The following is a 57,298-nucleotide window of genomic DNA, read 5'->3' as shown; positions in this document are numbered from 1 at the left end:
ATCATCCATTAAAGGCAAACTGCGATAGTGATTACATTAAAGTCAAATTACTTGTGCTCACTTGTAAGTTGGCTTGCTTTTCTATGGGAAACAATGTTCTTTCAAAATAATCCAAAATGGTAAGCACTTTTATGGTGCAATACAAATAAAAGAGAATAAACAACTGCAAAAATGCTGTCCAGAACTTAAATGTACTTCCACACTGAGAGGTGATCATAGTTTGTAGGAAACAACTGTGCTTGTAAACACTGTCAGTGTAACAAACAACCAAGAAAGAATCACCTTACGACTTCAGCTGAATCCTTAGGGTCATGCAACTCAGTTGGGCTGGAGCTGACCCAAAGATGGAACGCTTCTCAACACCCTACTCCTCCTAATTGTAATGTTTCCCATTTTCTTATGCAAGTAATACTTTATGGTCTGGTGGTGTCACCTATGACATTTTGGCCTTTTCATTCTTGCCATACTTTCCTCCAGAAACTGGCCAGGACTCTTGCTGTTGATGTTTCAATGCTATCTCCCCAGTTGCCCGTGGGAGAGTTTGTTGGGTCAGATATCCAAAGCGGATCCGTGCCTGTGTATCGGATTCACCTGACCTGAAAGGCCTCCCACAATCCTGCCTGCTGGGGATCATTTCCACATCAATCCTGCCTGCTGGGGATCATTTCCACATGAAGGCGCCTGCAGCTGGCCTGCAGCCCAGCTAGGTTTGAGCAGCTCCTGGGGGGAAGCGATGTGGTGTGACTGCAGCGTGCTGTCTGTCACTCCTGCTTCTGGGAACACGGTGAGAAAAAGCTTCAGCTGTTTTTTCACAGAGGCCACTTTGGTTTGACAGAATTTATGATCTCTGGCTCTGCAGGACGGGCATGCATTGTTCCCAAGCCAGGCACAATCTTGCAAGAGGTGTTTGTACAGTCACGGGCTTCAGCTAATACCTATGCTGGAGGCAGGGTGGTTGGTTTTACATTTGTGGCACAGATCATCTGCAATGAAGATAGTCTAATCATAAATAATTGAGAATTGGCTCAGTGGGTGTTACAATCCTGCTCTCAGTTTTGATCTAGCACAGGCTGGTTTTTGCTGCTGTCCAGGCACTGCTACCAGCATGAGGTATTCCTGCTTCCCTGCTCCTGCTCCCTCTTCTGCCTGTGGCATGCCAGCCATTCAGTTGTGCTAGCAACTGAATGTGCTAGTGATTATCACAATCAAGAATTCTTTTTTAACTCCAGTCAGTTCCTTGACTTAGTACTGGCAACTTTTTAATGAACCTTAGTTCAGAAGCCCTGCAAGCAATTTTGTTGGCACAGCTGAGGGGCACAGGGGTATTAAGAAGATTTTAAGCTATCACTGACATTTTTTATCATGAATCAGTAGCCACAGTTCAGCTGTATTTCTGTAATTTCACTATACCATTGTAGATTAGGAGTAATCTCAAATAAAACAATGCTTTCACTATCACCAAACATGTTTTGAGAAGGTGAAATAATTTTTAAAAAAGAAAAAATATGGTAGGTAGTTGGAGATTTGAGAGAAGGCTTTTTCTCCCTTGCAAATAAAATAATTTAGGAATACCATCAATAAATAGAATTATTTGATTTCAGCAGATGAAAACAGGATTATCTTCCATTTAGTACTGAACCAGCTCTTAGAAAACTGCAGGGTTACAGAATTAAAAATCACACACAATACTCTGAAAAACTCAATTGCTTCAGTGAGCCATGTCTCACTGGGCACTTCATGGCTTGTTGGGAATGAGAAGCAATAGTGCCTCAGATTCACCAGTCATCTTTGTCATTGACTTCAGCAAAGGCAAGGCTGCAAATAAAGCTGCTGCAGGGGTCCTGTGTCCCACAGCCAGGTGTGGCAGGGCCAGACAGGCAGAGAAATAAATGACTTGTCCTTGGAGCTGCCTCTGTCACGCCACCCTGCTTGGCAGGGAGGGGAAATGCACAGGGTGGAGGGAGACTGGTGATCATCAGGCTTTGTGGGATCTCAGCACCTCAGGATGGAGGTGCAGAGAGGCCGAGACCACCCTTGGGGGGCTCGGGAATCCTGGAATGTTGCCAGAAGTGTCTGGTGGCAGAATTTTGATCCTACACAGGAGACGACACCTGTATGAGGACTGGGAGGAATTCACTGGGTGAATGGTGAAGGGATAAGTTAGTTAAAGTGTAAAACACAGGGTTTAGGATTTTGGTACAGGGGGGTCTAAAGAAGTAAGATGGAGGAATTGGGCCGTGTCCTGTCCTTCTTCTTCTTCTTCTTGGCCTCCATCTTCTGTGGTGGTGGTGGCACTTTGGGATTGGTCATTACTAAAAGTGCACCGGTTAATAAGAGTAGAAGGTATTGGGGAGAAATGATAAATATTGTACACGTAACTTAGGGTATAAAGATAAGTGACCGCCCAGGGGCTTCGGGAGTGTGCCCATGGCTGACTTGCTGTGCAGACCTCTGTCGGGCTGAAAGAAAATCTTTTAGATAAACAATTAATAAACACCGAGACCGAGACAAGATCAGAAGTCTCTCCTCGTCCTTTGAAGCGTCGGCTCTTCAAGGCCATCCCTGGGCCTTTCCAGGCCACCTAAACAGCAACACAGAAAACCTTACAAGCCTAAACAGCCGAGAAACAGAGCAAAAGTGGCATTCTCTGAGCTATCACCAGGACATAAATCAGCGCCGAGCAAAGAGAAAAGAGAAACGCTGAAAATCTACAAGCGGCGTCCCTGAAATATCTCAAAACGTAAATCAGCCAGAAGAACGCCAGAAAACCTTACAAGGCTTCAGAAATCCCTTCTAGGAGTGCCATCTGATGGGTCTGACTGTGCTTTTTGTTGAGAGGGTGAGAATCCTTGTGTGCAGAAAATATAACTGCACAAAGAAAAGAAATCCAAACAAAGGTAATAAATGCAGAGCAGGCACTTTGACAAGGAGCAAGCAGATTCCCTTTTGACAAGCAACGGAACTGATGACTGTCAAGCTCTTTCCTTGACAGGAAAAAAGATGTCAGAATTTGCTGCTGGAGAAATCTCCCACCCCATCTGACTATCAAAACACAGCTGGCAACCCAAGGGAAGAAGATCCCTGAACAACAGGGAAAAACAACACATGAAAATACTCTATTTCTTTTGACTTGAGAAGAAAAAATTCTATCAGCAGAAAACTGTTTGGTATAGCTATTAATTAACATTATTGGCATTTTCTAACTCTGGCCCTTCTTACTGCTTCCCTCCCTTTCCTCTTTAGTCTCTCTAAGCACCTCTCCCCATCTTATCTATGTTTCTGACAACTCACTGTGCTGATTATCTGAATGTCCTTCTCTCTGGGCTCCTATGAGACTGCTAGTCCTAGTAATTTACCTTTTAGAAATAGTTATTTACCAAATAGCAGTAGAAAGTAATTACTTCCAGCAGCCAAAGAAAAACCCTGATGTTAGCATTTTAAAATAAGATACTTTACAAAGTCTTAAAGTCTTCAGGGTTCATATTTCTGTAGTGGTACTCTAGTACAGGGCCTCCATTAATGATTATGGCTGTTCAAGAATTTCTGTAATGTCAACAATGGAGTCCCTTTCCTTTCTAGTATAGTGTTCCTGATTTTTTTTTTAACAAATATGGGATACCAACCCACAAACTGAAGGTGCAGTGTTCTATAAATGAACTTGGATGAACCCAGCAGAGCCTGCTTTATGTAGCTCTTCCTAAATGAAGGCTGCTCTGACAGTGTTTAGAGATTCCACAGTTCATATGAGGCTACTGTGTGCTCCTGCCAAAGGCTGTAACAGAGTTTGGGGTGGAGTGCAGCTTCCCCTCTCAGTGTAAGGGTGCCAGAAGTTTTTGATTTAAGCATATGGTGTACTTTCTTCATTAAAACAGCAATGTGCTTAGCTCAGAAATACTTAATTCTAAAACTCACTGATAACTTTTTGATAGCAGAGTTGGTAAAATGCCATTTAAGTGTTATTTGGATTTTAGGACTCTGAGCAGCCCTAAATATGGGGAATCAATGGTTGTGATTCCTAGGAAATGCAGCTGCAGCTTTACATTGCTTTCAGCACAAGATTGTCTACCATGATTAGCTATACTGTAATGAAGTTGTCCTGGATATACTGATATACTGATGAACAGTAACAATAATTTCTTAATCTTTAATTAATTGTGTAAATTGTTACCTGCTTTCCTATTTACTTCTATATATATATTTTTTGTACTGTTTTACATACATATATGATTTCTAGTTCAGAATGGTCTGGTTGCTAGGCTAAATTATAGAAAGAAGAGCTCCTATCTAATGTGGATAATAATGAAAAGAGTAGACAAGAATTGTTTATCAAAGCAAAGTGTATGAAATAAGAAACTGTCAATGAAGCATCATGGAAGTTGTCCATATTTACATGACACTTGATGTAAATAAAGTGAAGTAATGAAAATAGGTGAGAAGCTCTTTGTCCAAAGAAACTCATGTAGTCAGATGGGTAGGAAGTATTTCAGATAATGGCTGCAGTTGAGAAAATGAACTCAGGGTTCATGAAAGCCCAACAGCTTTGAACAAAATTTATGATCTGAGAGAAAGTAATGAAGAATCTGTGGGGAATTACAAAAGAATGTAACATTTAATAAGGGAATAAGTATTTGGGATAGACAGTGAGAGAAATGATTGTTGTACAATACTGAGTGTCGGGAAAAAGAAAAGGAACAATATATGCCTGGCCATTTGTGAGCAGATGGTCATGTGTGGTCATGATCATCCTGAGTTTGGGTACCAAAAAGGGAATAAATATGTATGGGAGACAGATCTGTGCTATGAGCTCTTTGAAAAAAGGTTGTCATCTGTTTTTGTGCATGTCTGGGTGTGGAATAATGGTTGTGAAGAGAGACAATTCTAGAGAGAGAATTCATACAGGATCATAGCATGAGTCAGATTGGAAGGGCTTCAGAATATCTTCTAGTCAACCTTCTGCTCACATGGGAATGAAGATGGTTGCAAACATTTTGATAAAGTTGAGCATATTCATGTTTGTGGTACAGACTAACAGATTTTTGAAGTACTGAATTTTCTTGGGAATTTGTAAATTTTGAACTGCTCTGCTCCTGTATGTGTGTATAAAATAAACTGCAGAATATAAAATTGTGTATATATTTTCACTCTTACCCTTATTCAGGTGTGTGGGCATTCAAATTATTTTGGCTTAGGCTATTCTTATTCTTGCACTAAGAACTAGGTTTGAATTGCCATCATCCTTACTTTTCCTCCTAATACATTTAATGACTGTACAAGGTTCCCGCCTTCTGAGCCAAAAGAACTGCTTTTATGCAATTTAATGGGTGTAGCACAACACTAAGGGACAGGTAAGGTGAAAAAAATGTGCATGAAAAAAGCACAGACACACCTTTGAGGACATACCTATGGCTCTTTGAGGAAGAACCATAAAAATAAAATTATTGTTCTTTCTTCTCTACATGAAAATTAAATTTCCAATTGCTGTTATAGAGCTTACCTATACATCTTCCTCTTTTCAAAGTTTTGAGCATACTAATGCTTTTAGGGTGAAAAGGAGCAGCACATCAGCAGAATAACTGCAGTCTGTATGATAGGACTTTCACTGCTAGTAAGATAGAGGATTAAATTTTAATAAATATATAATTGATTAGTGCCAGTTCATACAGTATTATGACTTAGTGATGGCATCCATAATTTAGGTATATTAGGTTGGGTTTTTTATAGGCTTAATAATCTTCAGTGTGCTGAAAGGAGTGTAATAGTTGAGGACAGCAGGATTTCAGGTCATTATATTGTAGATTTTTTTAATTGTGTATTTATCAACTAGCTTCAATGCCTGTCATATCAGTTGTCTAGTGACAGCAATCAGCATTCTGGCAAAGAGGTGACATTGCATACAACTCAAGCATTATACAAATTGTCTGGTAATAAACTTTTCAATGCCAATAATGGATATCTATGTGATATTATTTACAAATAAGAATTTTCTAGAAAACTGAGGAAAGTTTACAGTCTCACTGGGAGCTGAATTAATGTAATTTTGTAGCACAAATGGAGATTGGAGAAAGGAAAATCTGTAGGCATCTCAGCTCAGTTGTTGGCAAAACATGGGGATGAGGAAGATTTCTGGCAAGGTTGAAGACATTAAAAAATGCAGTTGTACAGTGAAAAACGTGGGCTGCTAATGCCACTACAGCTCAGGTACTCGTGCAAGTGACAACAAAATCTTCTTTATTTATTTACTGGGCACTAAGAGAGGCTATTTTAGACTAATTTATGTAGGTAGTAAAGATGGGAAGGAAACTGGTTGTGTTTAAATTAAAAACAGAACAGTCTTCTCTCCATACCCACCTGGCTGAAAAATCCAAATGAAATGGAAGAATAAACAAAGCTGTTTTGACAAAGTTTTACAGAGCTTTTTTAATGTTATAAGAACAAATATTGATAAACTAGACATAGTAATTGAGGTAATAAATCAGAGGTTTAAACATGACAATGATCTGAAATTTATCTAACACAGATACAAAAAATGTCTGGAATTTACATTCCAAGTATGAAAGAGGGATGAGTAGCTACCTTCACAGTCAGAGAAAAAACAAGATAAAGCTCTGTGTAGAATGGAGAAGGGAAATTAATGAATCAGGAAAGCTATGGAGTTTTGGAGGTGCAGACACAAGGTCCTGCAGAAAACTGAAACAAAAAGACTATTTAGCAATATAGGCAGCAAATTGCAACTAGCACGTAAAGGAGGGGGAGCCCTAAAGATTTTGTATCATCTGGTTGCATGGCCCAGCCTAATGAGCAATTTTGCAGCTTTCAGAACAGACAAAGATGTAGAAAAGAAAGACAAAGCCAGAAAAGAATATACACAAAGTGAAAAGAACTGTGGGGTGGAAGCTAAACTAGGAGAGCTCAACTTATTCAAAGGGAGGGGGAGCATTATTGACTAGTGAAAAAACTAGGAAATGAAGTTTTATGGCTTGTGGTAGGGATTTCAATCCACCTGTGGGCTTGTGGTGGTACTATATAAAAAGCTTCACTTTTATTTTATAAACATTTGCGATATTTGCAATTATTCTGTCAGTCTACAACACACAAAGCTTTAAAATAATGCTTGAAATGAATGAACAGTATGGAAATAAATAGAAGATGGGATAAAATGCAGTTCACGTTTACCAAAGATAGGCCATGAGTGTATTTTAATGGCAGCAGAATTTTTAGGATGGAAACCTGTTAGATACAATCAATTTTTATCTCAGTAAAGTATTTGACAATGTTGCCCTTGTGAGATTATTAGGTGAAATGGGAAATAGCACAAGAAATAGATAAAGAAGTGGCTAAAAGAGGAATGAGAATAGGTTTGTGCTGGAAAGGGGACTATGTGACCAAAGTGGGAGTTCAGTGGGGGCTCCTTATACCAACTATTGGCCAATATTATTTAGCAAAGGCAATGACACAAAAATAAGAATGTGCTAAATAAACTTGCTTATGGTAAAAACAGAGGCATTGCTCACAATGAGCCATATCAAAAATTTCAGTCCTATAAAACAGGCGATCTATGGAAGTAAAGTTCAATTTAATACAGAATAGAAGGCAGTGTCCTTAAGGATTAATAATAACAAGATTTTCTGGTATAATAGGGGAAATTCGTATAAGGGAAGCAATTGCTTGGAAATGCCCAATTATAATTATTCATTATGGTCATTATGAGCCACTAGTATGATTCAGCCAACTGTACATTAAATGCAGGGCTGTAGAATATTTCTAGTAGAGACTGAGAAGTACCACAGTGTCTTGAATACTGTGTACAATTCTAGTTCAGAATATGAACTGAGAAAAGGGCAAAAAATTCAGTGGACTGAGCACTGAAAATTTTGAAATAGCTTAATGGCAGAAAGGCTGAGTGGCCTATGATTGCTGTCTGTGCATAGATTACATCCAGGTTAGCACCCTCATGAAGCAGAGAGCTATTTCAAGCCATAGGAAATTGCTGGCCCAGAAACAGATGGATATAAACATAAATGGAATTAAGGAGGAAATCAGGATGTTTCTAAGCATTGGAACATCGTGGTTCTGGACCTGTCTCTCTGCAGGAGCTGTGGGTAGAAAAGCTCAACAAATTTGAAAATTGAGTATATGAACACACCTGTGGGGTGAGGTTTTCTGCAGACAAGGCTGAACTCAGTGGCTCAGACCATCCCTTCCAGACATATGTCCACAAAAGGTTAGAGACCAGGGATAAATGGCAAGATTGGCTTTACTCTGGGGAAAAGCCTAATGAGAATTGCTAAATGCAATAGAAAATCCTGATTGTTGGTATAGCTTATTTATTTTTAAAATACTGGCTATTTAAGCATGCTGTTTCATAGGCTGCATTTTGAAATGTTCATTAGGAATATGACTCCTCCTCCTCCTCCAAATTAACATCTGATCCTGTGATCCCAAGGCACCAAAAAACCCACCTCATTACAGTAACTGGAATGAAATCACGAAGTCACCTCAAAATTATGCAGTAAGTTTGCTGACAAAATGGCATTTAACACTTGTTTTGATTTGAGAATAAAATAAGTATGTCAAGTGCATTTTTCTTACAGGAGGACCTATTCCTATGGTATTTTAAAAAGAAAGGTGGAAGAACTACCAGGGGCAGGTAAAATATAATAATAGGCCAAAAATAAGGGTGGATGTGGGGTGGGGTTTTTTGTTTGGTAGATTTGGTTTGCATTTTTTTAACAACTAAAATTCCTCTCCTCTTTTCTCTGCAAAAAGAAACTGGATAAAATTGTATGGGTCTGGATATGTACAGGAAGCTTTAAACATTATGGATTTCTTAAAATTCTCTAGTCTTCAGCCTGAGAAGGCTGGTATAAAATGCTAGAGGGCCATTCTAGCACACAAAATGCTGTGCTTATGTCTGCAAAGTACCTCCTTCCTCTCCTACTGTGCTTTGTTCCCAGTAAATGTACTGGGAACAATATCAAGACCCTGCTTTTTCTGGAATGATATAGAAATACAGACTTATATTCACATATGCATACATGAATACATAGAAGAATTCAAAATACTTTAAAAGGCTGAGGTTTATATCTATACTCCTCACAGACCTGTCTAGAATATGGCTTTGATACACATTTTTCGTAATAATTTTGTTTCTGTTTTTGTTTTGTATAATGGAACAGTGTACACATATTTCAAACTTGCCTACAGGACCATGGCTTCAATTTGAAGTTCAAGGCCAGCACTACCACTCATCCTGAAAATATCAAGTCAAGAGAACTCCTTTAGGTTTTTGAAGTGTAGATCAGAATGCATATCTGAACTGAACCAGTTATCTTTATTACATATGTCCATCACAAATATACCTGCAATAACTGATCCACCCAGCAAGCATTTGATAGCCCAGCAAGCTTTTCATAAGTGAAGATTTTATAGATAGGACTTGGATCAGTAAATAAACCACCAGATTTATTAAAACATTAGAAAGAGAGCCTTTGTGAAAATATTAGCAATAATGCATCCATCAACTTGTATATGTTTACTTTCTGTTTAATTTTCTCTGTGGAAGGAAAAATGTTTGCACCTTTCCCATGTAATTTTACAGCCCTCTTTTATTAATAATTTAAACTGGTAAGATTTTATTCAGGTATTGTTTATTACATTGTAAGAAGGCAGTTGAATTGCACTTTTATAAAAATCTCTGTATAAAAGACTCTAGCAATTATAAACATACTGACCTGCAAAGTAGGTCCTTTGAGGAGAAAATGTGATATATTAAATGTAATAGCAGTATTATACAATATCATCACCTAGAATACTTATTGTACAAGTAATATAACAGATAATTAAAACTGAAGAGAACACTAGTAATTGAAATTTGTTGCTAAATATGCAGCTACTGTGGTTTTGTCTGTAATGTAAAAGGCTTGATGGTTTGCTTTTATTAGGATAGAACTGAAGAAACTGCTGGGTATTTCTTTACTCTAGACATCAAGAGGTCCTTTGGTCAGGCGTTTTAGTGAATCCTAAGGAAAAGTGTGGCTCAACTGCATTGAGGCAACCAATTTATTTAATACCCTGGATATGTTGCAGAAAACCACATTTCATCAGCATGGGCACTGCTCACTCAATAGTACAAGGAAACGTCAAAGCAGATTTTACTACAGGGACAACTTGTCCTAATGTTAAATATTAACTACTTGTGCAATAATTTAAAAGCAACATTGACACAAGTTTAACTTCATTTGTGATAATGGAAGATAACTGTTTCAATTTTGTGGTAGTGTTAAATGTGTTTGTTTGGTTGGGGTTTTTCTGTGTCACAGTAACGGATGTATGGCAACAATAACAGTTTATTAACTGTTTATTCTCATCCTTTAGCCATAATTTGGTTTAACTTTCAGAGACACGGCATAAATCTGTGCTTAGTATTCTTATCAACTCTCTCTTTGGCCATTAGCTTTACTCTCAAAGAGCACATTTTCTGTATTCTCTTTGTTGAGAAACCATTAGCTACCATCACAGCAAACAGCTCAGAGACAATGTGAAAAATTACATTCAGCAAATAGAATGTTTTTTTTATTAAATCTATTTAGTTTATCTTGCACTAGAGCACCAAAAGCTTGAAAGGGCTTTGAGTCTCACTCATAAGAGAAGAGGGAAATATGCTTCTGCAGATAGGTGGTAGTTTTCCTGTTGCTGAAGTCTGCAGAATAAACACATTTACAGATTTCAGGAACTATCCAAATATGATTATAAGAACTATTTCCATTAACAGAAGAGTTCTGACTCAACTTTCTCAGTAGGTCAGTCTCCCAATGTGAACTGCATGCATATTGGAGTTTTGCTCCCACTCAAAATCCTGCTCTGAGTTTCAACCTGTTCTCATTTGATTTGTAATAATGTAATAACCTGTAACCCTCTTTTAAATTTGGTTGATACTGATCATGAGTTCTAAAACTACCTGGAGAAATTATGCCAGGCAGGGAGAAAGACAACTGCAGGTTGCAAAATTACAAACATCTCCTGTTCTCAGGATAAAGGCTAAAACATGCATATTTTGTAATTCTCTCTTCAAAATTGGTAATGTGCTTCTTTTCATGTCTTCCCTATCTCCTGTATGAGTTCTAGGTGGATATATATTTCTATATATCACATACTATATTTTCTACATTCTAATGTTTTACTACAAAACTTCATAGATGATAACATACTTGAACAAAAACTTGGCTCCACATGAGGAGGTGAGTGTACACTTGAAGCCAAACTTTCCTAGTGTGCAATCAGGCCCCCTCATTTGGTGACTTCCAGACTATCAGTGTCCGTGGTCACTGCTGTGTTCTGGATCCTCTTCTCTCTGTACTTTCATACTTATCTCCTGTTGATGAATAGCATTTTATGAACTAATAATAAACTTAAGGCAGGAAAAAAGGATTAAGAAATAGTTTTAGAGTTTTCTAAAGGATGAACTCATCAACATCTAAAAAAGGGCTGCAAATGGAGTGACCATAAAGTGTGCAGATGGTGCAAAGGTATTCACAGCAATCAACTGGAAATCTGACTGAGAAAGGTCACTGAAGTTTTTAAAAGATGAAGTATAAAATGACCAAAAAAACAGTTTGGTAGATGTGAAGCAGTGTGTATAGGGAAGCTAATCCTATCATCTACACACAGTAGTTCCCTATTATCTTTTTGCCAATCACAAATGGTCTCTTGACAGATTCTGGAGCTCAGGAGAAGACAAAAGCCAAACAGAATGATCAGAAGGCATTGGAAAAGGAGCACAAAACAAACTAGTCATCATAATTCCATATAATCTCTAAACTCACTGTACACCTTAATCATTACATGAAATTCTGGTCATGCAAGAGTATTAGTAAGAATTAGAAGAACTAAAGAAATTCAACAAGGAGACTATTTTGGAGTGGCTTTAGCATACAAAGCAAATAGGCAAACGTTTCAGTTGAAGAAGAATACTGAAGTATATTAATAGGGTATAAAATTTTGCAGAAAAAGTGAATAGGGTGCTTATTTTTTCCTCACAATACAAGAATCAGGCACTGGCTAGAGGAAAAGAAGGAAATACTGTTTCAGACAATACATAATTAAGAAGCGGAACATCCTGTCCAAGAAAGCACAAAGTGAAAAACATAAAATTTATTTTTCCAGTTCCTCTGTGGAGGGCAGGCTCATGGCTGCTGTCAGACACGCAGGGTGGCTGCGGGATCAGAGGGCCCGGCTGCAGGGGCTTATTTATTTGTTCCTTTATTTGTTACTTATTTGATATTTATTTGTTAATTTGTTGTGCTGGGCCAGGCTGCCAGGCTGCCCGGCTCTCGGGGCAGGCACTGGTTACCAGCAAAGGCCGCCTGGCCTCTCCCGGCAGCACCTTTAACACAGCCGAGCGCTCCCGGCCTCTCCCGGCAGCACCTTTAACACAGCCGAGCGCTCCCGGCCTCTCCTGGCAGCACCTGTTACGCAGCCGAGCGCTCCCGGCTCCCGAGACATCGCTCGGGCCTTCTGTCCCGGGGAGCGTCATGAGGGATGAGGGCGGTGGGAAGGACGGACTGGCTCTGGAAACTGCCGCTCTGGCAACTGCCCCCCGCCTCTTCCCGCAGCACTTCCCTGCTCCAGTCCCGCAGTGCGGCGGTGGAGGGCGCACGATACGCGGGGTCCCACAGAAGCCGCCCGCCCGCCAGCCCGCCAGCAGTGACCCCAGCGCCGCGCCCTCCTTCCCCAGCCGCCATCTTGGGGCCGGGCGGAAGAACTACCGCTCCCAGCGCGCTCGGCGGCGCGGCGCCATCTTGCCGGCGGCAGCGCGGCTGCGGGGCGGCGGCGCCGGGACATGGCGCTGTTCCCGGCCTTCGCCGGGGCCGCCCAGCCAGGGGAGCCCCCCGCCGGCAGCTCCGAGGGCTCCTCGAGAGGTAAAGTCCTGGGAGAACCATCTTTCCCTTAACAGCTCCCCAGCGGCCCCCGGCACACGCCGCCAGCCCCGCTCCGGTCGTGCAGCGGCGGCGGGGGCGGGGCTGCCGCCGGGTCCGGGCCCATCGCCCCCAGAGGCTGCGGAGCGCGGCACGGGGGCTTTGGCTTTGTCGTTGGTTTTGTTATTTTCTTTTTCTTTTTCTTTTTTTTTTCTTTTTTTCGCCACTAGCTATGGATATCTTGAAAAGTGGTTTTTTAACTCCTTGCTCATTAAGCCGAATCATAGTTGGAAAGGACTTTTTTGGAAGGTCCCAAGTGGGATTATGATTCATTGTATCACATTGACTGTTGTAGTTGATGTCTAGCGAGTAATACTTTTAATAAAATAAATAATAATATTAAAGTAAATAACACTTTCTGGTGTAATGCCAAGCGGTGAAGTAGGTACTAAGTTTATTTATTCTGCTGAATAGGATTTGAGCTAACCCTTCCTTTTGCTTGCCACCCTTACATCTTCCCATTCCCTGGACACCACAGCAAAGGGAAACCAAGGAATTATTTCCCTAGGCTCCATTTCTTGTGTGTTTGGTCCAGTCAGTGTAGTGCATTAGCTTCTTGTTCTATCCAGTTCTGCATTACCTCTGATGGCATAGCAGTGGTTGATACTCGCTGCCTGTATGGAGATGTTGTAGCTGCATTCAGGATACTTTCTGGTAATGACATCTGGTGTAGGGAGTAGTGAACATAATAAGATCCCAAACTACAGTTTGTAGGAATAGAGGAGCTGCTCTGTCAGGCAGAGATACTGTAAAATTTTCTGGTAATAAGACTTTAGTTATATTATAAAACTTCAGGAATTTAGCCTTTAAGTTTGTTACAGTAGCCTATGTTACTTCAGGCCACCTTCCACTGTCTGGAAGATCAGATTATACAGAAAAAGGTGTAAGAATGACTTTTGGATCCAGATTTCAGTTGTTAGCACTGCTTATGACTTACATTTTGGTATACTGGAAGCTTTTTGTGTGAGAATTATTGACAAACCTGGAACATAATTTGTTTGGTTTATGTTTTAATAAATATTGTACTTTGTTGTTGACAACGACATTTTAATGTGAGTTATAAAAATTAAATATTAACTCAGAACCCCATTTATGGCCATGTATATCAAATTTCACACATTCAGCTTGTGAGAACTTGAGAACTTGACAGGCATCTGTCTCTCTGATAGATGGTTCTCTGCTCAGACCTGATGTGAAGCCAAAGTGCATCATAATACAGAGATCCCAGAGTATTTTGATTTTAATGTTATGTAAAACTAAGGTGCTTTTAGCAGACATTTAGGACTGTTTCATAGATTTACTGTAAATGCTGAAGTAGTAATGTATATATATTGGTCATGTTTCATGCAGCCAACCACTCTGTCTCATACTTTTAAAAACTTTCCTAAACCATTTCTGAAGTGGAAGTGCTGTCTGGAACAGAAACAGAAGCAGTGCTTATGCTTCCAATGCTGCTCAATTGCTGAGTTGCAGCAGCCTCTCAGTGCTGCATTTTCCATATGCTTTGATATAATTATGTTGTCAAGCTTAGTTAGTGTTTGGTGGAAGATAAATTGTGAATTTATGTGTAGCCATGAAGAGAGCAGTGGTGATAAGTAACCCTGCTGACATTAGTAAGCATTGTTTGCATCTGAACTATGCTGTAGGTCAGACAATGCAGTGAATTTTGCTGAAAGCAGGTTTTCAGGATCCTGAGAGGCAACAAAAGACTTCATGTAACTCTTAAAAATTGTCTCTGTCAACATGCACTGTAAATTCTTAATTTTTCTTTCTGCTTGAGAAGGTATAAAGAGAATGTCATTGGATTGCTGCTGCTGCTGCTCATTAACATGTAACAAGTACATGCATATTATTGAAAAATAGGTCTTTTATATCTGCTCTGCAAAAATGATAAACTTCTTAGACATTCCCCAAGAAAAAACCCAAACAAGTGAAGAGATAGTGTTTTAAAGTTTGGAATGCATTGTGATGTTTGAAATGCTTGCATCCAGCTAGCTGAACACTTGAGATGATTTGCAAGCAGCTTGAACTTGAATGTTGTATAATGGCAAAAATTGCTCATTTCTTTCTGAGTATTAGGTCAGTTTGGTTAAATTCTTCAGAAGATACTGTACTTGGAGAGTTCTGAACTTCCCTGCTGTAGCCACAGAGGTGCATTGACTGTGCCACAGTCTTGGTTCTCACAGAGTGATTCTTCAGTGCATTAAAGATGCAGGTTGATCTTACCTGCTCAGGTAGAACCAAGCTGCAGGCACAGGCTGGGAATTGCTGCATGGTGGTGTTCTGCAGCATGTTGGTTGGGCTGCTCATGGGGAGTGTGTTTTGGTCTGGACACTGCCATGAATTGTGCATTCTCCCTTGCACAGAGGTGGAGGCTCAAGAACCAGGGAGGTGATCACTCCTCATGGGGCCTTTCATAATGGGGATGGGCCCCTGGGAAACACAAACTGTAGCTTTACTTTGTTTTATGTATTTCTTGATGTGTTCAACTTAGGTTAACAGACTGTTTTGCAGCCTACTCTGCTTTAAATCCTTTGGTGGATGACAGCTCAGGGACATGAGAGAGGAGAAGCTTTTCATACCAAAATTCTGTTTCTGAAAGAAATACTTTAAAAGGAGGAAAAGTATATGGCTTGACAGACAGTGAGTTCTTGCTGATGAAGGAGTAGAGGTCAGTGTAGTCAAGAGCACAAAGACAAGAGTGTGACAGGAAGAACGCTGAGGCAAAAGTGATGGTAAAGAGCATGGAGGAGAGGCAGGGAGACCACATTTGTTCCTCAGTTATCTCTGTCAGTGTAGCACTGGAGGGACTGCTTTTAAGTTCTGTATTTACACAAAATAATTTTTGTTGTTTAATAGCTAAGAAATCTCACATGCTTAAAGGAATTCTAGATATGAAAATGCTGTGAAAATCATTATTAAACTTTTAATATCAGTAAAATTGTGACAAAAAGTTTCCCCTTCCACATTCTGTCCATGTCTGATCTTATCTGGTGATTTAGATGCAGAATACTTAGTGCTGACTAGTGTATCCAAATTAGCATCAAATAGCTTTCTTTCACACTGTTGAAAGGTCTAATCGTATTTCAGTGGTTAGAGAACTGACAATCCAGTGCCATGTTTTGGCCGTGTAGAAAACACTTGAATATTCTTACCAATAATGGATGTGCCTATCAATAAAACTGTGTTAAGAATGTTTTCCACACAGTCAGTAAAGTACACTTTTGTTAGTTTGTGTAAGCTTTATCACATTAATTAACTATACCTTTTATTTAATTATGCTTTTCTGTAATTTTTAAATTTTATTTTTAAAATGTGTAACTATTTCTATTATATATTGTTTCTATTATATATTGTATATAGAAATTAATGTGTAATTGATATATAGTAGTAAATATATTATGATACAGTAAATTATCTTATACATATATAGCAAATTTATACAGTCTATAAATATATAAAGTTAGAGCCTTTAAATCATAAAAATGAATGTTGGATGGATTATTTTCTTATGTATAGAGCTGTGTATTCAACATGGAATCTGCTTTCTGTATGAGCTAAATGGCAATTTCATTGAGTGCTTTCCAATAGGCTCAGTTATTGCACATGACTTAGTGACATTTACTGTGAATTTAACTGTCTGCTGACTAGATTAACCCCACCTTAAAAAGAACAGCAAGCTAATTTGTATTGATCTCACACTTTTTTTACCTGCAGAGTTAGACTGGCTTAGTAACCCAAGCTTCTCTGCAGAAGATGCACTATTGCTGCACCAACGCTCTACAGAAGTTGCCAATCTCATTCCTGAAAAATCACCATTAATAAGGTAGAATGTGCTTCAATGTCTTTTGAAATAGCCTCTTTCTTTTGTCCTGCTTATCTTTTGTTATATGAGACCAAATTCAGAAGCTAAAAGCTGCTTCTCATTCTCTTGTTCAGTATTTTAAAATGCCTGAACTGAGTCATATGTAAAAGAATGAATAATGCTTCCATGTCTTTTAACTTAAAATAATGAGAAATTGTATACATGCAATTAAATTCCTATTTTCTTTTTCTCAGAGCTGCATTTAAATGATTGTTATTTTGAAATGGAGAGGGAACTGAGCAATCATCATTCTTCATTAGCTTTTGAATGTCTAAAGTGACCCTTGAAATAATGTAAAGATTAAGCATCATCTTTATGCTTTCTCTGGGGAAACCAGAGAAATCAGCCATTTCACAGTTTTTTACTTTTTGAAAAACAGTTGCTGATGTGAACTAATGAAATACTACAAGTATCAAGTTGAGTGTGGCTGTAGAGCATGCTGGTCAGCTGAAGTGGGTGATGATGTCCTTTTGCAGAAATGAGCTTTGAGCGGCCCCTTTTGCTGAAGAACTGGTTTTAATGCATTCACTGGACTGGGTGCCATACTTGGCTTATCTACACTGTCACTAGCACTCAATAGTGATGCAGTCAAGTTGTAGCTGTCAAGTTCAAAACCTTGGTCTCTGTTAATTTGATACAAGCTCCCTTGTCTACAATGATTGTTGGAGGTCATGATAGGGAATATCTTTATAACACCAAGCACACCTCATCACATCTTATTCCATACTTAGTCTTGCATCTACGTGCATTGTGTGTTTGAAATGCAATCACTGTTTTGTTTATCAGTCATATATTCTGCTGTGTTTCTTCATATCTTTTTAGGACTAATGTCATAAAGCTAAGGATTTTGCAAGTTACCATCAGATAGAATGACATAATAAACCCACCATATTAATTTTATCTTTGAAAAGGACTTTGTCAAAAAATAGTGTGCAGAAAAATGTTTGGGTGTTTGTTGTTTGGGGGTTGTTTTGTCTATTTCTTGGGTATTGATTTAATAAAAACAAATTGGTTTCATCTCAGTAAAAACTAATTCCACCAACCTGGTGGAATTGAGAGGGTGGTTTTGAAAGGGTTTGCTTTGTTTGGTTTGCAGAAATGTGCATGTTTGTTTTAAAGATCTACTAATGATTCTTCTTTGGTGTCTTTTTCTTTAGTGTCCCTAAACAAAGTCTGTCAGGGCTGTTGCTTGAGATGCCTTATTTCTGAAATACAGTATTTTCTTATATTGACATATTAGGAATAATGAGAGTTGTCACTCCTTTTTTTCATTGAAAGATTGCAGAAAAAAAGACATTTTAAAAGAGCTTGTGTTTTAATTAAGGGTTAGAGAAGACTTCCATTATTCATTTGATTATTAAGTGTGGGAGTTTTTGTGGTGTGTACAATAATATACATATGTTTTGCCAAAACCATGTGTCCTTTGTGTGATCTCTCAATAGCTCAGTTGTCTGTTCTACATAGTGTTATTTATTACTTTATACTGTATTATATGGTAACATTAGTTCAGTAGTCATCAAAAATTGTTTCTTGGTTGGTAGATTTGATTTTTTTAATCTGGAATCTTTGATTTTTTAATCTGGAATTTGATACTTCTTATATAAGTCATAAAAAAACAGGGAAAAAAATTCAGACTTTTTTCTTTTGCAGGTCACAGTGAAAGATTTCTCAGTCTTTTAACATGACCTAAGTTGTTTAGCAAAGTTAGGAAATGTTATCATTTCAGTCATCTTCTTTAATTTGACAGTGTTAACAGATGGCTATTTATACAGATCACACATCAAAATGCCTTGACAATTAAAACATTAAGACTTCCTGTCAGTAATTCCAGCAACTGAAAAATGTAGTTGTGATTTAATGCAGATTTAGCCCACTTTTGCTCTGTACGTTACTGCTACCATCTCAAAAAAATAGAGGGAGAATAAAGGTAAAGAATAAAATGTTCTGAACTTTCTTACAGTGATAGTCTGTAACAGTTTTACTGCTTAGCTGTATAGGTGTATATAAATGTACATACTTTTTTCCAAGCAGGACTTCTTCCAGATCTGAGTTGTCGGAGGAGAGTGATACAGATGAGAGCCTGAAACAGACAAGTAAGAAAAGGAAAAAGAAAAAGCATCACCTCAGTAAAAAGAAAAAGAAGAAAACCAAAGGAGATTCCAGTAGCAGCGAGTCAGAGGTGGACACTAAGCACATCAAGGACAGAGGAAGTGGCAAAAGTAGTGAAAAGGAAGCAGCAGCAAAGTATGTAAATATTAACACTGTGCAAGATGTAAATCCATTGTGTTCTTGTGTTTGTCTCTTCAACTGAAATTCTTACCATTGGTTGATCATCTTTTTCAAAGCTTTGTTTGACTAAACATGCATTCAAAGCAAGGGAAACAGATTTAGAACCACTTGTTTAATAATATAAAAAAACTGACTAAAATATTCAGTGAAGTGCTGTTGTACAGAGCAAAGCATGGTAAGGTGGTTATGAAATAAATTTTTGAAGTCATGTAGAGGCTTATATCTAGTTTTTGTAAGCATCTTGTTTCCTTTCACTGATTTTTGTGAGGGTTTGGAGAGTGATTGCATTAAACATTGTTAATTATTTATATGTGGCTGGGTTTGCCTTGTAATGTAACTTTCTCCTCAGAGTTTACATTTCGGGTTTTTTTCATTTTAAGACAAAATTTATGATTTTGTACTTCTTTTATATCCATATATTTTGCTTCATACTTTCTACTTGTAATATTTCTATATGAGTATTTGAGCGATTGAAATTGGGTGTTTTGTTAAATCTTCTTTGTTAATTCCAGGAGCTCTAAGGGTCTGTGTAATTAGTGGAGATGTCATGTTTTTATGGAGCAAGAAAAGAGGCATGTAGTGACTATCATGATCTTTGAGCAGCAAATGAGGTTCTGTGAATGCAGCAAGTATGCAGTTTTGGCATCCCTAGCTGTGCTTTCCTCAGGCTGCTGGGTTTTTAACATTTCAAGGTTAACATTTCACTGTCCAGCTGGCAGTGAGTCACATTCTCCTGGTTGTCACCATGTTTGCTAGTTTGAGCAGCCATTTTGCCTCTCTCTGATTCCCTGGTTCCTGTGTTTTCTTTGGCATCAGCAGCTCTGGCTCTAATTCCACACTGCAGCTACTCCTGGATAAAGTGAGGGTTTGGTGACATTAAGGAATTGTTGCTACAATTGATGCAGTCTGGGTAGTCTTTGAATTTCCCCAAATTTACTACATCTCTGGAAGGGGATTAATCAGGAGCTGAAAGCACAGATTGGTGGGATGTGTCTATGCCAAGGTAACATTGTTTCCCTGTGGAGGAGTGGCAGAGGTGCTGCAGATGTTGTCTGATACCTCTAGCCTGACCTGACTCCTCCTTTATGAGAACTTTCATTGGTTTGTGGTGGCTAAGGCTTCCTTGGCTGTGAGGAAGGACAGTAAAAACTATTTGGGTGCTGAACCCATTCTGCTCAGTCCCATCACTCATCCATGGAAGGGTGCCTGGTTCATAAGCTGTTTGCCAGGTTGGGCCAGACAGCCAATGCTTTGCCCAAATAAAAGTGTTGAAGTTCTTTCATGGTGTCTTTTTTTACTACTTTCCAGAAATTATTGATGCTGAGAGAATATTGAATTTTCAAAAGACTGGTTTTGAAACCTGAACCACAAAATTGCTCTGAATATGAAAAATGTTGTGACATTTTTGAAAACTTTTCAGAACTCTAAAACTGACATAATTGTACCATGAATTCAGACTGGAAATTCACAGTTATCTAGAGTTCAGAGGCAGGTGGCAATTTCCACTTAAGTTAACTTGTATAACTGTAATCCATAAACCCTTTGATACACACTGTTTTATCAAATGCATGGGTATAATTACAGCTAGTAAATCCTCTTACACATGTTCTTATTTTTCTTGATTGTAGCATCTTAACAAGACAAGAGTAAATTTTGAAAGTAGTAGTATGTGGCTTTTGGATTATAGTGTGCCAAGCTATTGATTAAATTGGTTGATTAAACTGGTTATTACCTTTCATAATCATAAATTCAGTTTTTGGAAGTGCAAGGACTTGCAGTGTTTTGATTTGATGGTACTATTAGTGTATTTCTAATTGTTTTTTTCAAAGTGTGGACTGACTTTGCAGGAGTGGGTCACGTACAATGACTGTGAGTAAGTTAAATTACTGTGAACTACAGAAATTTAATGTTTTGGGTTATGTAAATGCTGAATATGTGCACAAATGCTTAGAATATCCTCCTTCTCCTTGTGTGCAGTCTAGGTAAGAAAGCATCAGTTGTTACCAGCAGTCACTCTATTTGGCTTGATGATATCCAGGAGTCCAGAGCAGACACCTTCTGCATAGACAAGAAACCAGACCCTGCAAACTGGGCCTACAAATCCTTGTATCGTGGGGACATAGCAAGGTATGGAACATTGTTCTCTGTATCCAAACTGCCACAGAGTCACTTGAGTCTGTCTGCAACTTTTTGCATAGAAGATGAGAAAAGATAACTGAGTAGCTTATTTCAAAATTTGACTTGGTGTTGAGCCAGTGTCAGTGGCAGGTGATATCCCTAGGGGGTCTGTGCTGCTGCCTGATGTGTTCTTCATCAGTGACACAGACAGCAGGATCAAGTGCACACTCAGTAAGTTTCACAACTCCAAGCTGAGTAGTGCAGTTGGGATGACATCCAGAGGGACCTGGGCAAGGACCTCGAGATTTAACAATGGCAAGGTGCTGCACCTGGGTCAGGGCATCAGCACAGGCTGGGGATGAACAGATCAGAACAGCCCTGCCAAGAAGGACTTGGGGGTGCTGGTGGGTGAGAGCAGTGATGGGAGCAAGTGGATGAGGAGCCAGAAATACGCACTGGCAGCCCAGAAAGCCAATTGTATCCTGGGCTGCATCCAAAGCAGTGTGGCCAGCAGGGCAAGGGAGGGGGTTCTGCCCCACTCTGCCCTGGTGACACCCCACCTGAAGTGCTGTATCCAGCTCTGGAGTCCCCAGCACAGGAAGGGCATAAGTCTTTTGGAAGGAGTCTGGAGAATGGGCACCAGATTGATTACAGAGAGCTGGAACACCTCTCCTTTGAGTAAAGGCTGAGAGAATTTGGGTTGTTCAGCCTGGAAAAGAGAAGGCTCCATCCAGTACCTGAAGGGAGCCTACAAGAAAGATGGAGAGGGACTTTTTATACTCTTTACTGAGAGGGTGGTGAGGCATTGGAATAGGCTGCTCAGAGACTTGGATGCTCCATCCCTGGAAGTGTTTGAGGCCAGGTTGGAAGGAGCTTTGAGCAGCCTGATCTGTTGGAAGGTGTCTCTGCCCATGGGGTTGGAATGAGATGCCTGGCATCTGTAAGGCCCCTTCCAACCCAAACCATTCTAAAATTCTTGAATAAATGTTTTAAAAGGCAAAAGATGGCATGAAATAATGGGTATATTGTGCATGATTTTCATTGTTCTTAAAAACACTCTCTGTGTAGCAAACTACAGGGCCATCTGGATGTGGCAGCATGGGGCAGATGTATGTTTTTGAGGTCAGAAATCCGAGGTTGTGTTATAAATTGTCTTTGGTCAAGTCTCTTTTTGGTCTCTATGGTTCTGTTTCTGTGTCTGAGAGGAAAGTGAAGGTATTGATTATTTCATACTACATTTGTCAAGAGGTTTACTTATTTGAGTAGTTTGATACCATTGTAAAAAATAAAGCTACAGGTATTTTCTTAGACAACAGATTTCACCCAGACATTGTACTAAAATGTGTCTGTCCTATGCAATGCTACATTTCAAGTTAGTATAGAAGAAATTGCGCATTCAATATCCTTAGTGAGTTACTGGTGCTGTGATGACCCTTCAGAACATTTCCTTGCATTAATGCAGAAGCCCATCCAAAGGAGCCTACAGTTGACTCATGCATTATGTATGTACACTTCTTGATTTTCTCAGGAAAATTGTTTACTGTATATACAATAATACTGTATATAATTATTTGTGGAGGAGGGAGAATTTATGGGTTATATTTTTGTAGCTTTTTGTGCCTTTGCAATAAAATTGCCTGGTTACAATTTGTTTCAATTTTCTATCACCTTTGGATTGTCAGCTATTTTCTGAGATGAAAAGTATTATTTTAGTGTTACATGTCCCTATATCTGCCACTGAAATGACATTCTTGGTAATATTTGAAGATGGTATTTTCCTGTCTTAATCCATGGGATTATTGTGGCCTTTATGAACATGGCCATTTTTTTATCTTCACACCCCTCTCCACTTTGGCATATAAAATGGACAGAGGCTTAGGGATGCAGAAGGAAATTGCTGGATGAACAACTGGTGTCTCATTTTCAGTTTAAAATAGTCTAATCTAAGTAACCCTAAATAGTGTCTGTTGTTCTTCCTCTGGGTTTGTCTACATGGTTTAAAATGCTGAAAAGGAAAAAGGGTTTCTTCTGCTTGAGTATGATATATGTTGTTGAATTCAGAGGAAGCTTAGTGTGATAGTAAAGTGCGATGGCAGTGAAGGAATTTATAAGTTGAAGTTTTAAATAAGCAGAAATTTACCAGGTTCCTAAACTTTTGAAGGTATATGCATACATTATTTGGGTTAATTTGAATGAAAGTATTTCTTTCAAAAAGGAGGTATCTCTTTAGAAGATGTTTAATTGTATTTTCCCTTTCAAGGTATAAAAGAAAAGGAGACTCCTGTCTTGGCATAGATGCAAAGAAACAGTGGATAACCTGGGACAGTTCTGCATCAAAAAGGAAGCAAGCACAGAGTCGGCCTGAGCGCTACTTTACAAAGAACAATGTGAAGATGCTGAACACAGATGGGATTCTTGTCTGTAATAAAAGTTCTCCATCTGATCCACCTGCTTTTATACCAGTTTCCCAAGTGGAAACTGATGATTCTTCTGACACAACAGAAGTAAATCCTCTTGGGATTTATGATCCATCAACCACAGTGTGGCTACAAGGAAAAGGGTGCAAGAGTGCAGACAGGGAGTCTGTAAATACACAGCAAGCAGTTCAAGAGCCTGGGCTAAACATGAACTCTGTTCTAATGACAAAAGTAGAAGAATATAACAAGAAAGTAAGAGAAAACCCAAGAGATATTAATGCTTGGATGGAATTTATTGCCTTTCAGGTATGTGTTCTAATGGACCTTGTTGCTTATTATAAGTAGTAAATACATGAACATTATAGTGTAATTTCATTTGTTTAGAACTGTATATCTTTTCTTGGTGGAGAATGAATTGTTAACTCAGCTTCACAAATGTCAGCATTCTTGTGATTCTAGTGATTGTTCTTCCTAAGGTTGTAATGATGTTTCTTTTTGTTTTAGGATGAATTAATGAGAGGACCTAGCCCTTATGCCAGTACAGGAGAGCAGGAATTAAGGAGAAAATCACTCAAGTTAATCTTGGAAAAGAAACTGGCCATTTTAGAGAGGGCAATTGAAAGCAATCCAAGTAATGTTGATCTGAAGCTTGCCAGGCTGAAGCTTTGCACAGAATTCTGGGAACCACCAGCTGTGATCAAAGAATGGCAGAAGCTAATATTTTTACATCCCAATAATCCAGAGATGTGGAAGAAATACCTTCTGTTCTGTCAAAGTCAGTTCACTACCTTCTCTGTTTCAAAGATCAACAGCCTCTATGGGAAATGTTTGACAACACTGGCAGCTGTGCAGGATGGCAGCATGGTGTCCCACCCTCTGCTGCCTGGCACTGAAGCAGCTATGCTGGGTAAGGCTCTTTCTGCATATTATGGTCAGATTGGCCTTCATAGCTGCTAATGCATTAAGAACAGATTTTCCTGTATTGCATGAAGCTTTTCTTCTCTCCAAAATGCCTGGCATCCTGGTTTCTTAGCTGAGAATTGAAGCAGATATTCCAACCAAATATGGATATGGCAGATCCTTCTCTTCCCCAGGACAGTTTGTGATACAACATCCATTAAAGTCTAATGTGCTGAGTGGTTTATAGCACAATGTCAAGACTGGAGGATCACAGCCAACAGCCAGATGTGCTTTTATAAAAGGGAGACTTGTGAAAAAAATAAGTATCTCTTGTTTGGAAGTTTTACAATTGATACTTTAATCCAGAAAAGAGGAGGAACATTACAAGTCTGATGTGAAATTTTGTTGAGAATCCCAGTCTGTAGATGGAGAATTCCAAGCTGTAATACCATGTGATCATGCCTTTTCTATTTCTCCTATGCATACATCTACCACTTTATAATTTATTATATAATTATCCCTGGAAGGAAAATAATTCAGATAGTTGGGATGCTGGAGTGGATTCAGGGAAGAAATGAGTTCATGCTCAGTTCTGGCATGGACTTTAAATTTATTCGGAGCTAAATGATTTATACTATCCAGTTCAGCTTTACTTCTCTACCTTGGCATGTCATTGTGATTATTGTTCTGTGAATACTTTGAGGAGGGGAAAAGATTAGTGTCACCATGTGTATTTTTGACTTGATATTTTTTTATTTTAAAATTAATTTTCAATCTAAGAGACTATTATAGACGAGTCCATTTTTTAATGTGCATCATAGTCCAAGAAACCTCTTGTTTTTATCCAGTCCTGTAACTCCTGTTGGAGCAATGATGTTATGCAATATCCAGTCTGGACTAACAGATAGAGATGCTGGGTTACCACATTGGTTTCAGGTGTTCAGATCTCATACAGTCTTTGGCTGACTCATCTTGGATCAAGCACTGCAAAAGTGCTGCAGAGGAAAAATGCTCTACTGGCCAGTGCATATTGTACAGCCTGATAGCTTCTAATTGCTTCTCCTGTCTCTAATTTCCAATATTTCAGTCACTTTGTACACTCACCAAAATGAATGATTCTCAGGACAAAGGTTTTATTCAGAATCTGGTTTTGGAAACAAGAAGGGTTTTCTTTCATTTTGTTTTCCTGCACATATTTGAAGGTATATGACTCATGAAGCAGATTGTCAACTGCTATGAGGATTTTTTATTAGAGTTCCTTTAGCAGGTTAACCAGTATTAGATTGATGTTTTTCTAAATACTTTTTTGCTGGCAATATCCACAGATAGCTAAAAATAAAAAGGAACTCAAATTCATGAATGGAACAGAACAAAAAGTAACTTCTTGTTGTTCTGTCTTAAGCCTCCAGTGATTTGTTTATGAACACTCTCAGGTATTTTATTTTTCCTCTTCAGAATTCAAATTATAGGATTAGAGAAATTTCACTGGGATTCTTCTTTGAGATTTCTTCATTTGTGACTCAGCTGTGTAATTCTTGGGCTGAGTTTTAATTGAAATTGTACTTATTAGGAAGGTAACCAAATCGTTCATTAAGATAAATATACAGAATATTTCACAAACTTATCATGAGGTGAGTAGCACTGTAGATGTACATTAGGTTTATATCTTCAACTTTGACCTTTCCTAGGGACAAAGTGTAAGAGCTCTGATTTTAAATAGTGGGGGACTGTGCCATCTAGTGTTCAGTTCAGTATGGAGTACTGTCTGCTTGGAAATAGGTGGGTGTTTTTTTTAAGTATTGAAAAATTTTGAAAAGGTAAAGCTGAATTTAAAATAATAGATCAGCCTTTACATAAATTTTGAGATAATAATTTATAATACTTTAAATTTACTAGAAACTGTTAATATAAAGCAGATTAATATAAAGTATTCTTAATTTTTGCTGTGTAAACAGTGTTCTGTTTTTCAAATTATACCTCCTGGTTGGGGAGAAACATCCTTATCTTCTAGGTCAGTTCAGCTGCAGAACTGTCTTAGCATCATGGACTGAATTAAGTATGTATTCATGCTGTTTTCAGTTTTTGCCACAAAGAAATGCTGATCTTTGCATTTCATCAAATACTTTTTTTTCCTAATGCAGAAAAATTTACACTGTAATTTATTTTTGGCACCAGTTTGGCAGCAAATCCTGATGAGGCATTTTCTACATTCAGAGTATTTCAATCAAAGTTCATTTCTGAAGCTAGGAGAGTAGGAGAGGACAATCTTTACAGTATCAGTTTGACACAATGCCTAAATTAGTTAAAATACGTAGGAAGACTGTATTATAAACTTAATAATTGTTTTTGTTGTTTAAATACCTTCACAAATCTCAGAGTCTTTGTCAGCAGGAATAATCATTGACTTTGCAGAAAAAAATTTATTTAATGCCCAATGTATATATTCTGCTGAATTCAGGTTATGTGTCTGATACATATCTAAATTCAGATATAAGGAGTAATTAATTTCCCATGTGCTAAATATAAGATGATGATGATGACGATGAAGAGCAGTTGCTGCTAACCTGTGTTGTTACATGTGTGTATCTAGACACCTAACATTTGGATTGTTTCAAACCCTCCAAAGACAGTGTGTTTAGTGAAAGAACAGTAGCATTTAAAGAACTGTTTTACTGTTCTCCATGCTGTCAGTGATTGAGTCTTTATGGGCTTGGGGTTTTTTGCAAGTCTGTTATGATTTAAAGCAATTTAAACAGCTTTTATTGTGTTAAGACTGGAGTGTCATTTGGAGTGATTGAGTATCACTGAAATGTCCTTGAGCTGCCTCATAATGGAGGTGTTTATAATACCTGTTACTTCTCCAACTCTTGTCCAAAATATGGAGAGGAGCACTGGGACTTTGCTTCCCTTTTCAAGCTGAGACTGAAGTTTGGTGTGCAGTGGCAATATGGCAGTGGTTAGACAAATAATTTGTTGAAGAGTGAGGGATAGGGCTTTTCCCTACTTTTAAGCAGTAATATATTGACCAGAATACTGACTTGATTCAGGTCTTGCATACAGAAATAGGAAATCACAATTGGAATGAAAATTCTATATTGCTAATATATTATCAATGTAAATATCTCATGCAAAACTGAGGCAAAAAGGATTTTTGTTGTTATCACCTCCTGTGTGCCCTGTGATAACACCCAGCATCCTCAAAGAGGGCTGTGACCCACTGGCAGATGTTGGTGCAGTGAGGGGCAGAGCATTGTGTCCAGCTTTCCACCAGTAAGGACAGTGCCTGTATGGCATGAATAAAAAGCCACCTCTTTGGCACATTTAAAGTGAGCAGTCTAAAAGCTCATTAAACTGTGACCATTTTGACATGCATTTATGCTGGTTACCCTTCATAGTTTGCATTTTGATACTGTTCCAAAACAATTATTTTCTACAGCATGTCGTGTATGTATTTTTATATTTGTGGGCTGTAATAAAACACTTTGCAACAAAATCTGAAGTACTAAAATTTTATCTTCTTTTCTTGACAGCTATATTTATTCAGCAATGCCACTTCCTGAGACAGGCTGGTCATTCTGAGAAAGCAGTGTCTTTGTTTCAGGCTCTGATTGACTTCACCTTCTTTAAACCTGACAGTGTAAAAGATCTGCCAACAAGGGGACAGGTAGCAATTTCCATTTAAATGGGTGTGTGTCTTTATGTATTACAGAAAATGCTGTACCAGAAAAATGCTGACGACTTTTTAAGGCCATAGGGAAATATTTTGGATAACAGCTTACTTAGAGGTTCTTCAAGGTGATGCTTGCATTGAAAACATGCTTGTGTGTCCTCTGGAACTACAGGCCAAATGGCTACTTTTACTGTATATAATTGAAGTGTGATAACCAGTCATTTCATCTTTTTTAATAATTAAAAATGGAAAAAATTGGAGCTAGCTGACCAATGTCTGTGTCTAGCTAGCACTTGCCCTGCTTCTTTTTCCCCAAAATGCTGGTTTTTTGTTACTGGTGATGGAGAGACCTGATAGGACATAAAATCTTTCCGTTCAGGTAGTTTTTGCCAAAGTTTCTTAGATTCTGTTACCTATTTCCATTAATTTGATGGCTACATTAGGAACACTTTTGTGCTTTCAAGTGCCTTTTATTTGACCCATGAGATTCTGTTCAGCTTATAATGGTAAATGTTGAAGTACTAAATCACTTTTTCTCTTAATTTGTTCAGGAGGATGTTGCACATGCACCCCGCTAATAAGGAAGTTAATATTTAGTTGCCAGTAGCCTCATCCCACTGAACTGTTAGGAACTGTTTCCTTTTTAATGAGTGGTAGAGAGGCCACCATTTAGGCAGCTGGGCTACTCTGGAGGATAAACATTAAATTTGCTGCAGTTACTTCACTGTCTTCCCAGAAACTCAGACTCCAGTTCTTGCTCTGGTGATTAATACTGTTACCAACAAATGGAGCAATCTTACAGGTTAAAAAATAGTGATGTCTTCTTAAAGAGCTAAAATTTAGAGTTCAGTCATAGCTGTCATGGAGTAATTGCACAGATACATGTAGTTAAGTTCCAGTCATTTGAAAAACTGCATTTAATTTGTAGTATTTTAAAAATCTTAGAGCAGGATGAAAAGGAACCTTGATTCAAAAGGACCATGTTTAGGTTGGAAAATGCAGTTCTTGAAAATAGGAAAATGCCAGATTTACAGCTGATCACTCATTCTGCTGTCATACAGAAGTGTTATGACTCAGTCTGGAATTACTTGTTTCTGTACTGTTTTCACAGTTCACTTTCTCACTTGCAGCAAAGAATAAATCCACAAGGAGCAGAATTATATTTTGCAGTTTGCTGTAAGCCTGGAATTTTCTCATGTATCGATGCTTGGTTTTCTTGGAGTAAATTTTATTGTTAATATTTGTATTAACAGTCACATCTCAATGTCCAAGCCAAGGACTGGTAAACAGCAGAAGCATTTAATAGGTGAGGGATTGTCATTAGAGCTTAGGATATAAAAGCAGAGGAGGAATTGATGAATCTAGAGATGACTGATTGCATACTGGCAGTGACAAAGTCACCAGGATTAGAACCCTGAACTTCTGGTTCACTGGAAAGTGCCCTGACCTTTTTGGCCATCCTTAAACCTGAAGGATTAAAGTCTTTATGGATCTTTTTCCTCTTGTCTTTAGTCTAGTCATATTTATGTGCAACTGTAACATTTTTATTTGACCATAGGTGTGTGATTGAATTATCATTCCATTAGCCAAATTCTTCATGACCCATATAACTTAGGGAGGAGGGGAGCTTTGGGTTCTGAAAGCCACACCTTAGGGACTTTGGATCTTTATCCTTGAAAGATCTGTAAAGGACTGTAGGCACAAAAGTGTTTTGCTTTCTTTAAAGCCTGTTGCCTTTTAAAACAATCTTTATTTTCATGAGAAGAGCTGATGACAGTCCTTATGTGCCACAGCTGTAACTGAAGTACTCAGTTGTGCCTGCTGAATCTTAAGCAGTATCTAACAAAGTCTTCAGATACAGAAATTGTACCCAGTACATGCTTGTAGGGTCTGGGAAACCTAAGTTGACAGAGATAATGTCTGTACAACAGCAAAAATGATTTTTCCTATGTTTTGTTTTCGTCGGTCCTGTCAAAAACAATAGGTGGAATTCTTTGAGCCCTTTTGGGATAGTGGAGAACCACGAATTGGAGAAAAAGGAGCAAGAGGCTGGAAAGCATGGATGCACCAACAGGAAAAGGGTGGCTGGGTTGTTCTTAAGCCTGGTATGTGTGTCTCAATATGTGTAGTTGTATGTCCATGTGTTCTTCTAAACATTTTGATTAGAATTATATAATCTGATTCTTGTCATGGTTTTGCATACAAGTTTTAAAAAATATTTACTGATATCAAGATAATGTATATCATACTTCACAGGGAATAGCAGGTGCTGAATGTTCTGGGTATGATATTGTTTATGGAACATTGTTGCCCTTCCTACAGTGAGAATTAGAGGAGAGGATGGCATACCCTACACTTCATGTTGGAAAAGCCAGAGGTGTGAGTACTTGGTGGAGAGTCACACCCATCAAAAGTGAGAGTAAGCTTCCCTTAAGACCCTTCCAACATAATATTAAAGTGAAGTGGGATTATATTGTTAGATGACAGTTGCTTCAAGGATACCTAGATTCTTGATTCTATTTCTAGAGTCACATTTTAGTTTCTCAAGCAAAGGTATAGCAAAAATAGGAGGAAAACGTTTCCTTTTTCTTTGTGATGCAGAAATGAAAGAATTGTCTTCACTTGGCTGGAGTGCTTCTGGATGAGCAGGGATGCAGAAAACACTCCCTGCTGCTTTGCCTCACCTTGTCTTGTGGCCTACAGTACTTTTTTTCATGTCAAGGACTATTTCTCAAGCAGATACAGCTTGCAGGGAAGCAGGAGGCTGCAATGTGTCTGACCAAAGAGGAACTGTCTTTGCTTTTGCTACTCCTGCTGTAGCAACTCTGGTGAAGCAAGTTTGGGTCTGCTTTTAGTAAACAAAGGAACTGAAAGATAATTAAGTCCCTCCCTTGTCTCTGGATTAAGATGGAATTTCCTTGGCCCCTGAATTCAGCAGTTTTATTTTTGATGGCTCTAGGCATTTTGTTCACAAACTGAGAAGACTCAGTATAGAGAAGAGGACCACTGTCAGTCTTGGGCAGCTCCAGTACCTACCAGTGGTTTCCCCCTATGTGTCAACCCCTAAAGTCCAGGTGCAATTTTCAATTGAGTGTGTTCATTAAAAACTGTCAGGTTTCTTCAAACTTTGATTAGATTGTTGAAATACTGTCTTTTTTCATAGAGTTGCTGACTAAAGGGGAAACTATTGATCACAAAAATATAGAGAGAGTAAAAATCTTGCAACCACCTGTTTGTTTTACCTGAAGTTTAAGAGGAACTGGGATTGGAAGTGTTTCAGATGGCAGATGTCAGGATCAAGAATTTGGAGATGGTGTAGAAATAGCTTGATTTTTATAATGCAGGCAACCATGAAATTTTGTAGGCAATTTTTTTCCTCAGCAATAAAAAAGAAACACCTCTACAAGCTTTCCCTTTGCCTATAGGTGCTCATCAGTTTCTGCACAGAATTAATATATTGCTGTCAGAGGACAAATATGGTAATTGTATCCAATAGTCCAGAAAGATTATCATAAAAGTGGGATATGGTTAAGCACATCCTCGTGTGTGTGTGTGTGTAACTATGTGGGTTGTTTCATCTGCACATTAATTCAAATGTTGAAAATACCACTTGTTAAAAGCATCATGGCCAAACTTGTTTTGCAGTGTTTAATATTCAAATACCATTTTTTATGTTCAGTGGTTTTCTCAAAATGTTTTATGCAAACTAGTATTGATAGAGCATACTTGAAATTTTATGCTCAGGTATGAAGTGAAGAATGTAAATTGCACAAAAGGATGACTGACTCTTGGCTGTAGCTTGCAAGTTGCTGTTGATAAAAGTGCTCCACAGCCTGTCAGTGTTTTTTCTTCTCCTCTGTGGAAAGTTTGAGTGCTGACACTGATTCACAACTTCTAAAAGTTTGGAAGCTTCCTACCTTCCTTTTACAGAGTTGGTGTCAAAACCCAGAACTGTGATGTGGAAAATCTCAGCTAAGTCTTGTGTTGTTTTTTTTATTAACTATATTTATTTCCATTGTTAAAGTAGTTAAAGTGTATGTCATGCCTGGCCTTTGGATTTGGTGGGATAATTTTTCTTTAATAATGTGTGTATATATTGATTTGATTTTAGATGATGAGGATGAAGAAGACATAGATGAAGATCAAGAAATAAAAGACAAAACTCTTCCCAAGTGGCATATTTGGTTGGATATTGAACATTCCCGGGAGGCAAGGCACTGGTTACCTTGGAGGCCAGATAAAACCAAAAAGGAAACTGAAGAAGATTGTGAAGATCCAGAAAGACAGGTCACTGTGATAAAATAGAACAAGGGGAGATGATAAGACTAGTTATCCCTTAATTTGAATTCATTGCCATGTTTGTGGATATTTTAGAAGAATAATACTTTTCTTTGTTTGGAAAAAAGATTTTTTTCTTTGAAAGTCAAAATTTGCCTGAGGTTTTGTGCTGAGACTTCTGAAAGCCATGGGAAGCTCATGGTAAACTTTGGAAAGTCTGCAGGCAAAATAGTCTGTCTTTGCTGTTCAGTGATTCCTGTCATCTGTGTGGAGAAATCTCACAGAAATATGTGTTTAAGAAGAGATGTGCATTAAATAAACAAAGATTTCATTGCCTTCAAGTCAGATAGTTGGATATTTTTTATTCCTTGGGAAATAGGTCAAGTCAGACATTGATCTTCAAATTTGAATGTGTTAAAAGGCCTATGAATAAAATCTTTCAGACCTTCATTTTGTAAGTTTTCTGTGGAGGTCTTTGTTGTTCATAGGCAAAGAAATCTCTTGATAGAAAATTTACAGTCTGTCTGGAAAAACAGATTGTTTGTTTAACTTGTCCATTTTTAATTTGAATAACATTTTGGTACTATTTAATGGTAATTCTAAATACTATTGATTTCAAAAGGTTCTTTAATTGCATAAATTGTTTAATTGCATAAAGTTTTGCTGCTTTTGATTGCATAAATTAATGGAATTTGTTTTAATTTGGATTTTTAGGTGTTATTTGATGACCTTGGACCATCTTTAATCCGGCTTTCTAACCCAAAGCTTCAACACCAACTGCTGTACTCTTTTTTGCAATTCCTGGGAGTTCCATGTACAAGTAAACTCTTTCCTTCCAGTCTCTATATTGCCATGGATGAAAATAACATCTTTGACAGTGTGCTTTATGATGATAAACCACTGACTTCTGTTGATTTTCCACTTTCTGGATTCAACAGTATTGGTCATATGGACACAATGCCACGAGGCAGACATCAGATAGGCCACTACAGAGAAGGAGAGGAGTTCATACAGAATGTCTTCCAAGTTCTGTCCCAGATATTTACAGGAAAGGAAAAATCTAACCTGGCCATTTGTTGGCTACAGTATGAAATATCTAAGGTAATGAGGAGTCTGCATATAATCAATGTTGTGATGTGTGGCTTTCTTCTGTAATAATGTTTATATTGAATTTTAAAAAGTCTTGAGGAAAGTTGTCTTGCAGGACTAAGTATTCAAATCAGGAAACGTCAGTTAAGATTGCACAAGGGGGAAAAAGAAGAAAACCAAAAACTCCTTTTCTTCAGAACATGTTAAAGAGTGGCATACCTGTAGCAAACAATTTTTTGAAGTTTTGCATAAATTTTATTATATGATAATATGTAATTTTGTAATTATATTATTAAAAATTGCTGTGAGAGGCTTTTTTTCTCCTTTCTGCTTCCATCTCTCTCAAAATATACTCTATTTATTTTTCCCTGCAGGTAATTCAGTGTCTCCAAGCAAAAAAGAAAAAGAAGCTAAAAGCACAAGGGAGGAAGAGTAAAAAGTTGGCCAAGAATTTCCTTAAAGCACCTGACAACCGAAACAACCTTTCTCTCTGGAGGCTCTATGCCTACCTGGAGTGGCTGCTTGGCAACACAGATGATTCCAGGAAGGTGTTTGACACAGCTCTTTGCACAGCAGGGACAGGAGGGTTGAAGAGTGCTCAGCTCTGCAGCCTCAGCCTGCTGTATGCTCAGCTGGAAGTGGAGCTGCTGGAAAGCCTGGAAGGAGCTGTCACCTCTCGTGCTGTTCATGTATTGACCAAATTGACTGAGAATGGACCCTTTGTGCCCTATAGTGGACAAGTGTCACCTGTGAATGTCTTGAAAGCTCGTAAAACATATGAGCATGCACTGCAAGATTATTTAAGTCAAGCAGCAGATTCTGGTCAGGATCAGGTCAATGATACTGATCAGCTGGTTAACCTGGTTGGTTGCTATGCACTGTTTCAGTATCTGACTGTTGGGATTGATGCTGCAGTATTAATATATACACAGGCTTCAGAAAAACTTGAAGTTTTTGGTTCACAGAAATGTGAAAATACAGGAGAGAATTTTGGCATTCTAAATTTTCCCACTGCTCTTGAAGCTGTCACACTGCTGCATACAAATTTGCTGAGATTCCACATGAAAATTAGTGTTTATCCTTTGAATCCCCTGCGAGAGGCACTGGCAGGGGCTCTGAAACGGTATCCTAGCAACCAGTCCCTTTGGAGGTCATACATCCACATCCAGAGGAAGTCTCACTGTGCCAGCAAAGCACGAAGATTTTTTGATAGTGTCACAAGGTCTACTAACTCTTTAGAGCCATGGCTGTTTGCAATCCAAGCAGAGCAAATGAGAAAAAAGCTCACAGAGAAGGTCCAGAGGTAACACCTTGCACCTCTTTGCAATTATGCTGTTTTGAATCTGTCTAATCACTCAACAGAGGAGAGAAAATGCTGTCACAGTTCTCATTTTGCAGGTGAAGAAGCTGTAGCTGCAAGAGCTGTAGCTCCAGCTGTAGCTGGAGGTTTTTTGCTCAAGGCTGAACAGTGAGTCAGTGGCAGAATCTTGAACAGAGTGAAAGCCCTGGGTGATAGCCTTATGTCCTTTCTCCTGAGCCAGATTGTGTTTGGGTTTGTTTGATTACTTGCTACTAGCATCAGGATGGTACACATTTCTTTAAAGAATTTTTAAATAACTAAGCCTGCTTAGATGGCCAGGATAGACAGTGAGTTTAGAAACTGCTGCATTTTAGTACTATAGCAATAAAGAGCATAATACAGAGCTGTGCTGCAGTTTCTGCCTGAGCTGGCTGCCCTACTTTACTCCTGAATCACAAATACAGCTGTGGCAGATCTGTTTCCATAGTGAGTCCTTGAGAGTTTAGTTTTCGTGTGGGGCTGTTACTAGGGAGAAGAGGCTGGAAATTCCATGAATTCACAGTTGTTTGGGCTCAGATTTTTTGCTCCTGAGAAAGGAGGAAAGGGTAGGAGATAAGGGGAACAAGGTACTTGTTCATTCTTAGAGCTTAACTATTAACTATTGTCTTCTCATTGTTTGGAGCTGCCTGTCCACTGCTGCCTTCCTATCTGCAGTGACAATGACAGCTTGGCTGTTTGTGTCTGCACATGACAGCAGATATCTGGGAAACAGATCCCTGGAGGTTTTACAGGGCTGTAAGCTCACAATATTCACACTTGGTGAAATTACACAGTTACCAGTATACTTTGAAATTATGGTGCAGCCACTTCTTTGATTGCTGCAGGCTGGCAACAGGCATTCAGACATGATAGTGATGTTCCTGAACTCAGTCTGTGTCATCCTAAATTCTTATAAGAATTCTACAGCCACCAAATGTAAAGGAGGATTGTGATTTGATTTACTGTTAATTTCAGACCAACACTATGATAGGTTTTCATTATTGTTACTTGGAACTGAAAATTTCAGAATTATTTTCTCAGTGAGGTTGAGTTCCTTTGCAGATTGTTCACTACCCTTATAGATTACATTAATAGGGGACAAGTTGGGTGTTGGAAGAGCAGAGCTGAACTACTGCAGCAGGGAGATGTGCCCTGTCAGTCATGGATAAAACTAATGTTTTGTGATGTTGTGATAAAATTAGAAAATGTCTGTGCTGTGTCTGACTATTTCATATTCTGGTTTGTATTTCTCCTTAAGCACATGGAATTCAGATGGAAAAATGAGCACAAAGGGTAAAACAGGAATGTTTTTATGTCACTGTTAGGTACAAGGTTTCAAATGTTTGACTCCTGCAGAGTAGGTTCCATAATTTTCCCTCATGGCAAAGGTCAAGATGAGGGGAAAATTACTTCAAAGACACAAGAAATAAAAGAGATAGGTCAGGAGCCAGGTGTTAGTCGTGAGTGGAAGCTGGCAGGCTCAGAGAACATGCACAGACAAGTGATGTTGCCATCAGTGCTCCAGTCTGTTTGTCAAGCTCAGGCATCAAAAGTAAGCCAGTCTGTATCAGCTGTTGAAGGAAATCAGTGCTTTGGTGAAAGCTGTGTACCTGCTTTTGTGTTCTGCCTGGAACTTAGGGAATTTGAATCTCTGGGTGAAAATTACTGCTATAATTGTGGTTGAAATCCAGAGCTGTAATTTTGACCTTGATCGAAGACCAATGTATGGCATTACAAAAGTGATGGGTAAATTTGAACAAACTTGCCCGGGCACCAGAAGAAGATGTGCTCATCCAGATTTGAATTTCTTCTGAGCTGTTCTGCCAAGCTTAGAATGATAAATTATCGAGGAGGCAGACTAAGATGTTTTAAGATCATATGATAGTGTATTCTTATTTTCAAAGAGAAATTATTTTTGAACATATTACATGAATTTTCACCAAAATACTGAATTTTGTATTTTTTTCCTAATTTTCCTATTTAGAAATGCATTGATTGGATTAGCAAGTGCTAAAAATCTGGTTTATAACATTGAGTTTATAGCACACATTACAAAAAACCTGGCTATACATGGTGCTGTGAACAGAGGCAGTGCCCTGTTCTTTACCCCTTGTTACCCAGATGTGGTCCCTTGGCTTGGATTTAAAGGACTGTTGTTTGTTCTCTGTGTTTCAGGGCAGAGGTTGGTGAAATACATTGCACTATTCCTGAAACCGGATTAACAAATCGGATTGTGGCTCTGTTTGAACATGCAGTTCAGAGTGAAAATGGTACCCACTGTCCACTGCTATGGAGAATGTATTTGAACTTTATGGTAAGAAGAAAAATAATCTGTTTTGTTTTGTTTTACCATATTTGGAATTCTCATCAACACAGCTGGAATACTGCTTAGAAAAAGGAATACTAAATTCTGTCATGCCTCTCTGATTTGCAAAGTGATATATTTGACTTGTACTGCTCCTTATTGTTGGGAACATTAAGGAAAAGGTAATTCATGTGGATTAGGAGTAATAGCTTCTGCCAGTGTAGTCTTAATATAGATGCAGACATTGTGTCTGTCATCTTACATAGATAAAAGTATATCCTGAGATACCAATAGATGTCAAGCTGCTTTCCAGTGGAGTGGACTCCAGTGTAAATTGGGTGCAGGAATTTGCACTTCCTGTAGAACTTGGAGGCTTCTGTCAGCTGATTCCTTCATCCCATTGCCATCCCTCTGGATGGCAGCGTGACCCTGTGGTGGATCAGCCACTGCTCTCAGTTCTGTGTGGTCTGCAGGCCTGCTGAGGGTGCTCTCTGCACCATGAGCCAGATCATTAACAAAGGTGTTCAATGAGATTGGTCCCATAGTAGCAGGGGCACTGCTGGTCACTGACCTGTAACCAGACTTGTTCCACACATCACCACCCTCTGGGCCCTCTTGGAGAGTTTTCTCCCTGTATGTGCATCCAGTTCTTTTGTCAGCTGCTCATTTAGGAGGCTCTTACAGGAGACAGTATCAAAGGCCTTGCTGAAGTCCAGATAGACCATGTCCACTGCTCTCCCCTTATCCACCAGGCCAGGCATTTCATCATGGCACTTTATGGAGTTGCTCAGTCATGACTTTTAGTGAATTCACACTGTCTGCTGCTGATTTTCTTCTCACTCATGTGCCTGGAAATGGTTTCCAGGGTTGGCTGTTCTGTCACCTTCCCAAGGCACAAGGTGAGGCTGACCTGCCTGTAGTTCACTGGGTACATCTCTTCCCCTTCTTGAAAGCAGGAGTGATGTTTTACTTACTTCAGTCTTTGGGTCCTTCTCCCAGTTGATGTGATCAATCAAAGATTGTCAAGAGCGACCTCTCAGTGACATCTGCCAGCTCCCTCAACACTTGAGGTGCAGTTCATATGCAAAATAAATGCATGGTAGGCAAAACATAGCTATAGCTTCTGTACTTGCCTTCAATTTTGACAGTCTTGTGATTCTTAAAAGCTGCATATAGAAGTTACATTAACTGGCATTGCAGTTAAATGCTGAAAAGCAATAATGTTTGTTTCTTCCATAGTTCCCCATGGAAGTACAGAAATAAAATTATACAGTCAGCTTTGCCATCTTGGTTTTCTTGCTGCTCCACAGTACAATATGGAAGATGAAAACACTCAAGTAATAACTTTCATTCCCCAGTTACTCTTCTGTTCATGTCCCCTTGTGTAATGAGTTGTCAGAGGGGGATCAGCAGTCGGAAGGCTGTGAAATAGAGAGGAGGCAGGGAAGAAATCTTGTTCTGTGTTTGAGAAGATCTCCTGTGTTAATTGTGACCATTTCTAAACAAATAAATGCTTGTAAATATTTTATACAACTTTGTATGTAGGAATGTACAAGTGAATTACTGTTATTCTTTGCAGATTAATGATGACACCCCAGTATGCACAAATACCAAAGACCAGCCATTATGTATTTTATCACTAGTGCTCCATTCATGGAAAATACCTTTTCCACAAGCACAACAAGGAGTATTTACTAGATGCTAATAAGATGGAGGCAAATACAGTAATAGCTTGGACTAGCATTGTTTAGAGAAGCAAAATCAATCAGAAACTTTTAAGTTTTCAGACAAAGTCATAGAAGAAGTTGTTCAGTATTACCCTAAGTTCCATAGGTCTGTTTTGTCTTAGCTGATGAACCATGGGTTAGGTGAGTGGACAGGGATGTGGGCTGGAGTCTGCCTGAACTGCCAGGCTCAAAGGCTTCAGTCAGCAGCATGAACTCCTGCTGCAGTGCCACTGGTGCTGCACCCCAGGGACTGACACTGGCACCAGTGCCCTTTAGCATCTTCAGTAGTGATCTGGATGGTCAGAGAGTCTGTGCCACCAGCAAGTTTGCATCTGATACCAAACCAAGACGAGTGGCCAAAGCACCATGTTCTACTCTTGGTCTGTCCAGGTTTCTTTGACTAGCTGAGAGTCCTTGTTCTCTTCCTTATCTTAAAAGTAAAGCCTTGAAACTCCTGTAAGACATCTGCAGAGTGTAATCTGACAAAATACATAGCTACCACAATGTATAATAAAAATGATTTCTCAACAGAAGAACACTGAGCTTTTCAGCAATAATTTCTTTGTCTCAGAAGTAATTGTTTCAGTATTTCAGCTATTACTGCACTGAAGTATGAATGTTTTTTATCACACAGGCTTCACTAGGAAAAAAAGAAAAAAGTAAAGGATTGTTTTATAAAGCTCTTCAAAACTGTCCTTGGGCAAAGGTAAGCACAGAAAACAAGTAAACTTGTCATCATACTTTAATTTTTGAGGTTCTGTATTTGAAAATAAAGTTTGGCTTTAGCAGTTGTTGTAAGAAGTTATATGCAAATGAAAGGAGAGGTTTTTGAGGCAGTAATGTTAGGATTTTCTGCAAATAAGAGATGTATCTTAAATGGAAGCATGATCAATAGTCACTGCAGTTTGTGTTTCAGGACAGAAAGGTGTTGTGTTGAAGCACAGCAGTAAGAAATCCTTTGTGATCTAGAAATGATGGAGTCTTTCAGACTTTTATCATGAGCATGAGATTATCAGAAATACATAGCTAAATAAAATTTATTTATGTAATAATACATAAAAATTATTGAGAGAACCTGCAACTCCTCAGGTAATGTCTGTATTTGCTGCAAATGCTCCAGTGCCTCTTGACCTCCATTTCATCTTTTTGAATAAAGTCACTCAGTATGAGTTAGAAAAGACTTTGATTAAACAAGCACTGAAGGAGTGCTAATTCTGTTCCTATTACCTTAAATAACACATGGTATTTCTTATGTTCTTGCTACAGTTGTTGCTGTCTACTTACTTTATACTGTGTTTCTTGCTAGAGGTAGCACAGGACATGTTCTTGCTGTCTCTGCAGGTGCTGTACATGGATGCAGTGGAGTATTTCCCCGAGGATCTGCAGGAGACGCTCGATCTGATGACTGAGAAGGAGCTGAGGGTGCGGGTGCCTATGGAAGAGCTGGATCTACTACTGGAGATCTAAAAGCTACTGGCAGTACAGAAGCTGCTTCCAAAGCTAACAATTAGATCCATTTTCATACAGGAACTCTGTTGGGACTTGGGTACTATGTACTTGACATTTTTTGTTGTTAAATATTTTGTATAAATTCCTATAAAAATGGAGTTCTACTACCTGCAAGTACTCTGGAATCAAGGATTGCATTTTGCCCTTAATAATGGATCCATTTCTCGGCAGTGTTGCTGGCTCCCACAGGACAGCCTCTTTAAATAGCCTCCTGTTGGAAGTTGCCTGCATTTCTTCCTCTCTTGTTTGAAATTACATTCCCCAGGGCTCAGTAGAGGTTCTGTACATGCCAACTATGGCTTGATGAGCAGCACAGGAAATAAACATCTGCCAAATGCATGCTCCACTGTCCTCCACTTGGCAGACTTCAGTAATTTCCTTCAGCATGGTATGGCTGTGCATATGCAGCTGCCAAGTCAAACAGCCATTACATCTGTACATATACTGTAAAAGCTAAATTTTTGTTTGAGCAGGCACCTATTTTGATATGTTTTGACAGATGACCATTTAAATGTAAATCTTCCTGAAAAATATACCTGAATATTTGAAAATTCAAAAGTAACTTGTTTCTTATGTATTAAAAATAGAACTGAGTGTATTAAAAATGAAAATGTGTCCATAATGCATCTCTAAGCAGCTCACTTCTAAACAAACTTCTGTAATTAATTACTGGCTTTGACTCAAGTCCAGGCAGTTGTTGTAAGAGAAGTAAAGGTTTGATCTGTATTTGATTCTCATCAAGAAGGCATAGTCTTCTATGATGATTTTAAAAGTAGCTTCTGGTCCATGAGGCTTTTAGCAAGCTCCTAGAGAAATAGTATGAAATATGGTAACAATTTACAGATACACTTATGTTATATATATTTTCTTAAACAGAACATGCTGAAACATGGAAAGGATTGTTTAGCATCCCTACTCTTGAGAGCCAAGGACTCAGAAACTGGATTTTCATCTGAAACAAGTATACCTGCAGCCACAGAATACCCTAAACTGCTTCAGACAGCTTTCATGAACAAACAAATTGTCACTAGCAGCACTAAAGCAACTGGGAGCATCCAGCTGGTGAGATCCTATTACACATGAATCTGTGTCTGAACCAAGACATAGAGCTTCTAGCTCAGGTTTGCCACCACGGTGCAAGATAGAATACACTTTAGTCCAGGCTCCATTTCATTTATTCCTTTCTAAAATTATTTTAAATATTGCAGGGAATATGTATAATTTAAAATGCCATTACAGCACTTCCGAAAAGCCTTATAATATTGATGTAGTTGCAAGTGATGCTGGTCTTGCTGTAATCAATTAGTCTTTTGAAAAATACAGTTAATTTTTTACTTTCTACAAAAATTACAGAGCTCCTGAATTGGAGGTAGAAGTTACTCTGTACCCTGCACAGTACCAGGACAAATTCTGCCTGTGTTTGTTAATGCTTTGCCATCACATGCCATTTCCTCTAAAGCCCTGAAAGGGCCATGGGGAGGGGGAAAAGCTTGATTGTGCTCCTGCTTAGTCACAGAGGAACCCAGGTTGAGAGGGACCTTGAAAGATCATCTGGTCCAACCTTCTGTAGCACAGGGAGCCTGGATGAGATTAACAAGCTCTCTGCAGTCACATTTGAAAACTTCCAGTGATGGCAGCAATGACTTCTGTATCCATCACTTCTCTGTTCTTCCATGCATCCTGTCCCAAGTCCTTTCCTTTGAAGTTTCTCCCAAAGCAGCACTTGGGCTGCTTCCTTCCTTTTGATGGTCAGAGGCTTCCTGGAGCAGGTCCTGCCTTTTAATTCAGTCCCCAGTAGCTTTCCTGTCCTTGTGGGGAATATACTTGCTGTTCACTTTCTCCTGATATTTATTACTTTTGTCTGGTCAAGTTCAGAAACTCTGGCAAAAGTGGCAGCAGTTAAATTCTGCTGCAAAAGCTAAGAGCTGAATTTTCAAAGGTGTGTTTTTCAATTCCTGGGGTGGCAGAGAGGGTACTAGAACAGAGTCCTTAGGTTCCTTTAATGCAATGCAGCTGTTCTTCAGGGAGCTGAACCCATCTCTTTGTGGCTGTTGCTCTGAGCCAGCAGTAACAGCCATGTTCCTAATAAAAGTGCCTTGCCATGCATGTCATACAGCTCTTCAGCCCCTCAAGCAACAGTGAGATCAACTGCCATGATTAGAAAGTGCTAAAAAACCCCTAGCTTTTTGTGACCTTTCCAAGGAGACAGATCTCCTAAGATTTATAAGAATGGGTAATAAAACTTGTTTGTCTAGCTTCAGATGAAAAACAATTCTATTTCAGGATTTCTGTCATCCAGATTAAATAAAGAATTCCATTCATCTGTAGGGTTCATTTTTAACAATGAGCCACATAATTTTTACAGAGAAGAATAAAATCTCTTGGCCCTGCTGCTGCCATTGTTGTTGGAGCACTGGCAGTGAGGGAAGGCATTGCTCTGGGTGTAACTCTCCACTCTCTGTTACTGGCTTGCATTTGCTCCCACAGAAAGTTCCTAGAACAAAGACTGCATAATGCAAAACTGGTTTGCATGTGGAACTTTTATATAAACCCTAAAGATCACATGTACAACATTTGGAAATGAATTCCTTAGAACTTAACAAACCCTTCACAGAAGAGTACTACACAGGATACTTGGTAAGTAGGACCTGCATGGCTACAATGGACAGTGGACACCTGGCCCCATGGGAATGGAGCTGTAGGCAACAGAATTGTCCAGGGGGAAGAATTCAAGGTTATGCTGTAGAACAGCAAGCCTGGCACATGTAGTTGGGATTTCTCTGTGCACATCTGCTGCATGCCAGACCCTGCACCTCCAGCACTGGGGCTGGTGCCTTAGGAGTGGGCACATCCTGCCATGGGCAGCATGGGACCCTTGAACCTGTTCCTACTGCTGGCTCTTTTCAGATGTTTATCTAATGAACTGAAATCCTTTTGGGAAAAACAAATTTATAAACTCTAATCTTAAAAGTACCCTATCCAAACATGTTTAGTTGTTTAAGGTAAGATTACTAATGAGCATCCATCTTGCAAGTGCTGCAAGTGCTAGAGATGGGTACCTTTAAAGTGTGTCTCACTGTTGCTCACAGTTGCATACTTGTCATTGATTTTCATGTATAAATGACTGATGACACTGAGGTTACTCAAAAGTGACACTTGTCCTATTAGCTCCTAAAAAAAGATATAAGAAGGTAATCAAGAACAACAGCAGTGGTAGAGTGGTTGTAAGAGACTGCTATGCCTAAGGAGGACTAAGAATTGGAGCATCTGCATGGTGTGGGTCACTGAGACAAGCACTTGGGTCACCAGCACTTTTTCTTGAGTCAGTGAATGCAACAGTTTCATGTAAATAGCAGGGTTGTGCCACCAAAACAGCTCAGTTCAAATAAATGTTTTATTGGGAAGTGAAAAGTTACACTGACTGAAACCCACAACCCACCAGCTTTAAACCTGTTCATGAATGCAAACTAGCTGTGTGGTTTACACAAGGTTCTCACCAACACAGAGAGTCTGTATAGCTCCCAAAGAGACAGATGACTTAAAGATACAATCCCTCAGGGGTTCCCTCTTGCTTTTTATAGAGAACATTCTCCTTAGACTTTTTGAAATCTTCATTCGTTACTTTCATTCTCCGCTCCCTCAAAGCCATCAATCCAGCTTCTGTACAAATTGCCTGCAACACAGGAAGCAAGAATGGTTACACTTGCTGTGCAACCCCTTCAAACCACACCCTCAAAGGCAGCTGCATCTTTCCTACTGCTGCAGTGACTGTAGAAGTGAGGCTGTTAACAAAATCTATGCTCAGTAGTTTGACACGGTTCTGTAGCATTAAAGCAGGCTGGATAAAGCCAGGTGGGCTGTCTGAAAGGACAGAGGTAGTCAAGAGTTACACCTCCCTGAGAGAAAGGGAGCATAGTAACAACAGTAATTTCCCTGTGGCAGGGCAGACACATCCAGCTGTGTGATCCTTCTGCAGGGATGAGTTTAAGCTCATGAGTGTGGTAACTGTAACAAGGGCTCTGCTTTAAAAAAACAGACAGGATTGCTGAAGCTTCCTAATATACAATTGCATTTTAATCTACCTTGCAACAGTTCCTAAAAATGCTACTTATCCTATCTTAAGTACTGTTTAAGATACCTTGCACAAGATTACACACTTTCCTTTTAGTTTCTACGTCACTACTTTAAAATTTCATATTCAGGTAACACAGGTACATACTCCTACCAGCACAAACTACTTCACAATTACAATTTTGATAATTTCCCATTTGTACAGCAGAGTACCTGGTACTCACAAAAGGCATTTTAAACCACCCCACTGTCCCTCGGTGATGTATGCACAGAAAATTGGGGAACAGTTCAGGTGACAATGGTTTTGGATGCAGCAAAAATAATATTTGATTTTTGCTTTGAAGTATAAACAATGGTGATGTGCACTGACCTTAATATCTGCACCACTGAGATCGTCTTTTGCCATAATCAACTCATCCAAAGTCACATCATCTGCCAAGGTCATCCTGCTCGTGTGAATCTGAAAGATTCGTTTCTTCGTCTTTTCATCAGGCAGAGGGAACTCTATCTTCCTGTCAATCCGTCCTGTGCCAAAGAGAAGTTCAGCCTTAGGTTTTCTGCATGCAGCTGTTGGAAACAGCAGGAAGAACACCTGAAGGGTTTAGCTGGCAGTAACTCTCAAGCTGGAGCATGTCCAGAGACGGGCAATGGAGCTGGTGAAGGGTCTGGAGCACAAGTCCTGTGAGGAACACCTGAAGGAACATCTGGGGAAAAGGAGGCTCAGGGGAGACCTTTAACACTGTCTGCAACTGCCTGAAAGGAGGCTGTAGCCAGGTGGAGGTTGGTCTCTTCACTCAGGTAACAGGTCAAGAAAAAATGGCCTGAAGTTCACATGGGGAGGTTTAGATTGGGCATTAGGAAAAATTCCTCCATGGAAAGGGTTGTCAACTATTAGAACAGGTTACCCAAGGAAGGGGTGAAGCTGCCATCCCTGGGTGCTCAAAGGAGGCACAGAAGTGGACTTGAGGATGTGGCTTAGTGGTGGACTTGGCCATGACACCTTAATGGTTGGACTCAATGACCTGAAAGGTTCTTTCCAACCTGAACACTTCCATGGTTCTACCTGCCACAATGAATCATGTCTTGGAGTAGAAAGCAAGGTCAGACTATCTCTTTCAATTCTGGCACAGTATTATCTCCTCTGTACTCTAACAGCACTGGGTTTGAACTTATGGGTCTAAAGCTAAATGTTGACAAAACCAGGCCAAACATACCTCAGCAATTTCATACAATGGAGGTATTTCAGCTTTTCCTTGGATCTCTGTGTCATTTTCTACCTTCCAATTAACAGACATTCTATGCTTTGGTACATTTTTAGTGGCCATTTGAAAATACTTCCTGTGCCTGCTCAAGCTCAACATGTCTCCCTCACTCATCCCCCAAATGGCAGGAGTGTGCCAGGTCAGTAAGGAGCAGCCTGCTTTCCCTGCACCAGGATCCAGGCTGGCTCTGGTAAAGCTTAGGCTCTCACCCCCAAAACACAGGTGGTGCTGCCCTGCCTTCCCCAGCTGCTGCAGGTGTGCTGCTGCTGCACACAGCCTGCTTAACAACTACTTAAAATGGCTGTGCCTTCTTAATAGAAAGGAAGAATATTCATATTGTTTACATATATATAAAGGAATTAACGTGCTTCTTCTCTTCCAAAGATTTTTCTCCTATTTTGAAGCTTGTGAATAGGTTCTGATTTCAACAGATGCAGCAGCATAGATGAGATAATGAATAAGAACAAGTTTGCAGTCTTTTTATCCACCTGTGTGTGTCCAGTTATGACAAGTCCTTCCACAAGAGAAGTGGCTTAAGCATACACAGCAGGGAAGTTCCTTACCTGGTCTAATTAAAGCTGGGTCCAGTGTTTCTATTCTGTTGGTAGCCATGATAACTTTAACATCCCCCCGAGAGTCAAACCCATCCAGCTGGTTCAGCAGCTCCAACATCGTGCGCTGGATCTCTCTCTCACCCCCTGAATTGGAGTCATACCTTTTAGGGAAAAAAATTAGTCAGAAAAAGCACTAAGTAACTGGCACAAAGGTGGGAGAGGAGTATTTTGTTTGTACACATCTATAAGAGATTTAAATAAAAAAATTAATGTTTATCCATATAAACAAAACATAGATTTCCAGAATTGCGTTGTGACATCTAGGTTAAGTAAAGAGACACTGAACTATGCTGGTAGCTAGGGAAGGTAACAGCCATCATGTGAAGGAGATCTGGGATTTTTTTACATGTTTGTTATATATTTGGAAATATCTTCCTCACACCTAACAAAATCAACATAAAAAGGAAAAAATCTAATTCTTAACAGCACATACATCCATACATAAGGCAGCAGCTAGCACTTTGGGCTGGCAGCACTTTGGGTTGGTAATAAACGTGTATTCTTCTTACTTTCTTATTTATTTAAAAAACACTGACTACTTTACAGACTATTTGCCCTGGACCATTCCAACAAACCTACAGAATTCTCAGAGTAATACAGTTTGGATATGGGCTGAACAACAGTTTAGTGTGGCACAAGCAATGCTTCTCCACGACATACACTGTGTAACCTTCTCTAAAATACTCTCAGAGCAGAAGTATTTAGCCACCTACTGAAGAGGCAAACAACAAATGGATATATTCTATATTTAAAATATTCTGCTTTAACATTGGATCACTTTAAGTTAATTACAGTATATGGACTTGCAGCTAGAGAATCCCATATACACAGTGTCTCTTTCAGGTTTTGACACTCTCCTGGAGATGCTGCCATGTAACAAGAGAAGAGAGGTTATCTCTGTCATGTCTATTTAGTATGAAAAGGCTGTGATATATTGTGTTTCCATGGAAGTTACTTAAGTGTTACTTGTTACAAATGAATACATCAAAACAGTGTATGCAAAGGGTAGCAGAGCAAAGGAAGCGAGTCTCAGTACAGCTGCAAAAGCAGCATTTCTGTAAAGCTGATTGCCCCTGGCACCCCCCGTGCACTGCACCTCTTGGTGCCGATGGCATCGATCTCGTCGATGAAGACGATGGAGGGCGCGTGCTCCTCGGCCACGCGGAACAGCTCCCGCACCAGCTTGGGGCCGTCCCCCAGGTACTTCTGGATCAGCTCCGAGCCCACCACTCTCAGGAACGTTGCTGAGGTTTGGTTTGCCACCGCTTTGGCCAGTAAAGTTTTGCCTATTTTCAGTTGGAAAGAAATGTTGTGATTAGTTTGCAGAGAAGGAAAAGAAAAAAGCGCCCTAACAAAACAGTTGTACGAAATTTGTGACAGACTTGGCAATGATTTAAATGCCAACCAAGTGTAAATTATTTAACTTGTATTATCTCAGCACAGGTGTTGCTGACTGCAAAATACCTGTGCCAGGTGGGCCATACAGAATGACTCCTTTGGGTGGCTTTATTCCCATCTCTTCATAATATTCAGGGTGGGTGAGAGGAAGCTCCACAGACTCCTGAAACACAAGAAAAACATGTTTTTGTAAGACTGAGTGGTCTCCAACAGAGATCTGTAGGGATCTTCAAAACAGCAATAATGAAAGCAGTGAAGGCAAAAAGCACTAAACTGATTTCAAGACACACATCAAACAGTATGACCCTCTGCTGCCTCCAAATGTAAGGCAGACAAACACTCCACCTGCACAAGTCTTCCTATTGCTCCCACCTGACGTGTGGTGGAGCAGCAGTGAACATTCCCCCTCCTCCATCCTCAATGCACCATCCCACATGTAGAACCCAGGAGCTCCTGAACCCCAAACAACCAAGGATGACCTTGGGGCCAGGGAACTATGAAAGGGTGCCTTCTATAAGGAGTTACCCAATACCATCGATTTTAAGAGCATTTGTGGTTTTAGACACCTACCCAGATCAAAAGGGCTGAGTTTTAGCATGGTTCAGGCAGAGTTCTGCTGGTAGGGAAAAAACCAACTGACCAAACACACCCCAACCAAACAACAAACAAATGCAAAAACTAAACAAGCAATTGCCCTGAAAGACTAAATCCTTAAGCTAGATTGGATGGCATCAGACACTCAAAATAGCCTCTGCAGTTTGTACAATTTAACTCTCATCTTGCAACAAATGAGACTTTACCTGTTGCAAAGTAATAAGCTATTAGAGAGATTTTATAAGCTCTGGGCTCTACAGGTTCCTGAGCACTGAGAAAGGTTCCTGTGCACACAGCCTCTGGTGACCCGCTTAAAAAATTGAGTTCCACGAGTCTGCCTAGTAAAATCTAACAAGGAAATGCACTACAGAAAGGTAAAGGACACCACTCCAGGAACAGCAGCCAGTCCTGCTGCTTCTCTTCTCAACTCCTAGCACAACAGTTACATTGCTGGTTAACAGTAAACGAGTACAACTGAATACCTTGATTTCTTGAATTTGGTTGTCAAGGCCACCAATGTCAGCGTAGGTTTCTTGAGGAGCTTTCTCTACTTTCATCACAGTCACTAGAGGGTCTGTGTCATCCATCAGGACTCCTATCACAGCATGAACCTAATTCAAGAATTAAGAGTTGTCAAAGAAGGCAAGCAGCATTTTAATACAAGCTAAAGTCTAATCCCTATGCCCACTTATTTAGGTGTGAAATAAATAGCATTCTCTCTCCTGAGGTATTCAGAAAAATAAAGCCAGTTAAAAACAGTACAAGAACTTGTAAGAAACTTGATTTGATAAAAACAACTCACCTTATGATTTAGCAAAACAGAGCAGCCTGGCTCTAGCAGGTCCTTGTCCACAAAAGACAGAATACTGACATAGTGCTCTGATCCCACAGACGTGGACACGATGGCGTGGTTGTCATCAATGATCTCCTCCAAGGTACCCACGGACATCGGTGTTCCTCTCAGGTCATCCACCTTGGACCTTTCCTCCTGTTGGCAGCAAAAACCCAGGAAACAACTGAACAACACAGGCAAAAACACTCTTGTACAACACTGGCTCAACAACTCAGACAGAACACAGCAGAACCAGTCTTTCCTATTGTTCTACTGCCCCAAAAAGACAGAGGTCAGTAACAAAACCCACTATTAATTTAGTGCTACCTTATGGACACCATTCATATGGATGGGAATAACTAGAAACTTCTCTCTCTGTTGATGGATATCTGTGAGCTGTACTTTGAGCATTAACAAACAAAAAACTCCCATGGCTTCATCTGTAGTGATCTGTGCTTGGTCTAAAACAATTTAGCTAATTAATGAGGAATTTGATAAACCTGATATGTTTGCATGAACTGGCACACTGCTGGTACTTTATCTCACTGCTCTGGTATGAAGCAGCTCACATTAATTAAGAGCATTTACTGTAACATTAGAAGTAACATTTCACTCAAACCTCACCTCTTGTTTCTCTTCCAAAGGCTTCATCTGTTCTTGATTTCTGATAAACTCTTCCTCCATTAAGAGGTAATCTTTAATTCTCTCCAATTTCAACAACTTGAGTCTGCACTGTGTGTGGGGAGTCACTGCAACCAAAGCAGAATACAGGATTTCAGAACAAGTTTGACATGGCACCAACTAACCACTAATTCATTACCAGAAATCCTGCTTCATTTTCCTGACTGTAACTTGTACCTTACTTGTCCCACTGTAACTCCAGGTGAAAAACAGATTTAATGTTTCCCCTTCATTTTCATTCAGCTCAATTTCTCTGTCTCTTACCTGGAGTTTATGGGCAGCACCTTGCAAAACTACAATTTTATTCTGTGGGGAGCTTTTTTATGTTAATTAGAAATAAAATGACATTTGGCACTGTGTTAGTGACCTCCACAGAGGCAGAATGCTTACCCAGAGGGAGTTTGCTGGCAGCATCTGGTCCCTTGGTCTTCTTTTTCTTTTTCCCCACTCTGGTTGGAACTGGAGGTTCATATTTCTTCTTCTTGTCCTTATTCATAAAAAGAATGCAATTAAGAAAAATGGGATAATAACAAGTAAACAATACACACAGGTGTTAAGTGCACAGACTAAAAAAGGGCTCAAGGTGGACTTCATAACAAAACTTTCTCTTTATGATCTCTAGCAAAAAGCCCAAAAAAACCATTACTCCTATTTTTTTAAGAATGTTCAAAATTTTTTTCTCCTGCTTATTTTACACCCCTCTAATTTAAACTTCTGCCATTTTTCAGTGAATATAGGACATGGAAGGCTCAAGCCTGAAGTAAATCACAAAGAAAACTAATAGATGACACAATGAGAAAAATACTGAATGTCCACCTTCCTGCTACTTTTCAGTCAATAAATCAGACACACTCAGTTTCCCAGCCTAGTCACTGCCTGCCATGTGCACTGAACCTTCCTTTTCCAAATGAGACCAGGGAGGCCCCTGATGTCCCCCAACCTGAAGTACACTCCTACTGCAGATCATTGTGCAATGCCACTTCCAAGCCAGCAACAGCTCCCTAAGTGACAGCTTGAAGGCAACTACTCTTTCCTAAGTCGACACATTTATAGTTTGGTTCTTTTTTTAGAAAAACAAAACACTGTGAAATTTCAGTTTTCTTAAGCTCCCTTTTTTATTTATGAACAACACTTGTTTCCTCCAATGTACACCCAGAAAAGACATTCATCAGATCCAGCAAGAGTATAATTTTATACAGTTCCAAATACAACAATAATTTCTAGAAGTAAATTTAAGAAGCCTATTGCAGCCAGGCTCTGTAGCATCACACCCGTAATTCATTCTGTAGGTATTTATTTGGGTTTCAGTTACCTTGTCATCCTTCTTGCTCCCACCAGGCCCGTGTCCACCACTCTGACTTTGACCCTAGACAAAAGGTAAAAAAACAAACGACAAAAACAATAATACAGGTGCAGTTCTATGAATCGAGACGCCTGCGGGCAATTTCACGTACAGAAATGCCGTAATTGGATTTCTCCTGTCTAAACAAAGCGCTGACTTATTTAACTTATTGTCCAAAACCAAAGAACCGTCCCGCCCGGCGCCCCCGCCCGCGCTCCCCCCAGGCCGGGCCGCGGCCTGCAGGCGCCGGCGGTGACTCCGCAAAACGCCGGGCGCCGGCGGCGGAGCCCGAAGGGGCGCAGGGCCCCGGTTCGGCGCTGCAGTCAGAGCCGGCTCTGCCCCCCGAGGCCGCGCTCGGTGCCGCGCTCGGTGCCGGGGGTGCCCGGGGTGCCGGGGCCGCTCTCACCATCGCGCCGCGACCGCCGGCACCGGCACCGCCCGCACCTCACAGGCCGCGTCACTACGGGCAGCGGCGAGGGACACGCGAGCGCGCGGGGCCAAACGCGGTGTGGCGCCGCAGCGGCCCGCAGGGGGCGCCCTCGCCCGCGGTTTGTGAGGGGAGCGCGGCGGAGGGGCTGCGAAAAGTGGCAAATCTTTAAAGTTCCAGTGGGCTTTTCCTTCCTTCCGTCTCTCGCATCAGCTGGGCAATATAAAAACGTTTTTGTGTGTGCTGTTAGAATTGTTTTTCTTGTGGCAGCGCTGTAGGAACATGGGTGAAATTTCAAGAAATCCTTCCCTCCATAAAAACATAACTTTTGTACCTACACTGAGTTGTACCGGTCTGGGGTGTTCCTGGGAAACGCAGGAGAACCTGTCAGTGCCCGCTTCTGACGTTCCCAAGGCACAGCTCGGCCTGAGCTCGAGCCCGATTGAGCCGAGGCAGGGTCGGGTCCCGCCGGTTCCACCCCGCTCCTCGGCACCGGCGGCGCCGCCCGTGAGCGCGGCCGCAGCGGCGGCGGCTCCGTGACTGTGCCCGCCACGGCCGGAGCTCCGCTCCTCCGGGCTCTGCAGGTTTCCCCTCTGCTTTGGGCTGGGAGGGCATCGCTGTCAACGGGAAGGTTTCAGCCAGGATGAGGGCATAGCCTGAAAATACCGCCAGCCTGCTCTCACCCAGTCAACCAGCATATAGATCATATTTACATCCATCAGTGTTCAGTGTAGGGATCAGAGCATTTGCAAAAAGAGGTTTTGGTTTGCAGCAGACAGTAGGAAGTGGATTGCTTTGCTTTGATGTTGTATTTTCTTTCACACTTTCTCTAGAATTCCTGTCTGAGTAGGGAACTTTATTAATTATTAATGTCACTGGCTGAGCTGTGTAGAAAGGCGTGAGGTTTTGATCATTTACTTTGGTTTGGTTCCATTCCTTCACAAGGGTTACTGCTGTGCACTGTGAATTTAATTTGATTTATCTATTGTTTTTATTGTTTTATGAATTAGCTGCCTTTTTGTTACAGTATCAGCTGTTCTGTAACTTTTAAAGGCATTGAAACAAAATTAAATATAACAGGCCTTCTTTGCTTTAATAACATTCACTTTTTTGGAGTTTACAGTCTTACAGGATTGCACCTGTATTTCTTTTAACCTTACAGTGTAAAGATGCTAGAACATTCTTTCCCTCACAAAATTCTTCCTCCCTTTAACCTCCCTTTAGACCAAGATAGACCCATATTTATTCCAAATTATACCTGTAATTGGTAGTTCTGGTTATGATTGAGAATTCTTATCACTTTTTTCTTTGGAAAGCCTGATTTTAGTGCCATGTAGCTTTGCAGACATTTTAACTGTGAGGATTATGGCATAAACTGACCTAAATGGTAGGGGTGTAGGATGAGTGTAAAACTGAACTTTCCATTTACAAGCTGACAAGACAAATTTGTGACATCTATTTGTTTTTTTACTATTAATAAATATTAGGAAATTATATATGGAAGCAAGTGTAAAAGGATGTTGGCAAGATTGTCTCCCACCTCATTCACTTAAACTATGGAACAGCTGTGACAGAAAACATGAACTGCAGGAGGAGAAAACTGTGTTTGGGGTGATCTGGTTAATGGCTTCAGTTTTTGGGGTGAACAGTGCTGGCAAACTGGAAGTGAAATAGAAATGGTTCTGTAACCTGGCTGCTTGCCTTAACTTTACACATCCTGAATTTTAGTTTGGCTGCAGAGTACAGATAATGTCAAATTAGGAACTTTAAACAATAAATATTGTATAAAAAATTAAAATGATCCAAGGGCCTCTGATTTCTAGAGTTATTCTTACTAGAAAAAACAAAACAAAACAAAAAAACAAAAGAGTAAGCCAGGGTAACAGGAAGGAACACAGAGTCCTTGTTTGTTAAAGATGAACATAGCCTCAGGGGCACCAAAAAGCTCTTCATATAAAAAAATACTGAGACTTGTTCAGAGAGGGTGGGGGCTTTTGTGCTTTGTTTTTAGTCAGTGTTTTCTACCCCTGTTCTTTTTCTGCAGCAAGCTTACTGCTGATCTTTTAGGCATACTCTAAAGCCCTCAGCTCTGTTCCCAGGCCTTTGAGGAGGGAGAGGGCAGCTGAGGGCTGGGGGACATTTGGCTTAGGATTAATAAATAGCAAAGAGGTTTATTTTCCCTTTGCACATACAGGAAATTACTAGGATAGCTTATGTGGTTGATGTTAATTTGTCTTTCTTAGTATATGTCTAGCTGCCTAGAGCTTTTTATGTTTGCATAAAATGAAATAAACCCACAGATTGGAAAAATACTGATCTTGCTATTGCAGCTACATATAGTGGGTTGAGTTTTCAAAAGCTGCAATTTGGACACCCTCTTTTCATAAATGGCTTTAAACTTACATCAACTTCAATGAATGAATAAAATTGCAAGGGTTTAAGGACTATTTGATTTTTTTTCTTTTAGAAAAGAAAAACAAAAAGCATGTGTCAAAGTAGCAAATTAACCATTAAGCTTCTCTGCTGCCTATAAGTTATTGAAACAGTTCAGAAGTGGAAGGTATTCCTACCACCTACTAATTGGCAAGTAACAATGTGAAGGATAATTGTGAGCAGAATAGTAATCCTTATGGGCTCCTCACAGAAACAATTCAGCATAAGTTCTCTTCCAAACTCAAAATAAGACTTCTCACCTTCTGGAAGTCTTTTACTTTATACTGTCCATCCATGGGACTATGGACATGACTTTTAATATTAAGGTGCTCAAAGAAGTGCCTGATATCAGGCAATGATTGCTTCCTCCTTCTCCCATAACCAAATATGATTTTTAAAATGGTTTTAAAAACAGGGATGTCACCTTCACCTCCACTGTTTTTCCTGAAGTCTGCACTGTACATTTGAGCCAGTTCATTTTCAAGGAGTGGAAGCCAACAAGCTTCAGCCCTAGCTCCATCAATGGCTCTCACTGAAACCCCTTGATGTGAGTTGTTGGGTGTTCACAAAGATGACATTCCCTTAGAAAAGCTTCACCTGATGGTTCCTGACTCGAACCATCAGTCACAAGTTCTCTGCTCTTCCTTGGCACGGTGGGTGTTCCTCAGCTGGGAAGGGCTGTGGTCCTTTGCCCTCCTGGTGTCTGTGCCTGGCTCCCAGTGTGGGTGAGAGCAGCTCCAGCACCTCTGCAGTGACTCTGCTGCATCCCCAGGCACGAAGAGCCCTCACCCTGCCTCTGCTTCCCTGTGCTGGCCAGGCTGCCAAGGGAAGGGAAGTATAGGAAAAGAAGGCACCTTGCTGATTCCTTGTTTCTCTGGAGAGCCCAGATGGATGCCCATCTTTGGTGCAGCTTCATGGCTGTGGATTAGCATCAAGCAGCTGCAGCAGAGTAGGAGGTAAGGGCTGCAGCCATGAGCTTATCCCTCTGAAACAGCAATGTGTGTTCCCACCATTGGTGGTACCAAAACTCCAGTGAGATTCTTCAGCTACTCCAATTGAAGCAGTTTGCAAAGTGCACAGATTCTACTGTGCATTGGAAAGAAGATGCTAAAGTAGAGGAGGAGTCCTTACATTCTTACTTCCTAAACAATTTCAAAATTACATTTTCTGCATGGCTAGAAATAATCTGGATGAACTTCATGTTCTTGGATATGCTGTCCTCCATTTACACAACCTGAGTTGGCATTTATTATATTCCTAAACATATTTATGCATAGTTTACTGTTGTAAAATTTTATTTCTTGGCAGCAACCACATTAAAGTAACATTTAGGTACACTAAAAGATGATTGTCTTGACAGCATTAGCTACAGACTTGCTTTGAAGTTTTGATTACTACATATTGGTTAGAACAAGGTCATATATGAAAGGTTGCTGAGACCATTCTTTAAAATACCTGATGTACTTAATTTTAACAATAACAAGTTTAAGAGATTTATTAAATAAACTTGGAGTACACTGTAACATTTTCTGTGAAAACAGAATTAAGTTTTTTTCATCCACGTGGAAAGGCAACATATTTTTTTAGTTTAAAAAGCAAGTAGAATGAGTTGACAATGTTGAAGTTTTTTCTCAAGCTTTCTTTGAATAAAGAAATGAATTGTAACCAACCCTTGCCATAGTCTTATTTTTGGAAAAAAAACAACCCCCAAACACTTGGCAAAGAGAAATGTCAAAATGTCCAACCAGATATTCCTAATTAGCTTTGTGAGGAAGTGACGTTTGTCCATTTTCCAGATTAACAACTACCTTAAATAAAGTTGAACAAATCTGGTTTTGGTTCTGTAGCCAAAATGACCAAATTTAATATATCAAAGATTTATTTGAAGGGCAAATGATGCCAAATTGAATAGAGTAGAAAAAACAATTTCTATCTGCAAAGGACAGAGTTCATTTTGGCACACTGTTACAGTTGAAGGAAGGTATTGCAGTAAAATGTGTGTATTTGAGAGAGGGAGATCAGGAAATGAGGAAAAACTATCAACTGCTGAATAGCAAGAATCATAAGGAAATAGAAATAGGTTTTTGTTTTTTAGCTAAATAATTACTAAGGAGACAGCTGAGCAGTACAGCAAGTGTTCACTCTCAGAGCTGTATTAATCCCACTGTGCTTTACTACAGCATAAACAGGATGGCATAATTTTTAGTTCCATTTTCTGTTCTAGGGGCTGAGGTGTGCTGGCACATCATGAAGTCTCTGTCCCATCCTGTTTGCCTTCTGGCTGTGGTGGGTGTTGATTGGTGCCACAACTAATATGTTTAATTTTTTTGCAGTATCTATTAATTTGGATAGCTCACCTGAGTTTCTGGCTATTGACTCATCTGCATATCAACTCCCACTGATAATGTGTGGTTGTTATGGTCTGATTACCAATGAAAAGCAGAGTTCTTGGAGCAGGAATTATTTAGAACTAGACAAACAGAATTCAAAACATCTGAAGTGCATGAATGTTTTCAAAAATTTTGGTAACAAAACTCTTGGGAATCTTTCCACACTGTAGCAGACTTTGACACCTTGAATATTTTTTTTCAGAATACCACAGAAGTAGTAATTTTATTAAAAATTCTGTTTATAATATCCTATGTCTTTATGTGATATCATTTGGAAGTCTCAGAGCAACATACAATTCCCCTAAGTTAAGCCTCCTAGTCTTGCAGGCAGGCTGGTAGCTGAAGGAGACTGCCTCAGTCTTACCATCCAACAGCTGAAGTGAAACTATTTCTCCCTCAGTGTGAGAAGTATCAGAGACACCTCACCCACCTGGTGGCAAATACATTCCCATAAATGATGGCAAAGTTTGGCCCAAAGGATTCCAAGGAGTGAGAGCAGAGCTAGAGCAAAGTGGAATCCTAAGCCCAATGGAAAGCAAGTGTATGAAGAATATACCTTTCTCTCTTTCTCACTGTGCAGAGGTCAGCAAAATACCAGGTAGTGTGGCTTCTTGGTAAGAGAAGATCCTGTGATACTTCAGCAGTGAGCACAGAATGATGTTGCTATGTTGCTTCCTTGTTGTGTGGCAGGAAAATGTAATAAGAAACTGATTTTTTGTAAAGTCTAACATATTAGCTGGTTAAAATTCTGTGGAGTTTTCGGTAGCTTTAGGA

At 39.7% G+C, this 57,298-nt stretch overlaps 2 protein-coding genes across 2 annotated transcripts; one reads left to right on the top strand and one right to left on the bottom strand.

Annotated features, from left to right (window-relative positions):
* Positions 1-12,795: 12,795 nt before the first annotated feature.
* NRDE2 (NRDE-2, necessary for RNA interference, domain containing) lies at positions 12,796-41,122 on the top strand. Its single transcript, XM_058806750.1, has 14 exons — positions 12,796-12,917; positions 16,692-16,800; positions 18,871-19,083; positions 21,106-21,255; positions 23,507-23,969; positions 24,168-24,570; positions 28,094-28,227; positions 30,218-30,338; positions 32,345-32,520; positions 33,226-33,612; positions 33,975-34,903; positions 37,115-37,253; positions 39,606-39,677; positions 40,313-41,122. The coding sequence occupies exons 1-14, from the start codon at positions 12,839-12,841 to the stop codon at positions 40,436-40,438; spliced, it is 3,501 nt and encodes a 1,166-aa protein (XP_058662733.1). The 5' UTR covers positions 12,796-12,838; the 3' UTR covers positions 40,439-41,122.
* A 2,734-nt stretch (positions 41,123-43,856) lies between these two features.
* Positions 43,857-51,738, bottom strand: PSMC1 (proteasome 26S subunit, ATPase 1). Its single transcript, XM_058806378.1, has 11 exons — positions 51,681-51,738; positions 51,245-51,298; positions 50,323-50,419; positions 49,876-50,000; positions 49,222-49,407; positions 48,902-49,030; positions 47,892-47,988; positions 47,524-47,713; positions 46,377-46,528; positions 44,922-45,076; positions 43,857-44,153 (listed from the first exon to the last, which is right to left on the bottom strand). The coding sequence occupies exons 1-11, from the start codon at positions 51,681-51,683 to the stop codon at positions 44,019-44,021; spliced, it is 1,323 nt and encodes a 440-aa protein (XP_058662361.1). The 5' UTR covers positions 51,684-51,738; the 3' UTR covers positions 43,857-44,018.
* Between the last annotated feature and the right edge of the window lie 5,560 nt (positions 51,739-57,298).

This window comes from Ammospiza caudacuta, chromosome 6 (assembly GCF_027887145.1).
Source record: "Ammospiza caudacuta isolate bAmmCau1 chromosome 6, bAmmCau1.pri, whole genome shotgun sequence".
In the NCBI taxonomy this organism is placed as follows: domain Eukaryota; kingdom Metazoa; phylum Chordata; class Aves; order Passeriformes; family Passerellidae; genus Ammospiza; species Ammospiza caudacuta.
Note: the sequence above shows the minus strand (reverse complement) of the source record. Positions and strands in the feature narration are given on the sequence as shown.

Excerpts from the sequence above, each read along its gene's own strand:
- NRDE2 (XM_058806750.1), top strand. The coding sequence starts at position 12,839 with ATGGCGCTGTTCCCGGCCTTCGCCGGGGCCGCCCAGCCAGGGGAGCCC. Across the intron at positions 19,084-21,105 it reads GAAAAGGAAGCAGCAGCAAA|TCTAGGTAAGAAAGCATCAG; the intron begins GTATGTAAATAT and ends CCTTGTGTGCAG. Across the intron at positions 34,904-37,114 it reads CTCACAGAGAAGGTCCAGAG|GGCAGAGGTTGGTGAAATAC; the intron begins GTAACACCTTGC and ends TCTGTGTTTCAG.
- PSMC1 (XM_058806378.1), bottom strand. Across the intron at positions 49,408-49,875 it reads CTTTGGAAGAGAAACAAGAG|GAGGAAAGGTCCAAGGTGGA; the intron begins GTGAGGTTTGAG and ends TGCTGCCAACAG. Across the intron at positions 49,031-49,221 it reads CTGTTTTGCTAAATCATAAG|GTTCATGCTGTGATAGGAGT; the intron begins GTGAGTTGTTTT and ends TTCTTGAATTAG.